General features: G+C 34.7%; 1 protein-coding gene, 1 long non-coding RNA gene and 1 pseudogene across 14 annotated transcripts; 1 reads left to right on the forward strand and 2 right to left on the reverse strand.

Annotated features, from left to right (window-relative positions):
• Window positions 1-5,658: 5,658 nt before the first annotated feature.
• Window positions 5,659-28,645, reverse strand: LOC120083192 (phosphatidate cytidylyltransferase 1-like). Of its 9 annotated transcripts, none has more exons than XR_016531316.1 (14): window positions 28,474-28,615; window positions 28,045-28,157; window positions 27,422-27,675; window positions 27,125-27,276; window positions 26,667-26,808; window positions 16,785-16,941; window positions 10,735-10,782; window positions 10,571-10,657; window positions 9,255-9,383; window positions 9,122-9,178; window positions 7,665-7,748; window positions 7,488-7,573; window positions 6,483-6,597; window positions 5,659-6,006 (listed from the first exon to the last, which is right to left on the reverse strand). XR_016531316.1 is itself a non-coding variant. In XM_090316469.1 (14 exons), exons 3-14 carry the CDS (start codon window positions 28,117-28,119, stop codon window positions 7,376-7,378), a joined length of 1,284 nt encoding a protein of 427 aa, XP_090172595.1. In that variant the 5' UTR covers window positions 28,120-28,157; window positions 28,302-28,313; window positions 28,474-28,614; the 3' UTR covers window positions 7,145-7,375. The 9 variants fall into 9 exon arrangements, 7 of the variants coding, with proteins under 7 accessions (XP_090172600.1, XP_090172601.1, XP_090172599.1 ...); XR_016531315.1 differs by having other exon boundaries at window positions 28,302-28,584; XM_090316469.1 differs by lacking the exons at window positions 5,659-6,006; window positions 6,483-6,597 and adding exons at window positions 7,145-7,388; window positions 28,302-28,313 and having other exon boundaries at window positions 28,474-28,614.
• A 22-nt stretch (window positions 28,646-28,667) lies between these two features.
• LOC120082531 (uncharacterized) lies at window positions 28,668-36,693 on the reverse strand. Of its 5 annotated transcripts, none has more exons than XR_016531320.1 (5): window positions 36,418-36,681; window positions 36,256-36,326; window positions 35,807-36,003; window positions 34,738-34,822; window positions 28,668-28,686 (listed from the first exon to the last, which is right to left on the reverse strand). It is a non-coding gene; the product is annotated as an uncharacterized LOC120082531 (long non-coding RNA). The 5 variants fall into 5 exon arrangements; XR_016531319.1 differs by lacking the exon at window positions 28,668-28,686 and adding an exon at window positions 30,671-30,784; XR_016531321.1 differs by lacking the exon at window positions 28,668-28,686 and adding an exon at window positions 31,880-31,898.
• An 8,595-nt stretch (window positions 36,694-45,288) lies between these two features.
• LOC150034476 (uncharacterized) lies at window positions 45,289-49,354 on the forward strand (annotated as a pseudogene).
• Window positions 49,355-72,089: the final 22,735 nt, after the last annotated feature.

Here is a 72,089-nt window from a genome sequence, read left to right on the forward strand (position 1 = left end):
GAACTTAAGGATCAGCCTGATGGGGTAAAACTATAGGGTGTAAGTGGATCTACAAGAGAAAACGAGGTGTAGATGGAAAGGTGCAGACCTTTAAGGTTAGACTCGTGGCAAAAGGTTATACCCAGGTTGAGGGAGTGGACTTTGAGAAAACTTTCTCACATGTTGTCATGTTGAAGTCTATCAAGATTCTCCTGTCCATAGCCACATTTTATGACTATGACATATGACAAATGGACGTCAAGACTGCCTTTCTGAATGGTAATCTTGAGAAGACTATTTACATGGCTCAACCAGAGGGGTTCATTGTTTCAGATTAAGAGCAAAGAGTTTGCAAGCTTAATAAGTCCATTTATGGGCTAAAACAGACATCTAGATCATGAAACATTAGATTTGATAGTGCGATCAAATTGCCTGGCTTTGATCAAAATGTTGATGAGCCTTCTGTTAACAAGAAAATCATCAACAGCTCAGTAGCTTTCCTGGTACTGTATATGGATGATATCCTACTCATTGGGAATGATGTAGGTTTTTTGACTGACATTAAGAATTGGCTAGCCGCTCAATTCCAAATGAAAGATTTGGGAGAGGCACAGTATGTTCTAGGGATCCAGATCATTTAGGATTGTAAGAACAAGAGGTTGGCCTTGTCTCAGGCATCATACATTAACAAGATGTTGATCATGTACTTGATGCAGAATTTCAAGAGGGGTTTATTACCCTTTAGGCAGGAAATTGGTTTGTCTAAGGAACGGTGTCCTAAGACACCTCAAAAGGTTGAGGAAATGAGACGGATTCTCTATGCTTTGGCTGTTGGAAGCCACATGTATGCAATGCTATGTACTAGACCTGACATTTGTTATGCAGTAGGGATTGTCAGTCGATATCAGTCCAATCTAGGATTATATCACTAGACGGTGATTAAAACAATCCTCAAGTATCTTCGAAGAACGAGGGACTATATGCTCGTGTATGGAGATAAGGATTTGATTCTTATATGATACACAGACTCTGACTTTCAGACTGATAGAGATTCTCGAAAATTGACATCAGGGTCAGTGTTCACTCTGAATGGAAGGGCTGTAGTTTGGTGAAACATCAAGCAAAGATACATCACAACTGCAATATGGAAGCCGAATACGTAGCCGCTTATGAAGCTGCTAAAGAGGCTGTTTGGCTTAGGAAGTTCCTACAGATTTAGAAGTTGTTCCAAATATATCTTTTTCGATCACTCTCTATTGTGATAACAGTAGGGTTGTGACAAATTCAACCTCGGAGTCATCGTAGAGGCAAACATATTGAACGAAAATATCATTTGATCAGGGAAATTGTGCATCGCGGTGATGTGATAGTCACGAAAATCACGTCAGAGCACAATGATTCGTTTACAAAGGCTCTTATGGCTAAAGTGTTTGAGGGTCATCTGGAGAGTTTGGGTCCACGGGACATGCGACACCTTGTTTAGGGCAAGTGAGAGATGATACTGGGTTATAGAGTATGCCCTAGTTTATTGGATATTGTATTGTTTTTTCATATATTGTACATTAGTCTACCGAGGCATTAGGACAAGTGGGAGATTGTTGGGATTGGTGTCCTAATTCTCCCAAAGTCCTGTAGTGCGTAAACAATTTGTACACATTGTTATTAATAAAATAAGTATTATTTTATTTGCATTTACTCATATCCAATAATCTAAGATCCGTGGTTATTTCATGTAACTTAAGCATGTATATGAGACATACAAGTGGAACATGCCTTAAGTAATAACCTAATTGGTCTGTAGTATAAGGATAAAGGAGAGATACCTTATCCTAGTGACACTACGGATACAACCCGCTTTGTAGATCTTTACAAGTGTTGTAAAGTGATACAAATGGTCTGATCCTGATGATTCATGTTGAGACATGTGAGCGGGGGTGTCCTATACAAAGAGTTTGTATAAGATCATACCACGAGATGATTAGTTTTTTTTACATAATGTCGTTGATGATTGAGACTTATATTTCACTAAAATGACCATAGGTGACATGACCTTAATCCTAAGTGTTTTGGGAACTCCTGACTATGAGGGCGGTCCTTTGATTTATATAGGTGAGAATGGCCAGATTGCCAACTCGACAAGCCTACTTTTTTGGGGATTCGTCTGATTGGGGAGCTGAGAACTCAGTTACACAAGACGGAATTCACTCCTTCTCCGAAGCAAGGGTAAGTAGATAAATTGCTCCCTTAAGGACTGATTTCGGGTCTTGAACATAGTGGTCACACCCTCTCTTTGGAAGAGAGGACTCGCTATGACTGATTGTTCATTAGAGGAATCAATGGTACTTAAAGAGTTAGATGTAACTATAAGGACAAAACGGTAAATTGGTCCAGTTGTATTTACGAGCGACTTGTGAACAGTTATCGCACTATTAATTGGTTATATGGACATAGAAATATACCTGTAGTGCGAATAGTGCAGTTGTCGGTCTTTAGTGGAGTGTTCGGCAGTTAACGGATGGTGGATCTCGTGACTAAAGAATTTAGTTGGTTATTCACGTAGCGTTGGAGCTTCAAACTATAGGTATCATGAACATAACAACCAAACAAATCAATTATAACAAACAAAAAAGCTTAACAAGCTTACATTAAAATCATATTAAAATTGTTGATAAGAAATCTAAAATAAAGAAACTTTTTTTATAAGAAATCTAAAATAGAGAACAGTAATAGATAAATAGACCTGAAGTATCATCACAAAATATAATATATCATGAATCTAACAATTAGAGCATAAAAACACTCAAATCAACTCATAATTGAAAGATAAAAAGAAAAAAAAAAAAAAAAAAAAAGAACATGAAACAATCAATTCCATTTCATTCAACTATTCAACACCTCCATTTTACCTCTTTGCTAGCAAACATTTTCAAAAGTCCATAACTTTGATGACAAAGAAAAAAAGAACATAACAAAGAATATGATTCTATAACTAAGAATATTATTAGAGGCCATATAATCATCCCACTAAGTCATTAGATTATTACCCTCTAATTTTGAAGGCACTAAGCTAAATTAAACCCACTGAACTAAAAAAAACTAATTTAAACTACTCACACCTTAAGTATGCACTAATTTTTTAACTCTCATCTCTCATTCCCTTATACCAAACCACCCCTGAGTAATCAGGGCCAATGGAATATAGCGATGGCCCACAATGCCATGTAAGATTAAGCGTGGTTGTTTCAAATTAAATTGTCATGGTGTGTATGGAAAAATTTCCTATACTAAAGTAGTACTAGATATGATGTATGTAATGTCAATGCGCTTTTAAAGATATGATGCAATCCACTGACATTAATGTGGGGTTCCCAAATACTTATAAAGACAAATTTATAACATGAAGAGAGTATGGTACTCAATACTAGAAAAGTTATCGGGTGAGCATGGCCCACTACATCTGCCACATGGATGAGTTTCCAAAACCAAACCATATGTTGTGAAAAGATGTGGAAAATGGACGATGTTGTTTTTAACTTTATTGCAAGATATAAATTATTAGCCAAGTTTTGGATGTCCAGATTCATTGAATACTACAAACGCAGGTTCAATGAATCTGGTCATTCCTATTTATATTTATATTTATATTTATATTTATATTTTTTTTCTTTGAAAATTGCATGCACGTGCTAATTGGATTTTCTATTCATCGCCCATCAATATTTTTCTTTGAAATATTTGTAGACAACAATTAAAAAATGGTAATAATACTGGTGTTTTCAAGACGTTTATAATCACACACCTCTCTTTAATTTGGTTTAATTAAAGTACAGCAAACCTAATTAATCAAGCAAAATAAGAAAATGTGGGATCCATATAATTGTCGAATGCATACTTAATTTAAGCAGCGAATAGTCGAATAGGTCGGCTTATACTTTATAATTATGGTAAATATATGACTTTTCATGATTATTATATTGTACATATCGACTTAGGAATAGAAAATCTCCAAAATTGAACTTGGACAGTTTAATTTATTATCCTAATCAATCTCTAAAATCTTAATGTGATTAACTAGGTAATATAGAATGTTTTTCATCTCACTATTTAATTTAGAATTGGTTTTCCAGATAGGGAGTTTAGCAAGTTTTTCTAGATTAATCGATTAGACTGTTATTTAAAGAATTATATTTTTGTGATAAATTGATGGACAAAACCACTAAGTAACCCGTCTATCTCTAAATTGCTCAAGTAATCTCTTGTTCTAGCTCCCATAGACTCTCTCACTATTATATTTACTTTTATGCATTTTATTTTAATTTGTATACTTATCCAAACTCTCCTCATTATTACTTTTCATATTCAATTTTAGCTAAGAGAAATTCAATACGGCTCCTGTGATTCGACCGGACCTATTCCTAAATACTACAAATATTTACTTTAAATCGGTTGAATAAATATTATTTGATTGAAGATCTCAACAACTTTTATGTCACGCTCTTCATTATGATTGATGATGTTGTGCCACATATTTTTAGACCCAAAAGAGTCTCGACGATTATTGAGTTAGTTAAAAAAAAAAAATTGTGAATCCCCATGTAATCTCATTAGACACATTTTCCTATCATGTTATTCAGTGCCATGCACTCAGCACCTGTGGAAACCCTTAGAAGAATAATTTTAGATAAAGCACACCATTAAATCATTTTCTCAAATATCTGTTGAATCTCAAAAGTCTTCCTAAACTCTTAGTAAGATTTTTATAGTTGATATACTTCTAGGTCATTAAAATCAAATTTAAAATATTGATGTTGATAAGTCTCAATTTTATGGTCGATATTTCAAACAAATATTTAAAGAAACGAACAAACATATTATACACATCTTTGTTTTATAACAAGTTAAAATGTTTATTATTTATGTTATATCTACATTAGTGACCTTTGATACTCATTCTTTTTGTTTCATGGATTTTTTACAATATAATAGACATGTCAATTCACCACTCGTATCAATGTTGAACCCATAAAATATAGTAATATCGACACATCAATGAAAATTTAATACCATGATTAAAAGTACCTCTCAAAGTATTTGATACTCACTAAATACACAAAAAATATTTTTAAAAATTCTAAAAAAAATTATTTAGCCCTTAAATTTTTTTAAAAAATAACAAATTATTCTTGAAACTTGAAGTTTGAACATATTTATCCTTAAACTTTCAAAGTATCTTTAAATATTTGATTTTTCATATTCAATGAATCCCTAAACTTAAAAACTTATCTATCAAGTCTTCAAACTTTTAATGTTCAATAGATCTATAAAAGATTGATTTTGTGCCTATTAAATCTTCCACCTATTTGTTATCCGCAAACACAAAATTTAAAATTTAGGCCTCATTCATGACCTCTCTTTTCTTGGTTTTCTATTTTTGAAAAATTCATCCATATTTCCTCCCAATTTTTAAATACCCGTAGAAAGCTGATAAGAAAATTTATAGACAAAAGTAGTATTTAAAATTTTAACTTTTTTTTAAGGGAAAAAAACATTAAACATAAAATTCAAAATTTTGAAAATCTATGAGACACAAATTAGAAGTTCAAGGTCGTGTTCAAAGACCTGTTGATACAAAAATTAAAAATTCAGTGAAATAGAATCAAATAAACACAAACCTCAAAATTTAGAAACTAAACTTGTAATTTAACCTAAATATTTTTACAATGACTTAATTCAAGTGCCTAAGAGAAGAAATCACTTAAAATAACTTTTTTCAAAAGTCATCCAAGTTCAATGTTAATATTAGGTGACAATACAATGACTTTGTTCTTCTACTCATCAATGTTAATCTCTTGTCAAAATTGTTGCTCTAAATCGAGGACATGTAGCTGGACCTGGTAGCTCAACCTTTCCTCAATATTAGTCAACCATTCAAAGGAAATCTCCATAATAACTATGTGCCACAGCAAAAAACTATAGCCAATGCTTTGCAAGAATATATTGATGTCTACTATACCACTCCCTCCATTTCTGAATGAAAATTGAACCCAAGAGAATTCAGAATTTAGTATCTTGAATAGGTAAAAAAAGGTTAAACACAGTTTCTTAGTTAACCCTGAGATGCATGCTCTATCTAATTTAACCCTGAGATGCATGCTCTATCTAATTTAACCCTGAGATGCATGCTCTATCTAATTTGTTCAAATATGCATATGTTTATATCAATGGGCGAATATGAACATAAAACATGTATATTTGACAAAGATGATAGATTCTCGAATCTTCTATCGAAACATATTGTTGTACACAGAAGAAAATAATAATAATAACAACAACAAAGAATCTTTGAAACAGAGATATGTAGTGTACAGTTTGACAATTTAGCCATAATAGAACTAATATGTAACTACCTTGAGTATCTTCTGTACTAAATTTCCTTCTTTCTGGCTCTAAATGCAGAGGAGATTTCTCATTCATTTGAGAATAGTCAAAAGCATGATTCTTACCTTCGATAAAGATTGGTCAAACAGAGGTTTGCAAATACCATGGGTTGTCTCTCCCTCAGCTCTCTCCACTACATGCTTTATTGATGAATGATGATATGGGGATTAAGCTAGTTGCCTGAACGACATAGAACAAGCAAGTTATTGTAAGCTCTATTTGCAACCATTTGATTGCTTGGTCCTCATCTAAACAAGAGTGTGTGTCCAGGTTTACGAATAAATCTGAATACCAATACAGATAGAAACAGAACAGCTGAATCATTTCGTAACTTTGTTTTTCTCAATCTTCAGCTCCCATTCTGATGTAAAATCTACAAACCAAACTCACGGTCCTTCATAGGTTAAAGTTGAGTTGATTAGGTTTTCCTCGACATGTACAGAGGTTGTTATCCTTCCTTTTTTAATGAGCCTTAGCGTGCTGAGCTCACACTCTCTCATGTGAATCTTTCTAACCTATTCTACTTCTCTGTGAAAGTTCTAAATCCTCATGTCATGAAAGAATTTGGGAAAATCTCCGGTAAACAGAATGAAAATGTTTCATCACGTCTGACTAAAAAAGATTTTTAAAAAATTCAAACACTTGGCATACCTTATAAAAATACACAATTAGCATTCCCCCCACCCCCCAGACAAACTAATAATCAAAACAGGAAAAGGCCAAAAAAGACTACAACAGGCCTTCTTGAACAAATTATCAAACTAATTAGTACAATATTACAAATGCTACTAAACAGGTCTGCAATGGATCTGAAATTATGCAAGACATAAACTTCAGTTCATCGAGCTTAGTTTTCAATGGTGCTCTAATATCAGAAAGAGAGGCCATGGTTCCACCCTCCCTTGTACAAATCAAGATGCACACAAACTATACAGAGTGCAAATGAAGAAACAATCATCTAAGTTCCGAGACTTGTTGCAGATAAATTATAAGAGGGAAAAAAATTAGTACAGGTCAGTATTAAATCTTTAATCCTAGATCACCATATACAAAAGGACGACAGATCTTACTATTGTGGTAACAGCCTGTCTTGCAGCAGTTGCCCAAGTTTCGTGAAAAGAAGTTGTTGCTCCTCAAACGTAAGGTTCATTAGTACCTAAAATAAATGAATACCGTCAGCAGTGAACACTCAACAGATTCTTTTTCTAATTAGAGAAAGGTGAACGAATGAGACATATTCATCTAACCTGGTCAATAATTGATTCAACGGTGATGCTCTGAGACACGACAAATGATTGATGATAGATGTATGAAAACACGGCCATCACCATCTGCATTTGAAAAACCAAATACTTTAACTGTGGGGAACGAGGGTAGGAAAGTAACAAGTATATGAGCAATCGACTATGCAAAAAAGTATTAGGGGTGCAAATAGGTTGGTTTCGTGCTGGATTGATTGAACCAAAACAGCGGATAGGACTAAAATGAGCTGAACTTGTTTGATTTGATCATGCTATCCATTCTCACTACAGAATCAAATACAAAACTTGAGGAGGAAAGATAGACAAATAGAGAGTTGGAAACTTGGAGTCATGATCAAGAGAAGGCGAGCAACTGGTAGTGAGATTGAGTAATGACGGAGACGTGAATGGGTGAGACATGGCAAGGACACATTTATTAAAATATATACTTTTCATATGTACATCATTTTTAACCAAAAGCAAATTCAAACCAATTGGTTACTGTATTTATATGTCTAAGTACATGAGTTTGATGCATTTCACCCCTAAAATTTTACATGATTAACAGATGTTGGACATAGACCTATATTGATTATGTACAATCAACTAGTGTCTAACACATCCATTGTGCTAACAAGTGTTTAATACATGTGAAACAAATGTTGGAGTATCCAAGTGTTTGTCACGTGTTAGACTAGAACACACTAGTCAAACTAAAGTGTACATGCTTCTTAGGCTCTAGTTGGCCAGGTTTGCTTGTGCATTATGTCGGGGCACTTTCTTCCTCTGTTATCAATAGTATGGAGATACTTTACATATTGGCAGAGCAATCAATCTAGGAAAAATTGGAAAAAATGGCTCAGGAAAGGTTGGAAGAGGGTGTTGCTTCATGAACTAACTAGTGTTGTGCCAGAAAGGTCGGATAGAAGGTTCCCCCTACTTTGATTCAATAAAATGAGTATTAAAGCGTAGGGCTAACATGTTAGGATAGGTGCAGCATAGCACAGCCGAGAGTCATCTTGTTTCACCACGTATAACTTTCGTGCTGCATCACACTTGTTTATTTTTGTACCATTTACATTTACACGCCAAAATCACCAAAACATATTTGTCAGTGCTTTCTCTCATATAACATGTCTTGTTAACTGCATGCTTGTTTTGTTGAATACATTAAAGTCTTTTTTGTAAAGATTCGACCCTGGAATACAAACCTACTACTTGCTGACGTGTATACTTGTGCCAGTGCACCAGGTGACAATATTTTGTATGCTTTTACATTTTCAGCGTGCACACAACTTTGTATATATTTTTTCCATAGCATCATAAATTGACCCGAGTCATCTACAATCCAAGTCATCCAAGCTCACAATATATCTAAATTAAGAGGGAAAACTCCAAATTTATAGCCTGTATATAATGATAGGGATAAAATATTCTTTACTATCTAAACTAATTCAGCATACCTGACAATCCATCCTATCTGTGATTCCACCATGTCCAGGAATGCTATCACCAAAATCCTTCAAAGGGGTAAAAAAGCATCAAATTTATTGAAGTTACAAAATCAATCGGCCTGACATATGAAAAATGAGGAACCTTGATTTTAAAAGCTCTCTTAAAACCACTTGCAAAGAAGCCGCCAAAAGGAGCTATTATTGATGCAAACAAACCAAGACATATAGCGTGCCACTGAACTCGCAGAATGGTGACATCCTTCCATGGGAACTGTAAAACAATGATCCGAGTTAGAAAGTTGAATACAGATTGGCAAATAATAACTAATTGTAATATCAAGAACTCTAAACATCCAAGCTCAAAAATCATAGAATGCAGACTATTCCAAAAATGATCAAACAAATCCATATATTAAAGCAATCAGGCTTCCCCAACAAAAATGTGAGGCAGAGGCTAAACTTTTCTGATTCAATCCAACAAGGTCAAAACGAAAAAGAGCATGGCCTAATGCATATACAAATATGTATGAATGATCAGATCATACAAAGGACCAAGATATGCAGACTAACAGAGATTGCATATTAAAGCCTAATATGGTATGTCCACATAATAAAGCTAATACCTTTTCAGTCAAGGTTGCAGACCCAAAAGCTAAAAGATGTGTTCATATGATGTCAATAAGGAAACAATCGCAGAAATAAGACAATATCAGCCTCAAGAATATTGTTAAAGGCACACTTTTTAAGAATGTTGGGCGGAGGGATCCCTCTTCCCTATGCCCTTCTAAGTTGTATCCCTGCGGTACTATCTCTTCTCTCTTATCCCTGCTTTCTCGGTACTATCTCTTCTCTATTAGCCGGCAACTAAAATAAATAATAAAAAGGTTAAAAGTAATGGTTACTTCTTTTTTTTTCTTTTAAAGAAACCCTGAGAGAATATTGCTATGGTAGTATTATCATGTAAAATCATAGACATTAGATTTTTAAATCATGTAAGAGAAGAGTTGAGTAACAAATTTAAATAATTGGGCCGTTGCTTGCAACGATCAAAATTAGTTAAAATACAATGCCTGTTGAAACAATGGAGTAACTGCTCAAATCTTTTTCTATAAATAGCAATTTAAAAAGATAGATCTTAACAACTCAATGTCAAGATTGTACAAAATTGGAACTAAACCATTGGCCAAAAAAAATTGGCCGGCTGAAGTTAGACACTTGTGACTGACGAATATCTAAACAATGGTTCTTAGATTGCAACTGATAATGAGAGGGAGAATTGGGGATGTTTTTCCCAGATCAACATATGTGGGTTTTAAATTCTAAAAACACACATATCAATCGACTTGAAAAGCAAGTATATTTACCTGAACAATAAAAAAAAGAAGATAATGATAAATAAATAAATAAACAAGGATAAATGAATAAATAATCAGATTCAAGTAATACCACTATACTCACCCATGTAGGAATCCATCCTGGCAAAGTAAAAAATTCTGGTGTGAACATGGGACCCGGATCACAGTGAAGCCAACCAGTTGACAAATCCTGCATTTGTATCCCATGTAAGTAGACATGACTATCTTTAAAACAAAATTAGAACAAGGACATTAAAAGAGAGTCACCTTTCTTGGACAAGTGAGCCAACTGAACTGACCCATGATGTTCGCAAGCTGCACGAGTGCCAGAATTTTAATAGCATCACTATTATAATAACTTTTTTATTGTTATACAGGCACTTAAAGCATATTCACAGACAATGATTTTCGTAGGAAACTGCACAATCTCATTAAATGAAAAATAAATATAATCTTAAATCATCAATCGGTTCAAAAGCTGTAACTCGGTAGATTTAATTATATCAATATTTTCAAGTTTAACACTCCCTCTCTCTTACTTGTAGGATTGAAATTTAGTAGAAGGTCCAATGAGGAAAATCAACATTAAGTGGGGAGAAAATAACATTACACGAATTTGAATACAATTTTTTGCTTCGATACCATATATTAGATCACCAATCAACCTCAAAATTGAAGTTAATGGATTACAATAAACTTAACTACATCAAGACATGCATATACAAATATATACACACATATGCATACACAAATATATAAACATGCATACACATATAAAAGAACAGTTTGGTTAAAAAATTTAACTACCAAGAAACATGTACAAAACAAAACCACAAACCAAGCTAAACTTGCCCACTTTAACAAATCCATACCACAAAATCTGAAATTAAAAAACCGGAGGAACAAAAAAGTAATATTCTAAAGATATCTAGTAATCGAAGGTTGTTATGTAGTAAGTTCTGCCAAATCGAATAAAGGCAAGAAAACAAAATTTTTTAATTAAATAGAGAGAGCGATGGAAAACTTCCATTCTTTACAACCCATATTTAAGAGAGAGTGAGAACCATTCGATACTTGCACAACTTTAAAGAGAAGTGAGAGAACCCTTTGATACTTGCACAACTTTAAAGGGAAACTTTATCAATGATTCAATACTAAATATTGAAAGAAAATATGCCAAATGAACAACATACCAATCAAGCTAAAAATAGTTCTTAGGAATAAATTATAAGGACTACTCTCATTTCTCAGCTATTTTCCCACATAAAATGGGAATAACATAAAACAGGAATAGTTTAAAGGTTTTATATAAAAATACAACTTTGAGAAAAAAATGAAAGAATACACAGGCATACAGAAAAACTAGCCCACAAAAACAGGAGCCCAACTACAAGAAAAGGGCTCCAACTACACAAAATAGAACCTATAGCATAGTTATAAAAAATCTTCGAAATTGAAGCCTAGAGGGAACATTAAATATAACGAGAGGCCTCACCTCACTAGGATCCCTATCCAACCCCCTAAACACACAATTATTGCACTCCTCCCAAAGATCCCACAAAATAGTACAACTTCTAGCGAGCAATAAAAATCGACCCTTCTCACAAAAGGGCAGACGGAGGAGAAACTCCGCAATTACATCTCCAAACTCCTTGTTCCATGCAAGCAGAAACCAAAAGTCTTGAAAGAACTTGCCCCACAAGCCTCTCGCAAACTCGCATCTCCATAGAAAATGAGTTTCCCTCCGCTTTCTGATAGAGAATACAACAAAACGGGTCAACTAACGAGGGCATCTTCTTCACAATTCAATTCAAAGTATTAACTCTTCCATGTAAGACCTGCCAAGAAAAGAACTAGATTTTCCTGGGGATCTTACTCCTACAAAGCATAGAAAAGACCAACTCACCTGAGGGAGAAGAATCGATAAGCCTATGAAAGAAAATACGAGAATCCCTACAAAGGATTGGGATTCCACACCCTGAAATCCTTCCTCACCTGTCTAAAAAAAACTGCTTCAATCAAGTACAAGTGCGAGGCCACATCCATTGCTTCCCTATCAAACAAAGGATGACAGAACCTGAACAAAAAGGAGACCAAACTTCCTGATCAGACTAAAAGTCCGACACAATGCGATATTTAAGGACGAGGGTGAAAAAGATGCAGAAACATCGAGCAGAGGGATCTATCCCCACCCACTAATCTTCCCAAAAGTGAGTATCCTTCCCCTCCCCAACCACACAACGAATCAAAGGAGAAAAAGAAGAGATCTCCTAAGAAATATCCTTCCAAATGATTTCGATAAGTGCATATAACCCCTCACCACAATCACTCAAAAGGATGAGGACCAAATTTACTCGCAATAATCCTATGCCAAAGAAAGTTAAACTCAAGGGGAAACCGCCAAAGTCATTTAGCTAATAGAGCATTCCACCAAGTAGCTAATAAAGCAAGAATTTATCAATCCTACTACTTGCTCTATAGTTAGCACAAGTAAACTTCCCATTCAAAAGAGGAGGATCAAAAAGATTACCTCCTTCAATGAAACTTGATGTAGGAAGTGTGGGATTAACTCGTTAACATTCTAGGTTAATTTCCTTTTTACCTCCGCTTGTAATAAACTCTATAAATAGGAGTTTTCCCCTCTCGTATGAAGCACATTATCATTCTAATAAAAGATTCACAAGCTTAATTCTTGGAGGATTACTCTAGAGGCTACTTATGCTACATCAAAACCGTTGAACATCCTCGTTGATTAGTGACTCTTCCCTTTGAGGCTTTAAGGGAATAGTTTAAAGTTAAACATACATCGTTGTAGTCTACTATTGTCGCAAGGGCAACCCCAGTCTAGAAAATAACCTTTTAAACCCCACATAATAAGATCGGTATTTTTATTATAAGAAACCAAGCTTTCATTGAAAAAAATTAAAGAATGTACAAGGGCATAAATACAAACAAAACAAAACAAAAAGAAAAACAAAACAAAATAAAACAACAAAAAAAACAAAAAGAACAACAAAAAAATCAACGAAAAGGAGCCCCAACACTATCAAGGACGAACCCCAATCCAAAAGAATGAGACCAAGCTGGTAAGTACAAAATGCCAAATTAACAATGCCCATAAAGAAAAATTAAACCTATCTAACTCCCAAAGCTCCTCCCAATATTTTCTGATATCCCTAAATATCCTTTTTTACCTACTAAGTCAAATTCCCCACAATAGTAGTTTTAAATCACTACTCAAATCAAAAACTTAAGTAGATGGTTTACAACACATATAGTTATATAATACTTTAATACTTCCTCTTACTTATAGGCTTGAGAATTTGTGGAAGGTCCAACTACTTCTATGTGCATATGTGGTTTAGACATCCTATCTATGGTCGGTCTTGACACGCTTTTATACACAAACGAAAAGGATTCAAACACGCCATAAAATATTGGAAATTCCACACATTTGACAACAATTCCTCTCAAAAGGCTTACCTTCAAAAAGAGTTCTATAATGACTCCATCGAAGAATCGGGATATCTAAACTAATGTCTTAAAGAGAAAGAGGATTTGCATTGTGGACGTAAAAATGCAAGACAATGTTGTTGGTGAATGAAGACGAAAACATGAGGTTCTTGATGCTGCTGCAAAAGAGAGGAAAAACACTATCATTGAGCTGCTATCTCGGCAAGACAGCAGCTCCTTAGGATTAAGATGATGAGAGAAATTCTTAAACTTCTACCGACACTTGTTAGCCAAAAGAGATGGAGCTAGATATCTTCCTTAACACATTGATTGGGATCCTATTCCTATCAGCCAAGCAGAAAAGTTAGAATCACCCTTCACAAAGAAGAAATTTGACTTGTTAAATTCGGCTTTTTAGAATGCTACCTTACAGAGCTGGGCTCAAACAAGTTTTCAGATGGACTACGGCTGAGCTATATATATATAGTCCATCTGAGCTCTATAAATATATATATATAAATCATGGTGTTAAAAAAAAATCATGGTGTCATCTCTTAAATCCGACATTCTGTGTTTCAAGATCTTTTTTCAAATTTCTATTATCAGTGTTTGTCTTGATGAGATGCCTATGTTTGCCACATTCCAAAGAAATTGGCGGGCGATTATATGCCTATAAGCATCGGTTCTTGTTTATATACAATCATAGCCATGATCCTATTGGAGCTGAAATGTGTGTTTCCTTCACAGAGAATCAAATGGAGAAGCTGGATTAGAGAGTGCATTTCATCTGAAAATTTTCTAATCATTATCAATGGAAAATAAGGCAAGGTGATCCCTTTCATCCCTTCTTCTTATTTTAGCAGTTGATTGCCTTAGTAGATGGTTGTCCCATACCTCCCAGAAAACTGGATTAGGGGCTTCACAATTGGTATTCTTCAAATTCATCATCATCAATTCGCAGACTACACCATTTTTTTCCACTCACAAAGAAAACTAACAAACCTTTTCAGCTATGTCAAGCTTTTGGAGGATGTATCAGGCCTTAATATCAATGGACAAAGTCTGAATTTATTGGGAAATTACTATGATGCTTCTTGGATTTAGCACTTGGCAAACCGCTTTGGATGCAACATAGGAGCATAGCCAAACACTTCGTTGGGTCTTCCCCTTCATGGTAATCCAAACTCAACATCCCTTTGGCAGCCTATCATTGACAAAGTAGAAAGAAGACTCCCAAATTGCAGCCACACTTTCAATTCAAGGATAAATGATGACTTTCTCACATCAATGCAATTTTGGTCAATCTGTATTTTCTCACTTTTATCCTTGCCTAGCAAGGATGCCCTAGCTACACAAAAGATCTTCCAAAATTTTCCATAATCGGTTAACACGAATAAAGAGTATCTCATCTTTAAAAGCAGGAAAAGGTTACATGACTTCTGTTGCATGGATAGCTCGGTATCCTTGATCTAATGAAGAGAAATAAAGCTTTATTAGCCAAGTGGCATTGGAGATTCCACATTGAAAACATGCGGGAAGTTGATTGTGGCAAACTTTGGGTCTTCTTACAGACCTTGGAAGCACATTCATCCACCAGGGGACGTTATTTATTCGAATATTTGATCCAAAGTTGAAAATGGCCAGTCAACTCTTTCTTGGCATGATTTATGGTTGGGACAAAATCCTTTATGTGCACCTTATCCTCTTTTATGGTTCAATCTCTCACATACCGTCGTTTCTGTTTTGTGAAAGCAGCACATAGTTCCAATCTGCCGAACAAACAAATAGCTCCAGAGGATGTGAGTCTTCTCTGCCTGCTGCCTCCCTACCCTCCTTTCACGAAGAAATCAACAAAACAGACCCACTAAAGAAGGCGTCTTCCTCAAAAGCTGATCAAGAAGAGTGTTCACTCTTCCATGAATAACTTGCCAAGCAAAGAATATAACATTCTTAGGAACTTTCACCTTCCATAGAGAAGAAAAGACAGCATCCAGGGAGATAAGGTCATAATAGCCTCAAAGGAACAAGTTGCAAGAAAATCCTCGAATAGGGTTAGGACTCCAAAAAAAAACATCCCTTCACCCCTACCTAAACTAAACTCCCTGATCAAAGATAGTAGGGGCTTGGCATCCCTCTTTTCCGCATTGACAATGAGCAACAAAAACCAAGCGAAAGAGAGGGAAAGCTCCCAAAATGAGACACCAACCACAAAGCAGTTTCATTAAGATCAAATGATATAAACAGATAATTATAAAAGCAAAGGGGTTAAACACGACCTCCACCCCCCAATATCCTCCCAGAAGTATGTATCCTACTCGTCACCCACAAAGCAATGAACAAGATTAGAAAAACAAGAGAGAATCATATATAATAATAATAATAATAATAATAAAAGGAAAAGGTTGTGATGTTGGGAGAAGTAGGAAAAATTAGTCTAATCTTGGGTAAATCCTAGACTGATTCTTTTTACTATCTTTATGTAATATTTCCCTATAAATAAGAGTCCCCTCTCATGTATTTGATACTACTGAATTAATAATAAAGATCCTAAAGCTTGATTCTGTGAGAATTATCTCCTTTAGTCACTTAGGCTACACCACTCGGAGTCAAGTTCACCAATTTTTCACTTGAATAAGAATGTTTGAAAGCATCTTATCATAAAGAAAATGTTTCAAATCAATACAACCATCTCAAGCACATTGAAAACCATTGTGTAATAGATAGGCAAAGACAAAGTACAATTTTTGCCCAAGAAGAAACAGTCATTTGACATGCTCCAAAATCTACAAGATGCATAAAATTAGAAATAGCAGGAAAAGAGATTCTAAATTAGCATCAGTATTCATTCTTCAGGGGAAAATCACCATAAATGCCGAGATAATTGTTGTCACAGAGGCTCCTATGAATCCCTCCCAAGTTTTCTTTGGTGATATCTTGATCAACGGGGTTCTTCCAAAGAAAAACCCAAAGAAGTATGCAGCAATATCATTAATTACAATGAGTGTTGCTGGTAGAAGAAACCTGCGCATACATTTGGTAATCTTTTTAAAAAAGACATCTAAAAAAATCCAATAAAACATCAAAAAGAATTTATCCAAAGATTTGAAAACTGTATTCAAGCCAAGAACAGTAAATATTAAGTAGTAAAATAAATGGACCTAGATGCCATAAAACCCTATTCACAGACTCAGACAGTGTTCTACATGCACATTGAATAGCCTAGTTCAAGGGAAATTTTGTAAGCACCTCTAAGCTTGCGTTTTGCCTATCATGTGGTTTCATTCTCCACGTTAAAAAGAGAATTACAATACAAATGGAACCCAGAGAGAAAAAGCCGACCATAAAAGACATGAAAATTGATGATAAGAAAGAGGTAATGATCCGTGTTTTTTAGAAAAGGATATAAAATTTGTTATTATGAAAATGAAAAGAGACTAATGCTCAGAGATACAAAAGGATACAAGGTTCAAAACATAACAAAGAATAATAAATTCAAGAATCTTAACCTAACAAGAAAGTTAACGAGCATAATTATAAATAAGTAATGAATGCAAACTAATTTGTAATAGATATCTTGAATTGAAAATCCTTCAAACTTCTTGGAGAGAAAACACCATGAAGAAGACCTTAAGCCGAGCCGAGTCAAAAAAGAACAGGAAGGTTGAAAAGATTACTAAAAGATGCAATGGTTCCTTTCCATCAAAATCTCAGAAAGCAAACAATTGACCGCATTAACCCAAAGTAAAAGGAAAAAAAAAAAAAAAAAAACACTTGTAAATTCCAATTAGTGCCACAAAGAAGCTGCTCATTTTCCTTCTATGAATCATAGAACACCCATTGGATATTAAAGGCTATGGAAAGCAAGAACCAACAATGCCGAGAGAAAGCGCATTCAAAAAATAAAAAGACCTAGTCTTAGTCAAAGTGGTCAGGTAAATAACAAATCTGAGCTTTGGTGGAGTTTTCTTCTCTTTTTTTTTTTTTTTTTTGAAACATAAACTTTGGTGGAGTTGAAGGCTAATAGTTCGATTCCTTTTTGTACGTTTTATTTTTGTAAGACCTCATATTTTCTGATATTTTTTTAATGGAAGGTTTATCATTAAATAATAATAATAATTTTTTAAGAAAATTGACTTTTGGTTTCAAACCAGGGGTGATCATCGATCAGTCGACATTGGTTTTGGGCTCAGACCGACACCAGCCACTGACCTAACGGTTGTTGTCAGTCGGTGCTTGGGTTCTTATGAGGTAGTGATGTCGATTGACCGACCGACGGTCAGTCGATCAATTTTGTTGATTTCGTATCTCCAGCAAGCTGGATGAGAAAACAAAAGAAGAAAGTAAAAACAAAGGAGGAAAGGTCGAGAGAAGAATAAAAGAGCATCAAAAAGATAAAAAAGAAGAAAACTAGAATGCGAAGAGAAGAAGAAAAGGTGGAAGAATTGAAGGAAAGAAAAGAAATCCGGCGAAACAAGCTGTTGAGCTAGTTGAAAAATTGAAAGAAAAGCAAAATAGAGAGAGAAAGGAAGAGAGGGGCAGAATGAAAAAAATGAAAACCAGCGGGAGTGAGGGGCTATCAGAAAATAAATTTAAAAAATATATATTATTATAAAATAGGTAATGATTACCTACCTTTTTTTTTATAAGAAATAACCATGTATATTTCAACGGAAAACAAAAGACAAGACCCCTTCCTAAGGAGCTAATGAATAAGAGCCTTCCAATTGTTGAAAATCATCAATAAGCTATAATTAGAAAAAGAACATGGTATAATTAGTACACCACCAAGAGGCTGTATGTTGAACAAAAGCCCAAAAGAAATCAAAAGAAGCATACTTATCTTCAAAATACAACTATTTCTTTCTTTCCATAAACACCACAAAACAAACCGCATAGCACATCTCCAAAGAACTCTTCCTTTGACACTGAAGACTGGGCTATCCAACCCTTCAAAGCAGCCAATCATCAATTTTGTCATGCAGACAGCTCATCAAGCCAAATGTACTAAACAAAAGGGACCATCCCTTAGTGGCAAACTCACAGTGCAGAAAAAGATGGTCCAGATTCTCCTCATTCTTCAAGCAAAGGCAGCATATAGAAGGGGACAAGTAGCTATTCTTAAGCTTCCTTTGAACTTTATCATGAGTGTTTGGACTTCGCAAGGGACTAAAGGAAGAATTTAACTTTTTTGGGAATTTTAAGCTTCCAGATCAACTTCACCAAAGAGCAAGTGAAGGAAGGGGTCCTCTTAACCATGTTAAAGAAAGTGGCTATGGTTGTAAACTTACCAAAGGCGTTAAGTTTCCACCTTATACAATCACGATTATCCTGAAGAACCCAAGAATTAAGGATTTATAGAAGAGCAACCATATCACCAACCTCTCTGTCAAAGGGACGTCTTCTAAGGCCCAAATCCTACGCTTGGCTAGAGTCACACCAACAATCCGCAATCACAGCATCCTTTTTTAAAGAAATAGTAAAGATGTTGGGAAATTTCTGAGCACGGAGTTGAGGATTGCACCACTTATCCACCTAGAATCTGATTCCTTTACAATTGCCCACCACAAACTCAGCAAAGTTAAAAAGTAGCTTTTTATGCTTTAAAATGTCAAAGGCGTTAAAGTTTCCACCTTATACTGTCACGATTATCCTGAAGAACCCAAGAATTAAGGATTTATAGAAGAGCAACCATTTCACCAACTTCTCTGTCAAAGGGACATCTTCTAAGGCCCAAATCCCACGCTTGGCTAGAGTCACACCAACAATCCGCAATCACATCATCCTTTTTTAAAGAAATAGTAAAGATGTTGGGAAATTTCTGAGCAAGGGGTTGAGGATTGCACCACTTATCCACCCAGAATCTGATTCCTTTACCATCGCCCACCACAAACTCAGCAAAGTTAAAAAGTAGCTCTTTATGCTTTAAAATGTCAGCCCAAAGTTTCTACCCTTCTTAGGCAGTTATGAAGTCCAACCAAGATCATCAATACCGTAGATAGCACCAATATACGTCTCCAGAGAGTATTTTCCTCATGCCAAAATCTCCACAACTATTTCATAAAGTGGGCAATATTCTTCTGACGAAGGAACCCAATCCCGAGGCCCCCTTAAATAGTAGGTAGATAAACCGAATTCCAGTTGACAAGATGGGAAATAGGATTGCCAGATCCCCCCTTCAAACGAAATCTCTAATAACCTTCTCCAACCGGTTGATAGCGCTAACCAGGGCTTGCAAAAGAGAGAAGAAATAGCAAGGGAGGCTGTTGAGGACTGATTGAGCTAATGTCAACCTACCTCCTTTCTATTAGTAGGTAATGATTACCTACTAATAGAAGCCAGCTGCTGTTTTTTCTAAACCAGTGGCTGGTTTAGTGCAACAATTGTGCAATAGCTTGTTGTTCTACTAAAGTATAGTCGGTTGGTTTGGTCGGTTTGTGCCATTTTCGGCTCACCAACAAACCGACTCCAACTGCCATGCATTATAAACTGCCGACCGACTTCGGTTCAGCAGCTTTTGGTTGGTTGGTTCAGGTTTTCAGGTATTATTGTTCACCCATATTACAAACAACAACCTAGCCTGTATCCTCTTACACTTTCATTCCTAAGAGGTGATTGAGTACAAAATCCAATTCCTTGCATCGTAGATTTGTATAACAACCATCTTCCTTCTACACAGCACTTCTATATTTCAGATAAAAATGTCGGTGCAAAGCTAGAAAGGGATATTTCATTTTAGTCTCATCTCTCAAAAGGATCTTTTGGTTTTTATCATTTTCGAGTATCCGATTAATGATTCAAACTCAATTTCGTTCAGAACTATGCGGGAAGAAAAGAAGCATGTAATTGTGTGGCAAAATATTGAAAAGTTTGAAGCCTCTGATCGTAGGATCTTCAACGTTACTGATTGTGAACCACTGTGGAATAGCAATAAGCAATTTGGCATCATTGTTGCATTACTGTTGTAGAAAAGAGATATTGGATATTCTGCCAACGTCAGCTCCGTTGATTCAACATCCATTATTAATTCTAGCTTCCGTGAAAATGTGTAACAGAGAATCATTGAGGAAAATCGTGAAAAGAATAACCAGAAGTTTAGTGATTAAATTTTCACGAAAATCTATTCTTAGTGAATGTTCTTCACCATCTTTACCAAGTTTTCATTGTGGTTCACTGGATACCAGAACTAGGTATGATTTTTTGGCTTTGTAAATCCTAAAAGAGGTTTGCATAATAGGAATAAAGCATATTTATCTATTCAGAAAATGAAATCTTTATTATAAGAATTATGGTTTGAATGCAATCAGAGAATTTTTCATAATAAGTTTTTGTTGAGGGATGATCGGTTGGGCTCTTCTCGCCTGAAGGCCTCTTCTTGGTGCTCTCTCTCCAAAAGTTTTGCAGGATATACTATTCAAGATATTTGTCTTAATTGGAATGTCATTATGCTACAATTTTAAATTATTTTTGTATTATGTTTATTTTATTATTCATTTTTCTTTCTTCTATCCCTACGGGGGTTTTGTACTTTTGAGCAATAACCTCTTTTCACTTCATCAATGAAAAGTCTTTGCTTGTTTCCTTTAAAAAACAAAAAATGTAAACTAACTTGGTAGACTTGAATCCTACCACCAACTCCATGTAAAACAATTGTGCCATAATTTAAGTACAGACATCGTATAAAAAATAATAAATAAATAAATAATAAAGGAGCAAGCATCATCTCTCAAAATTACTAATTAGAGAGAATTATTATCAAGTTGAGAATTAACTTAGTTTGGACTTTTATTTGATATTATATTTGAGGTTAATTACAAGATTTTTTTCTAAAAGAAAATAGAGGTAATTGCAAGGTTTTTATTTTAATGAAAAACTTGATTTTCATTTGAAAAAATGAAAAGAGTACACATACATACAAGAAGTCCACAAGGAGGAGCTAAATTACAAGAACGGGCTACAGTCTAGAGAAATATAAGACTGAGTGAATACTTACAAAAGAACTTAGAAATAGAGCCCATGAGAGCAATAGAGAATCTAATGATGGGCCATGTCGCTATAAGAACTCTCACACCCTCTAAAGATTATGTTGTTTCTCTCACCCAAAAGCCCCCACAAGATAAAATATACCCAGCTTGCCATTAAAAAAAAAAAAGAAAAAAAAAAAAGCTCTTTCTCACGAGAGGATGAACGAAGGATAAGCTCCTCCACCGACTCCCTGCAACGCTCAGAGCTAACAAATGAAACAAAATGGTAATACTGAGACCATTTTCTAGCTCCTGTGCAATGACTTATTTGGATCTCAAATTTGAAACTCACAAGCCCCAGACCTAGAATCTCCAGCAATTAGTTGTATAAGTTCTTTTACCAATCATCAGGATTTCCTCCTATAAGTCTCCTTTGCAACATTGGTCTCTTGCATGAATAAACATTAGAAAAATCCGTAGAAAAATGCATCCACAATAATTTAAACCTCAAATCTACATTTAAGAGTGTTAATAATACATGCTGCTGACAATTGGTTGGCTAGCAAGATTTGGTCTGGTGTATCCAATAAATGAGCCTCATCTCTTGCATGAATTGGTTCCATAAGCATGAAGCATACTTGAATTGATTTCAATCTATAGGCTCATACCACCTCTTAAAGTCATTAAATTAACCTTTACCAATTCACATACGTAGATTGTAGGAGACATCATGTATCCAGTCATAATCCAACTCTTAGAAGAAATCTGGAATCATGTGGACTACTTCAATTGTCCTTTTATGAGAGACTTGGTCAGTCAAAACTACTGAATTTTGAGGAGTTAAAAAGGACAGAGAAGAGGCGAGGCAGTTGGTGGTCTTTAACCATCTCCTTAGAGCACCACCGTCAAAGATTTTACTCATTCCCGCAATCATTTTTCACTAGGACTAAGAGTTAATTTATATTACACAATATCATATATATGGAACTTTTAGGGGGTGTTTGGGCACTGACTTAGGTCGAGTTGAGTTGGGTTTTTAACTCGAATTAGTTTAGCCCACCACCTTCACAATTTGGTGTTAAATAACTCAACTCCACCAACTACAATAGTGTTCACTATTGAAGTTTACACATTTATCAAGAAACTCTATCTTCCTCTCTTGCTCCCTCCCTTCAATATTTCCAATGACTCCACCCGCCGACCACCGTTGACGACCAACTCCGGCAACAACCACTGTCAACGACTACTGCCGCCTCACTTCGGCAACATGCTCCAACAACCAGCTCTAGCAGCCAAACTTTGACAACCACCTCCGACGACTACCTCTGGCAAAGACCACCTCCAACAATCATCTCCATTGGCAACCTCCAACTTCCAACTCTGCACAACTACCACCTTTAGCAACCAACTTCAACAATCACCTCTGGTGACCAATTCCGACCACCAACTCTATCAATCATCTCCAACAATTAATTCTAACACAACTCAATGATCATATACTAAAAATAGTAAAAAAAAAAAAAAAAATGTGGTCGGTGAAAGTGTTTTTAAATACAAAATTGAAATTATTAGTTCATAGTGTTTAATGTTCATCTATATAGTAATTTAAGATTAATAGAAACACTTTGAGCATAGAACCAAACCAAACAAACTTTTGTATAGAAACATTTTTGAGAAAATGTAACCAAACACGATTGTATTTTTATTTTAAATAGTTTTTATAAAAAGTGTTTAAATGCAAATGACTTGTTGAAAAACATTTCACCACCTACCCAAAAGCTCAACCATGTGTAGAAACCACCATGACTACATCTTTTGAAACTCAACACTTCTTTGTTCGGCGTCCGAGTATTCTATTGACATGGCTAAGATTGGCATAGCTAAGTCAGGGTCTGGTGATTTGATATCACTTGTTAGGAACAATAGACCTCCCGATATCTCTACGATGGTGTGATATTGCCCACTTCGAGCATAAACCTTCAAGGCTTTACTTTTGGTTTCACCCAAAAGGCCTCGTACCGTTAGAAATAGTTTCCCTCCCTTATACACTTGATCTTAGCCAAAAGGCCGAGAAAGGTATCCCTTGTATACCCATGATCATCCCATTATCCAGCCAATGTGGGACTTTGATCCCATTCCCAACACCAATATACATGCATAATAAACCCTAATATACAATTTGACATATAAAGCCATAAAAAGCTTTAAACCCCTTGACAGCCTTTTTTTTTCTTTTGCATATTATACTCTTATATTCCACTAATGTGAAGGTATATTGTAGTTTTTCTATTTGTATGAAACAAGAGTATTTTGTCTACCTCAAGTACAATGGTTACGTGTAAAAAGTTATAAAATATATGTGAAGGTTTTAAGTTGACATCTCTATTGAGTGTTAAAATTTAGAAAAAAAAGATGTGTGCAATTGAAAGGTTAAACAAAAAGCTAAAAAAAACCAAAATAACTATCAGAAAATCGTGTTGTTTTAGATTACAAAAAAACTGCACCAGATACCTAACTTAATAAGTCAACTTTGTATCCCAAACACAGACTTTTTAACTCCAGACTAAACAACTCTGCACCCCAAGCAAAACATCAAAAGCTCTTCTTCAACCCAATGGTGGTACGCCTTTTTAAGGAACCGCAACAATGCTTTGGCCCAATGGGGTGTTTGCTCTCCTTTGGAGACTTTGGTTTGAAAGAAACTCAAGAATCTTCAATAACCATGAGTCCAACAGTGAGTGTTTCGGGATCTTGTCATACTTTTTGTTTCTTCTTTCTCTACTAATTCTAATTTTTTTGTAAATATAACCTCTCTTAAACTGTCACCAATTGGGTTTTTTTTTTTTTTTTTTTTTTGTAACCATTTGGTGGGTGGAGACACATCTCCTCTCCTTTTGTAACCTTCTTTTGATAATGAAAAGTTTGTTTCTTATAATAATAATAATAATAATATTAAAAAAAAAAAAAAAAAAAAAAAAAAAAAAAAGAAGAAGAAGCAGCTCACCACCCCAACAGCTATTGATCAGTGGAAGAACAACAAAAACCCAAAGAAAGTGGAGAGAAATTTTCAGGAGAAGGAAAATTGGATTTCTTCTTTATTTTCTAAAAACTCCAGATTTTTTTTTTTTATCTTTTTTGTCTTGATTTTAGTGCCACTGTCACGTTGACCTTCTTCTTTTCACAACAATATTTCAATAAATATTGCTCCAAAAGATATCATTCAAGTTTCAATTTCTGTCAAGTACTGTTTACTATTATTCTAACTTCTAAATAACAAAAGTTATGTTTTTTCTCCTGCATATTTTTCTTCTAATTGTTTTTCTTCCAATTTCTTCCTTCATTTTTTCTTAATTCGGTCAAGTATAACTTCTAATTAAAAAAGTTGATGGTTCTTTTCCTGTGTACACTTACTTCTAATCGTTTTGTTTCCCAGTTGCCTCCTTGGTTTTATTGTAATAATTTTTTTGTATTCTCTCTATTTCCCTAATTATTTAGGTATTGTTTCCAGTTCTAGTTTTAAAAGTGGATATGATTTTACAAGATGAATGCTATGATAGTAGGAATACAAAATTTTATATTTTTATAAATTTTATTCTGTTTAAAAAGACACCTCATATTGTATCAAAACTTACACCTCGCCTCTCTAAAAGAAGAGGCCTCAAATCAGTCTTTAGCCTTTTAAAACATTGTCTGACAGACAATAAAGTTGCAGAACAAAGAGGTTTTTCTCCTACCCAGAAGTCCACCCAAAAATAGGTACCTGAATCACCCTCTATCCAACGATTAACAAACAGAGAGAACAAAGGAAACCCCAAAGCTATAGCAGTCAATAGGTGTTAGCCAGACCCCTTAAACCTACATCCAGAAACCCATTCAAAAGGTCCATACTTGCTCACCATAATCCTACACCACGCAATAATCCTTTACCGCATAGTATTTGGCTCCATGAAGAAGCACCATAACCATTTTGCCAAAAGAGCTTCATTACGTAATCTCAGGTCACTTAAAACCTCAAACTCAAGTGCCTTCAAACAACCACTCACTTGACCAAAGGAGGGCCCACCCTCATCCACACCTTCCCACAAGAAGTTCCTGATTCAACCTCCAGTGCTCTTACTGACCAAGATAGGCATTCTAAACAAGGAAAGAAAGTAGATGAAAATCCTTCTTAGAACTGATCGGCTCAAAGTAGCCCTCCCATAAAAAAGCAGTTTTCGAGAAGATAGTTGGTTCTAGATTTTTTTCACCACCAAGTTCCAAAAATGCACACTTCTCAGGTTACCCCAGGGGAAGACCAAGATAAGATGATTAAGTTGATGACTAACATGATCTAATGAGCTGATGGTTTTACACTTTCTCCATTGGAGTCAAGAAATTCAATGATGAAAACCAAAGCCAATGAAAATAATATCTGTAAATTTTCCATGCTGGATGTTTTGCATAAGCAATAGATGAGAAATTTTTTGTTTAAACATTTCTTTAAACTCATCCCCTAGTATCCTGAGATCTTTACTATAACAACCAAAATATAGAGAAGATTACAAATATATAGTTGGACGTGCTATTAAGCATCAATGATTGGAAACCTGTCATGACTTTTTTTTTTTTTTTTTTGGGGGGGGGGTGAACTTTCTTCTTTTTTGCTAATAAAATCTTTTTCACCAAACAACAATTAGTTGAGCAAAACTCCCAAAAGTAATCAAAACAAGGACAATTTTACCACAGGGAGAAAAGGGAGAACTGAAGGAAATAGAACAATGACAATCTAAAAGCAATTTAAATTACCAGAAGATTCCTTCAAAGATGTTAGCAACAGTGAACGATGACTGTGTAAACACAACTATCAAGATCATGTGTGTCCATGCATACTGGCCAAACTGATATTTGTACATTTTCTTTTTTAGCGTAAGAATGAACCACATAAAACCTGATAAAGGCAACAAACGGTGTTACTTCAACAGCCAAATAAACTTTTCTTTTTGTGAGTGTCTGTGTGTGTGTGTGTGTGTGTGTGGGGGGGGGGGGGGGGGGGGGGGGGGGGGGGGGCGTGGTGCACTATAGAAGTACTGTAGGTGGTGATCATGCACTCGTGAAAGGACAACTTAACTTTATTATCGGTCAAAATAGAAGAACTGGTCAGAAATTAAATGCCAATTGAACATGATCCAGGTTATAAAAAGGAGAGAGATATTATTAATTCTCATAGCTGAAGATACGTCACAAAGCATAATGCTAGGACCTACCTGCAATATACAAGAAATAACAAATGGCCATTTGATACTTGACGAGGTTGCTAACAAGCTGATACAGAACTTTATCTGTTGTTACAGTATTGACAAGCCGTTGACTGAGAAGGCGGCCATAAACAAAAAACATTGCCGTGAAGAAGAAGTACCTACATGGAATTTGGAAATCATAAAACAATCACTAATAGCAATGGAACTCGGTGGAAGAACATTAACTGTGGGATTTAATTGAAAATCATAAACTCTCGTGGGTAGAACAGATCCTTCTTAATAAAAAGAAGATACATATAGTACCAGTTTAATGACCGGAATCCTGGGAGTTGCCTATCTTCATGGGTCCTCCTAAGTAGATTGAACAGTTCTCTTGCCATAAAGATTTGGATTACAACCACCGTAGCCATAATATATAGATGTCCAAGGTATATTACTAATGCAAACCCTCCAATCATCCACACAGATGAATAGGCACGAATCAACATTGACTTGTATTTATTTCTGTCATTAACAAGTAACTGGCTTCCATTTGGCTTCAAATCGTCCGCAATCCCCTGAAAGATTGAGTGGGAAAATCTCAATCACTCATTAATTTTACAAAAACCAATAAGCAATTCAGAGAATTTTTATGTGAAAGAAAACCAAAACTGAATTATTTTTCCCCCTGCAATCTCTCTTAAAAGGAACATAAGTGGAAACAGTATCATTAATTATTATTTCAAAATGCAGATAAACACTAATTGAAGAGCACCAACTTAACCCAAAAAAAAAAGTACCATCATTAGTAACTTCATTGACAAGTTCTAGAAAATTATATTCATTTGGGCATAATTCATTTCCCTGAGGCAACAGAAAAACATCGGAAAAGAAAAGCTGACGATGTAAGACGAAAAACAACAAAAAGCATACGAAAATGGAGAAACCTCATTCGATCGCCTACGGTGTCGAAGCCGAGCACTAGGGCTCGACGGATAGTTGAAACTATTTTCTCTCTGCATTTTTTTCCAAACCAGATCTCACATCAATGCTGTATACCCTGGTAGAACAAACAGACAAAAGAGCAGCACAAGCGTCAAGCGACTAAGGGAGGGAAATGAATCAGTTTGAGCTTGGATTGGCATAACCAATGGCGAACCAAGAACCTCAAAACAAAACCCAAGAACAAAAGAGCGAGTGAAACCTGGCAAAAAGGCTGTGCACAGAGGTGGAAAAAGGCGACAGATCAAAAAGATTGAAGTCAGAATGATGATGAAAATGAGGTGAGAGTGAGAGAAAGAGAGAAGCAAAGGCAGAGTGAAGAACGAAAAGTTGAGATCAACGTGTTGAGTTGTGAAGGGATTTACATAACATACATTGCTACGAAGCTGTTGGCGTAATTTTGTCTGTGAATTTTGGTGAGCGCCGAAGAACAGAACGTGAACTCCAATGGAATATAATATTTCAATAAATTGAATCGGTTTTCTATTGACGAACGTTTCACAACTGTCACTTCTTCTTTCTCACACATCACATTTGATGATCATGAATTGAATTGATGATCATGATCTCGCACCCAAACCTACAAACTACAAACCAAAATTATGAAAATGACTTGGTTTTTTATAAACAAATGGCCCATATCTAAAGATTTGCACAAATACATATCCCAATACAATGGGATATTTGCTATTTTCGTAGTTTCATAATGAAAAATACTTAAAAAAGGGTGTTTGTTTATTAAAAATGTAGATAATCGCTTATATGTCCGAAATTATAAATATTAAGAATTATAGATGTCCGACATCTTTAAATTACCATGTTTTGTAGAAATATTTTTATAGATACCTGAAAATATTTTGATAACTGTGTTTATTTTGTAGGATTTCTATTCGGAAATGTCTTAAATTTACATAATGTTCCAATAATGTCCTTACGACTATTTATTAATTTATAATTAATTTGATATAATTTAAACTTATATAACATATTTGTTTTTATTAATTTGAATTTTTTTTAAAATTAATACAATTTATATTATTTTTCTCAATAAAATAATCTATCATAATTTAAGATTTTTTGATAAAATAAATATTCATTTAAATTTAAATTTACATATATTGCTAAAAATAATAAGAATTGTGATATAACTAAACTATATGATATATGTGGTTGACAGTTATTTATTTTAATTATATAATGCAAATGAAGATTATATATATAAAAAAAAATAGAAAATGGGGATACCCTCAACTCGAGAAACTGGAAAACTATCTTTCAAGAGAGCATCCAAAACTCTCCAAATGCCCTCAATCCAAGTATCTTAAGATTCCTAGGAATTTTTAGATGTTGGGGCATCTTATAATACTGCAAAACAAATGTGGTAATTTAAATGCCTACTCCATAGGAATCTAGAATGTCCACCAAATAAACGGCTCTTTGGTGCATTTGGGTAATATTTATCTTTGAAAAAAATTTCTACTATTATATTAGTATGAAAAAATTTTCATACTACCTCCATTCATTGCATGTCACAAAAATAGTATTTTAAGAATTATGTGGGCTCCATAAAATAGATTAATTATAAATTAATAAATCATTTATATAACATATCAAATGATGAATGGGGTAGTATGTGTTAGTTTCAACAAGCATGTAGCAGAAGAAAACAGAATAATTAAGCACTCTAATTCATCAATTTTAACTACAAATTAAGCAAGTTCTTCAAAATAAAAGAGGGTTTCAAAAATACCTTTGAAGACTCACTTCAAATTATGAATTCAATTGTAATCTACTCCTCCACTACTTGTGAACTACCAAAAAGTTTCTTTACTATTTTCTAGAAACCTTAGATTGAGTTGTAGGACTCAAAATAAACTGAATCAGTGGGAATTTTAGAGGAGAAGGTGACTGGTTTTCAAAAATTGAATAACTCTTTCTTCAGCAAAGTTTCTCATCAAAACCCAACTGTTTGCATGCAAATTTTCAGCTAAAAACTTGTGTGTTTTATGTTGTAATCCCATGTAATCTGATTGCATCAACAAATAACACCACCTACTAGGTGATTGAGGTAGAATTGTAAATGGAAGTGTGAATAAGATGCGAAAATCCAAAGTGAAAAAATCCCACTCTTGTGGATTTTCAAATTTCAAAATTTTCTTTTAATTTTTAAAACTATTTTCAAAATAAAAAAATCAACTTTCAGTTTTAATAATTTAATTAAACTAAAAAAATTTAATTTATCAAAAATTCATTCAATTAATTAATTTTTCTTATAAATTAATTATTAATTAAATAATTTAATTAATTCTATTAATTTGATATTAAATATTAAATTAATTTAACATCAATTCCACTACCATGAATCTCTATTCATGAATTTAATATTAAATCAAATTTAAATATAAATCGGTTCTCCAATTTCGTTTAATTTCATAATTAAATGTGTAATTACATCACATATAATTATTAATTCTCTTAATTCGAATTTGAACATTTCAAATTAACTCATCACGTTATTCTAAGGCTTATTCCATTTATGAGCTACTAGGGGACCTAATAGACCTATAGATCATGGGCTCCAACGATCCGAAATTAATTAGCTAAACTCTTTAAGCCGAATTAACCCTCATTCATCAACTATTAGGTCACTCCACTAAGCCAAGCCCAGTAGTTGCACTCCCCTCGCTGTAGACATATTTAAAACATAGTACGTCAAGTTTCATTCAACCTTAGCTTTAACCCTAATGCATGCTTCATATTTTGTGAAATAAGTTGGATTAAAACATATTAAGCTAGCTTGTAAAACCACTAGCATGCGTTAGACATGAAAAACATACTTGGAAAACTCATACATTAGTAAACATCAAGCGTTGATAAACATTCACAAGCATTAGAAATTTCAAACTATCCTTCTAGCCTAGAAGAATATATGACTGCCTTTATCCTTAGTTGAGAGTGGACTAATAGTTCTAACCCTCAACGTCAACCTTAGTCGGGGAGAACTCTTTTGCTCAATCCCTCGATGTCGTATTACCTACGTGCACGTGGTCCATCGTACCTTATGTACCTGACTAGGATACCTTTTCATTGTCCTTCAGTATCCTCAGGTACTTCTACTCAGATACCTTCTCAAACGTCCTTCAGTATCGAGCTGCTAAGATACCTATGCATATGTCCTTCGGTATCAATTTGGTCGGATACCTTCTCAAAAGTCCTTTAGTATCAAATTGGCCAGGTACCTTCTCAAGTGTCCTTCGGTACTAAATTGGTTAGATACCTTCTCATATGTCCTTCGGTATCAATTTGGCCGGATACCTTCTAAAAAATCCTTCGGTATCAAATTGGCCAGGTACCTTCTCAAGTGTCCTTCGGTACCTCGTTTTAAGTAAAACTAGTCATAAACATTTAATTGAAAGGATACCTTCTCATTGTCCTTCAGTATCCGTCACGTAACTAGTCACAACATTCAGTTGAACACTAAAGATTAGTGCTCAGATCATCATACTATTTCATCCATCATACTAGTTTATCATAAAAATAAAGTTACTTAAACATGCTGAAAGCATTTGGAAAAGATAACATATTTAAATCATATCAATTCCATGAAAAACATGCTTTACATAGCATGAGAGACAGTTCCACAGTTACATTGCTTGGCATTTCATCTATACACTTAGCATGAGAATAACTTTAAAGAAATCATAATTTCTAAATCATTAAAAACATTAATTCATCACATAGTCACTCACAACTTATTGGCCTCTTAACAGGTTACATGTTTCTTCTAGTTCTTCTTGGCCTGAAACGACATATTTCTCGGTTAAACCACTGAGAATTCCTAGTAAAATACCTTCATTAATTCATTTATTAAAGGAATTTTATGCAGATGGCTCTACTGGTGAGACCCCCATGAGCCACACCAGCGAGATCCCCTAGAGCAACACCAGCGAGATCACCACAAGCGACACCAGCGAGATCACCATGAGCGACACCAGCAAGATCACCTTGAGTGAGACCAGCGAGATCACCTTGAGTGAGACCAGCGAGATCACCTTGAGCGAGATCTCATTACCAGCGACACCAGTGATACTCAGCCCCCCAGCGATACTAGCGATACTTTAAAATGAAATTATTTTAATTTTCACTAAATTTGTTCATGTAGATTGCCAAAACCAAACTTTCGAAGTTCCTTTTCCCTTTTTAATCTTCCTACCGCCTCCCAAATTCAAGGATAATTCGCCACGTCAACTCATATCTAATGACTCAGCCAAGCCAATAAGTGAGTTTCTTTATTTAATACGTTTTTCTTTTCCTTTCTCCTCAATCTCTATAATTTGCATAGATTTTCACTTATATGATATTTAATATATCATTCTTTTGGCGAAACATACTTGTTTAGGAACTTAGATTTCGAGATTTACACTTAGCTTACACGAGCTTATTTCTTCATGCTTTCACCCTCTATCCTTGCTAAGTCATGGCTTCATTCAACTCATTAAGAGACATCTCATTACTTTCTCTTACTTAAAATAATTAGGGTTTGAGCTTTACACTATGGGTTGGGCGTGGGGCTCAATGAGGTCTCTTGGCTTTTTGGCCCTTAACATCAAATTAATTAACTAATTAATGTTTTGATGATAACAAACCTACTTTTATTTATTGAAAATTTGAGTGTTTTGAAGTGCTCATTGCATAGAGTTTGGAACAACAATTTGAATTGCCCAAATCGGAGCTCAAACGAAAAAGATATAGGCAAAATAAGTTTAACGGAAAAATCCTGAGCTGGTGATGTGACAAAAGTTTACTCATCAAAGTGGACCAATTGAAAGATGTCGCTTGCAGTAATGAAATAGTAACACATGGTTAGGATGGCAAAATTCCCCATGGGGTCGGGTCCTCGCAGGTCCTCGACCTGATCGGGGCAGGGAATCCCCAGTTTGACCGGGTATAGAGGTCAAACTGGGGATTTAAATCGGGTCCCCGGTCGAGAACAGGGCAAGGACAGGGAGGGGATCCTCGCCCCGTCCCTGACTTCGCCCCCGCCCCGATTTTTTTAATTATTAATATATATAATATTAATAATAATAATAATTAAAATTAGAAAAAAAAACTGAAACAAAATTTTTAATTATAATATTTTCTAATTATTATTATTATATATACTAATACTACTAAAACAGTAGCTGTTTTAGGTAATTTTTTAATTTTAATTTTCTAATATAATAAATTTTATAATAAAAAACATTAAAATACTTTTTTAATTGTTAATTTAAACATATATATGTAACAATAATACTAATTTATTACATAAAATTTACAATTTCAATATAAATACTAATGTTAGTTAATTTTAGGTAATAAAAATAATAAAATAAAAAGCGAGGATTTTTCCTCGCAGGAACCCGAATCCCTGACCCTGATCCCCCAAGACGGGGAATGGGGCAGGGACGGGGATTAAAAATCCTTACGGGGAGGGGATAGGGAATGCATAAAAATCCTCACAAGGATTGGTAGTTTTAAATTCTCTATATTTATCACCAATCTTTTATTACTATTAAATAGGGTACTTTAAAGTGTGATTCTTATCTTCTTATTTAATTCAAAATGAAATTATTTCCATGAGTTTATTGTTTAAATTACTTATTACTTAAAATTGTATTCATTTTCAAAGAAGTATAAAGCATTATCTCTTGAAAATAAATCTTTGATAGATAAAAATTATTGTTTAAAGAATAGACACTACTACAGAAATTGGATTACGTAATATTTTTCTAATGTTAAGTAAAGGGTATACTTGACGCTTATGAAAGCGTTGAGTATTCGACTGTCAAGTATGATGTGATAACTTGACTTCAAAAAAACACCAAGACAAATGTTTCGTGATACAATTTCCGTGTCAAGAAAGATAATACACTTGACATAGGTGGTATGTCAAGTTTATTAATTCTTGACATTGATTACGTATCATATATGATAACTCTTGACGTTTTTTATTTGTTAAGTATGTCTTTTTTTTTTTCAAATTAAATGCCCCAATTGATATTCTCATTTTCTGCCTTGTATTCCAACAATATAATTACATCAACTAAATAAACATTTACATTTAACATCTATCAACTCAATATATTCACTAAAAATTCCATATGTTCAACTATGACCTTTCATATTAACACTCCTCACAAATGAGGATAATATTTCTCTTTCACATGTACATGCACAAAATAAAATCTCAATTATTGCTTTTGTATACAAAACTCAACTTTCAACAAACATAAAAGTGACAAATTGTTTAATAAGTAACCTCTCAACAAAATACATTATTTAATCTATATATCGAGTTTTGAAGTCTAAAGATCGAGAACTAAGGGTCAGACAAGCCATGTTTAAGCAAGTCAACTTGCAAAATAGAATAAATGGCGATAACATCAAATTTCAAAATATAGAAATAATTGTTAAGATACAACAATGACAAAAAGTCAACTTGTAAAATAGAATAAATGGCGATAACATCAAATTTCAAAATATAGAAATAATTGTTAAGATACAACAATGACAAAAAGTCACACACAAGGAAAAATTTACATGATTGGTTTACTTTATACAATGAAAAAATATCATACTCGAAACTTAAAAAATACCTGCAACTTAAAATTAGAGACTTGCTGGGATTTCATTCATTCTCTTTTGACCATATCCAACTCCGGGAGGAACAATTACTTTTAGCTGCAAAACAAAGGAAGAAGATGGGAGAGATTTGAGAAAATAAAATAAAGAGGAAGAAGATTATCAACAAATCAAGCATATGCTAAAATTTAAAATAGAAAAACGCAAATACTTTTCCCCCAACTTTCACAACTTTCAAGCGAAAGCGACTTGACACAGTTGTAATCCCTCTATAAAGGCAATCAAAGTGCATCTTTAATAGAAAACTAATACAGGAATCAATGAGTAGAAGAGAATATTGGAAGCCCAATCTTATCTACAAGCAATAAAAAATTTCTATGTATGCAACACTCATTCCCACAACTAAGTAGTAGCACAACAAGTCTAAGTTCAACAGAATATGAAATGTGTTAATCTTGCTAAAACTTAATCAAATATATAAGAAATTTTACCAAATGTGTCTCACCATACACTCTTCAACAAAATCTATCACCAGATTAGAAACACATCATTAGAATCAAATAAGAGACATGCAAGTTTTCATTTAAAAATAATTTGAATCTAAGGCTAGCCACTCTAGTTACAAATTTTAAAAAATATGATAGCAAAATTACAAATGCAAAAATTACAAATTAAAAAAATAAGTTTCTGCCACAAAAGTCCAGAATTATAACCTATAATCATAAATCCAAATTTAAGTAAACTCCTAGGACCTAATTTCATTCATCAAAATAGCCAATTAACTTCAAATAGATTATCGAAAGTGTGGCTTGATTCGAATGCCACTTCAAAACTACAACTAAGTAATCCAACTAACGAAAATTTCAATAATAATAATGGTTATAAAACCAAATTCCAGCAACTATGTAACAATTCCAAAAGAGTTTCAAGACCTTAATATCTATCAAAACGTCCAAACATTATTAACTTTGTTGAATAGTGACTCCAATCCCTAGAAATCTTTGAATTGAACATTAAAAATTGAAAATAACTCAATTATTAGACCAATACTTCAATGGGTAACAAAGAACTATTAATACTAACCTCCAAACTTACCAAAACCTTGCCAAGATCGGTCTCAAACCTATTGAATAGCAACTCAACTCCTTCCAACACTTCAAAATCAATCTCATCATCAAACATTCAAACAAGAAAATCATTACAGAAGATGCTACAATTCTTCATGGCTAATTCCTAAACTAACAAGCCCTCAGATTCGTGAAAAATAGATCATTCAGACTCTGCAGAATAAAATAAAATGGTTAAATGCAGAGATAAGTATGGTGGTAAATGCTTCAACTGAAAAGTAAGAATGAAGATAAGGTTTCATTCATGATAATCAAATAAATCCTAGTACATGAACCAAAATAAATTTTAACCTTTAGGTTCACACTCCTAAGCATTCAATCATGCCAAAATCAACAACAAATCTTAATAACTTAATTCGTATAAATTACTCTCAAACCGAAAAGTTATAAAGCCCCAAATCATACCAAAATTCTTGCCGGAAACAAGCTCGAATCCGCTGAACAGCCCGCTTTTGGTTGCAAATCCCCCTTCTAAACTTGAATCACGACCCAAATACAATGGGTATAAAAACAAAGCCCAAATTTTAATGGGTAACAAAGAAATTTCAAGAATCTCAACAACCTTACCCAAGAATCAATTCTGCCGAAGAACGAACATAGCGACAACTGCACACACTCGACCGACGGTGGAATAGAAGAGGGAGAGCGGCGAGGCTGGCGGACGAAACGATGAGGACTAGCGTTATCTCGCAGTGCGGCTAATTGAGTGACTCGTGAAATCCGACGTCGACCTAATACTTTTGTCGGTGGTGAGGTGGCTGAAACGACGACTGTAGTTCATGGGGCTCAGATGTTCAGGTGGCGTAAGCTAGGGCTGGCATTGGCAATGTTATGTGTGAAGCCTGATAGCTAGTGTTGTTAAAATAATAAGTCAATTATTTTTTATATTTTACTTTACATAAAAAATGTGTTAAGTAAGAGCTTCTTATATTTAAGACCTTATATTACTTGACGCGAAAAACATATCAAGTAATGGTTCACGTGAAAATATTCAAAATATTCTGTTAATCTCCACTTTTTTAACCCTTTTACTTGACATTTTCTTTTCTAAAAGGTTATTACTTGACTTTTTTCCAAAGAAACATCAAGTAATTACAAACTTTTGAATGTGATATTCATGAGAAAAATGTTCTTTTACATATTCTTAAAGAGAAAGAATTGTTTGCTAATAAAGAGCTTGTAACTGCAAAAGAGTCTATAAAGGAATTCACTATTGGTGCACAAAACTTGGATAAAATTATTGATGTGGGTAAACCCTTTAGTGATAAAAAAGGACTAGACTATGTGAATGAAAATTCTTCTTCTACTTCTAAAAGCACTACTTTTGTTAAAGTCATCCCTTATATGTCTCAATATGTTTTGCCTAATGTATCTAATTTTGTGCCAAAGTATGAAAAAATTAAACATATTCATGAAAATTCAAAGTTTGTGCGTGAATGATTTCATGCATGCTAGACCAAATTGTGCTCGTAATGTGGACTTTGTGAATAAACTTGAAAAATCAAAGTTTAGGCCTAAACATTCACTTGCTAAAACTCATTGCGTGAATAGTGCCGAACTTGTATCTAATCACAGAAAGGCTAGAGATATCCATGCAAAATCAAAATTTGTGCCTACTTGTCATTTTTGTGGAGTTAAAGGTCATATTAGACCAAATTGTTTTAAATTGAAAAATGCTCCTAGAAAGAATTTCTTGAATAGAAATAAGGTGCAAAATCAATTAGTTAAAAAGAAATTTTTGCCTAATGTTGAATGTTATTCTTGTGGCAAAATTGGTCATAAAATTGATACTTGTTATTTACAAAGAATGAATCCTAGTAATATGGAATTAAATTTAAATGGGTTCCAAAGTCTTTGCTTACTAACAATAAATGACCAAAGAAATGGGTTTCGAAATCATTTGGTTGAGCTTTCTTTATAGGTGTGATTTCAAGAAGCAATTGGTTGCTTGGACTCCAAATTAAAAATTAATTCAAATTGGAGCAACTAAAAAGCTTGCTTGAATCCAACAAAGGAAAATAACTTATTTAGTAACATTTATTTATTTTTTGAGATAATTATTCTTTTGGTTTATTTATGGAAATTATATCTCTCGAATAGTTTAGTTAAAATTTGAGATTTTGTGAAATACTTTGATTATTGGTTTTAATGCCATGAGAAACGATTGTATATCTATCTATTTGGCATTTGTCCTTATTGCTTATGATTTGGCTTTTTAGCAAATTAGATGCTTGTTCTATCCTTGTGTCTTCTTGAAAGGTTTTAAGTAAAAGGATATTGAGTCTTGCAATAGATTTTTCATTGTTTTGATGATTGATGTATCTTGTTTATGCTCTTGGGTATGGAATAGATTAAACTTTTATTAATTGTTTTTGAGTATGAATTATCCATATTCCCTGGCTTAATTGTTGAATGAAAGTTATTTTGAATTGATATTAGTCTTGTTTAAAAGGATGTGATTTGTATGGTTGTTTGAAAGATTTGTTAAATTCTTTTTCATAGGAAAAGTATTTATGAAATTAATTTATATTCTTGAACCCCTTAAAATTTTTGTTCAAAATTGGTGTAATTCTTGATTATGTTGATATCATGCTTATATTTGATCGATAATGTATTCTTTTTTTCTTTCGGTGATATTGAATTTTCTAAAATTTGCTATTATTTGGTATCATTATTTGTTTTTCAAACAATTGGTGTTTATGTTGTAATATTTGATATTTTGGTACTTCTATTGCTTGATTTTTTTTACTTGAACGATTTTATCTCCTTGGTTTTAATTGATATTTCTTATTAGAAAGAGAGTGCTTGGTTGTAGGGGGAGTTATAAATTTTTATATATGAATGTCATGTTTGAATGAAATTGTTTCTCATATTGTAATACTGGTTTGTACTCCTCTTATGCATATTGCTTATCCTTTTAGGGGGAGTAATTGTCTTTGGAATAAAATTTTTTATTTAAAAATTTGTTTGATATTTCTACCCTCAAGTTGAATTATATATTAAATGTCTTTTTTTCCCCTTATTTAAGGGGGAGTGTTCAACTAATTTCAAAATGGGAGAATTTTGTGAAATTGTGTCTTAAATAGAATTAAGCTTGAGCTTGGTCTTTTGTTAAGCCTTTTGAATTTAAGATATTATTTGTTATATTTTTCATAGAAGACATGTTGATATGAGAAGAAATACAAAGTATGTGCTTGTGATTTTAGAGGAAGCTTTCATATCTTTGTTTATTTTTCTTAATTGTCTTTTTTTTTTTTCCTTTTTATTGATTTCAAAAGGAGGAGAGGTAGTAAGAAAAATAAAAGTTGTTATTGAATATATTCTTTTGTTATTAAATATATTCTTTGTGTTCAAGTGAACTGAAATTATATGTGTGTTAATTATGCATTAAGAACATATTTCATATCACACACCTATTTGGATTTCATATTTCTTGACTTGTTTGTCATCATCAAAAAGGGGAAATGATTGGCCTTTTGGCCCTTAACCTCAAATTAATTAATTTTAATTAACTAACTAATTAATGTTTTGATGATAACAAACCTGCTTTTATTTATTGACAATTTGAATGTTTTGAAGTGTCTATAGCATAGAGCTCGGAACAACGATTCTAACACAATTTGACGCCCAAATCAGAGATCAAACAAAGAAGATATAGGCAAAACAAGCTTAATAGAAAAATTTCGAGCCGATGATGTGGCATAAATTTTCTCATCAAAGTGGACCAATTGAAAGGTGTCACTTGGAGTAATGGAATAGTGACACATGACGGGCTTTTGATCTCTAGATTGGTTTTAAAAAGAAAATGAATTTAATATTATGTCTAACGGCTAATTTTGGACACATGGTGGGTTTTTGCTTTTTGTTTTAAAAAAAGAAAATGAATTTAAAAAGAAAAAAGAATTTAATATTATATTTTGTTTGTGTCCGCTAGTTTAGTTTAAAAATCTCCTGGGTTAATTTCTCTATCCCTATACTACTTTAATTTTGCAATTATTGTGTTATTGTAGTGTAGTACATTAAAATAATTGCAATATTTATTCTTTAAATTAATTGTTCATATTGATTTGTTTTAATTGGTAGTTTTAAATTCTCTATATTCATCGCCAATCTTTTTATTACAATTAAATAGGGTGCTTTAAAGTGTGATTCTTATTTTCTTGTTTAATTCAAAGTGAAATTATTTCCATGAGTTTATTGTTTAAATTACTTATTACTTAAAATTGTATCCATTTGTTTAATTGAGTTCATATTAGTAAAAAAATTTAATTAATTTTAATAAACCCTATTCACCCCTCTAGGGTTGCCATACCAATCCTACAAGATCAACCCTATAGATCGATCATGAGGATCAAGTGGCGATTTAAAGTTTGATCATGAAGAGAAAAAGTATGGACTTAGGACTTTAAGGATCCTAAGAGTTTGACTTTTAGGAACAATTAGGCTATTCCAACAATTCAACATATAATGGTTATGCTAATTTAGTAACCAAGTGACTAGGTGATTGTTACATAATGATATTTCTATACAATCAATAGAACTCATTGAAGGATCTCATACCAAGAGTTCCATGAGCGGGCTTAGATCGCTCCGATTTCACAGTGACTGAAACATAAACGATATACATTCCATACAAACAGATATGCATATTAAACTAATAATCGGCATGCTCAGAATACAATAAAATATAAGGATAGGGTTCATACCAGTAGAAGACACTCTTCGAACAACTGAACCTAAAGCAGCGGAAAATCTCCTACCGATCTACGAACACCCGACGAGTCTGTTGACTGTAATAGCACGATTCGAACGTACACGAACAACGGCGCAAGGACGAAATCACCACAAGAGAAACCCGAGTATCCTCGGCGTTAAAAACCCAAAGAGTGAGCTCTGGTGAGTTTGGTAGAGGACGGAGGAGAAGACGTCGTATAGATGATAAACAAGTGGGAGATGAACTCTGCTATCATATAGCGGAAATGCTTATCGTATAGTAGAGCTACACGATTGCTTAGGAAAAACTGAACGATCGTTTAGGAAAGATGTAAACGATTGTTTAGAGAACGCATGAAGTAGACGATCGTTTAGACGAACGAGCTTCTATCGTATAGGCTCTCGTGATCGCTCTTTCACGGATTCTTTTTGGGCACGGGCGATTCGAATGCACGACTAAATAATTAATAAAATGAAAACGATTTTCAAAGCTTTAACCCGTCGGTTACCATAACCTTTGCAGCCCCAACTGCCCATGTTCGAACGTGGATTAATTGGTTAATTATCAAATAATTAATCAATTAATTTAATTAATAAATATTAGTTTTCAATCTCATTTGAGTAGGTGAGAAGTATCAGGCTTTCCTTGATATCATATATCTACTATAGTATTTTTCCTCTACTTGATATAAATCATATTTATATCTAATTTCCTCCAAAATAATGTGTCTCATACATTTAGCCAATTATATCATATATAATTGAACTTCCTCTTGTCAATTTGAACATTTCAAATTAACCCAAACACTAGTTCTCAACTTTATCCAAGCTACCCAGGTGACCTAATGGACCTGTGGCTCGAAGCTCCAACGGTACGTGAATAGCTGGCTAAACTCTTTAGCCACAAGATTCACCATCCGTTAACTGTCAGTGATTTCACTAAAGACCAACAGCTGAACTCTTCTTACCACAGATATATATTTCTGTGTCCATCGGATATAGTCAATCATAAGTATGATGGCCCTTCACAGATGCTCGTAAGTACAGCTGGGCTAATTTACCATTTTGCCCGTGTAGTTACATCTCACTTCTTAAGTATCATTGATTCCTTTAATGAACAATACAACATAGTCCAACTACGTGTGAACACCTCTCGGGCCAAAAAAAGGTGTGTGGTGCCACATCGTTAAAGCCCCGAAATCAACCCTTAAGGGAGCCATCTATCTACTTACCCCTGCCTTGGGGAAAGAGTGAATTCCATCTTGTGTAGTTGAGTTCCCAGCTCCCAAATCAGACGAATCCCCAAAATGGTAGGTTTGAATCGGCGACTTGGCCACTCGCACCCATACAAATCAAAGGACCACCCTCAATGGCAGGAGTTCCCAGCTCACTCAGGATTGAGGTCATGTTACTTATGGTCATCCTAGTGAAGTGAAGTCTCTGTCATGAACGGTGTTATATAACGAGACATTAACACTTCGTGGTCAGGTCTTATACAAACTCTTTGTATAGAACACCACCGCTCGCATGTCCCAAATACGAATGATCAGGATCAGACTATCTATGGCAAGTCACAACACTTGTGACCATTCCACAAAGCGGGTCGAGTCCGTAGCATTACCAGGATAAGGTTTCCCTCCTATATCCATATACTATAGACCATTTTGGTTATCACTTAAGACATGATCCACTTGTATGTCACCACATACATGCTTGAGTCACATACAGATAACCAGGGATTTTATGTTTATTGGTTTGTGGTAAAGCAAATAAAATAAATAACCGAAAAAAACAACAAGATGTGAAGTAAATATCATATATTAACAATCACTGGTGTTCGTATATACTGTTTACAAACTACAGGACACGAGACTTTAGGGCATCAACCCCAACACTCATTACATTTGAAGTATGCCCAAAATACTCGGAGTTCTCAACTTTCTAACCTCTCAACCAAAATTATTACTAATTTGACCGTTGAAGTTAGGGGTATGAAAAAACTGCTTAAAGCAATCGAAACTACTTTCGGTTTGAGTTTAAACCAATCGGTTTGGTGATTTTGAGTTGAATATGGGAAAAAATTGAAAATTTTTGGTCGAGTTCAGTTTGATAGGAAATGGCCTTAGTTAAGTTGGCGTGAATTTTAATATGGTATCCATGAGGTCCCTAGTTCGAGTTTAGCTAGTGCCAATACTAATTTTGCACTTGATCCTAACCCACTTTACATGTATCTTATGCCAAATCAATTTGAACTACTTTAATATCTTTTTTTTAAAAAAAGATATGATGAGAATCTATTAGACTCTAGACATGCACCTAGAAAGTATCATCTCATCAGAGAGATAATACACCAATTTATATGATGAGAATATATTAGACTCTAGACATGCACCTAGAAATACCATCGTAAATTTTATGTTAAACATTCTATTTATCAATAAAATATTATTGAGTATCTTAAAATAAAGTTGTTGATTTTGTATTCTATTATGAAAATCCAATAAACATATCCATGACTATAGTATGAATACTTTAACTTTATATGGTGACATAAATAGGATCAAGTTAATAGTAAATAGCCTAAATGGTCTATAAGTATATGGATGGAATTGGATATCTTATCCTAGTAACACTATTGAATGCGACCCATTTTGTATAGGTAATGCAAATGACGTGATCCATAGATCATTCATGTAGAGACATGTGAGTGGTGGCATTATATGCAATGAATTTGCATATAGAATGGACTATAAAATAGTCACATTTCTTTATAACGACTGTTTACTGTTAAAACTGACTATTTCATACGAAAGTAACCTAGGATAACTCGAACTTAATCTTGAGCTAGCTATGAACTCCCATTTATTCAGGATTATTCTTTGATATGCATGGGTGAGTGTAGTCTAACAACATTGCTCAATAAGCCTTCCATTTTGGGGATAAGACCGAATAGATAGCTGGGGACATAGCCCTGTAAGATGAAATTCACTCCTACCCATTTTAGAGTTAGCAGATAGGTTGTTCCCTTAAGTGCTGATTCTAGGTCTTGAACAATCGGAGCCCCGCCTTCTCATAATAGAGAGGGACATGATTCATAAGTAGTATTATGAATCAAATTGTTCATTAGAGGGTCAGTGGAAACTTAAGGTGCAAGATTTATTTATAGGGGTAAAACGGTAATTTTGACCCAACTGTAATTACGAACGACCTGTGAAGGATTGAATTATTGATTATGGCTTACATGGACAAAAATATATCTATAGCGAGGAGTGTGCAACTATCAAGCTATAGTTGTGTGTCTTGATAGTTAACGAATAGTAATTAATTTGATTAAAGAGTTTATTGAATTAATTACAGATCGTTGGAGCTCATTATCTGTAAGTCCATTAGGTCCCTCTACTAGCTCTTAAATTGGAATAACAAATTGAGTATCGATGTATGAAATTAGGGTTATGAATTTGAAATGTTCAAATTCAATTTTAGGGTTTTCGATTGATTGTATATGATATAATTAAAAACATTTAATTTAATTGAAATTAAAAAAAAAAATAGAAAATCAATTAATACTTAAATTATGATTTAAAGATAAAATTGATTTATTGGTGAAATTGATATTTTATTGATTTAATATTAAGATATTAAATTAATATTATTTTGATTAAAAAGTTTAATTAAAAAAATTAATTATTTAAAATTAGTTTTTATTTAAATTAATTATATTTGAATTAATTTTATAAAACTAATTTATATTACAAAAATAAAATGATTTTTGAAATCATTTTAAGTTAATGGGTTTCTCCATTTTTGGGAAAAACCCATAAACATAGTTGATGGATTAACACCAAATTTCAATTTCATTTTATGATGATCTTCAAGTTGGAGCTGCCCACCATGCAACCTTGTATATTTGTATGAATTCTACCAATATATAGTAGCTCCATGCATGAAGATCATTAAGCATTTTGAGTTTTACTTGCTGAAGTGAAAACCTGAAAACCCTACACATCCCTCACTTGTTCTTCATCAATTCAACTTGATTTGAGTGTTTTTACCAAACGTTCTAGTTTGAGCATAGTAAAGAAGATCTCGGTGGTAGTCCTCTTGAAGATTCAAGCTCTATCTTGGTGGATTTCAACTGAATTCGTGGAGGAAATCTTCAAAGGTAATATGTGTTTTAAACCCTCTTATGAGTATCATATGAACAACATGCTTAAAACTCAAATTAAATGTAGTTTAAGTACTTATTGATTCTAAAGTCTTCCGTTGCATGATATATCATTCCTTCAGGTAGACTAGTGGGTTCCAAAGATAAAAATCCTCGAAAAAGAAAAATAATTAATAGTCAAGACGACTTGGTTGGGGATGTAAATATCCATGAAGAAATCCTTGGCATGACTAGTGAGGAAGGTGAAATACCTAAAGATAATAATGAGATTTCAATAAACTATGTCATGATAGGAAAAAGATGGAATTGAACTAATGTAGCTATTGACAATATTTTGTGTATAATGTTGCTCTTGATATTATATCTGAAAATGAGGATCCTAACCAAAATCTGTTGAAGAATGTCGACATAGAAAAGAATGGCTTCAATAGAAAGAAGCAACTGAGATATAATTAAACTCACTTTCAAAATGTCAGATTTTTGAACTAGTAGTCGAACACCAGAAGGTGTCAAACCTGTGGGATACAAATGGGTATTTTTGAGGAAAAGAAATGAAAATAATGAGGTCTCAAGTTATAAAGCAAGAATAGTTGCACAAGATTTTTCATAAAGACATGGTATTGATTATGAAGATACGTATTCTTCGGTGGTGGATGCAATTACACTAAGATATTTAATTGACTTGACTATGTATGAAAGTCTAGACATACATCTTATGGATGTAGTCACGACATACTTATATGGATCTCTTGATGATGATATTTATATGGGAATCTCAAAAGGATTTAAGGTACTTGAAACATATAAATCAAGTTCTCAGGAATTGTATTCAATAAAGTTATAGAGATCATTATATGGATTGAAACAATCAAGACAAATATGGTACCATCACCTGAGTGGATATTTGTTGAAAGAAGGATATCAAAATAATCTAATATGTCTGTGTGTTTTTATAAAGAAATTACAGTTAAGATTTGCTATTATAACTGTATATGTTAATGAATTAAATATAATTGGAACTCTTGAAGAGCTTTCAAAGGCAATAGAATATCTTAAGAAAGAATTTGAGATGAAAGATCTCAAAAAAATAAAATTTTGTGTTGGTTTGTAAATTGAGCGTTTAGCAGATGGAATATTTATTCATCAGTCAACTTGCACAGGAAAATTTGAAAAGATTTTATATGGACAAAGCATATCCATTGAACACTCCAATGGAAGTTTGTTCATTAGATGTGAAGAAAGATATATTTCGACCTTGAGATAATAATGAAGAACTTCTTGGTCCTGAAGTACCATATCTTAGTGCAATTGGTGCACTTATGTATCTTGCTAATATTACAAGACGTGATATTGCATTTTCAGTAAATTTATTAGCAAGATATAGTTCTTCTTTGACAAATAGACATTGCAATAGAATTAAGCATACACTCCGTTATCTTCGAGGAATGATCGATATGAGTTGTTTTATTCAAATAAATCAAAATTTGATCTAGTTGGTTATACAAATTATGGATATTTATCTGATCCACACAAAGTTAGATCTCAAATAGGTTATCTATCCACATGTGGAGGAACTGCTATATCATGGTGATTAGTGAAGCAGACCATAACGACTACTTCCTCAAATCATGCTGAAATTCTTGCAATTCACGATGTAGGTTGGGAATGTGTATGACTAAGATCAATAGCTCAGTACATTTTCTCGCTTGTTCCCGACGGCTGTTTAGGAGTGCATATGAGTTCATGAGTGCATGAGTTGTGGAACATGTGGTTTGTCTTCTAGTAAAAATCTTCCAACAATGTTATATGAAGACAACACAATATATATAGACCAAATCTATTGAGGATACATTAAAGGAAATAGAACAAAACATATTTCATCATAACTTTTCTACACTTATGATCTTGAAGAAAATGGTGACATCACTATACAACAAATTTGTTTGAAGGATAACGTGACAGACTTATTTACAAAGTCCTTACCTACCACAAACTTTGAGAAATTGGTGCACAACATTGGAATGCGAAGACTCAGAGATCTTAAGTGATATTCCCATTAGGGGAGCAAATATATTGTATTTTTTAGGAGTATAAATTATATGAAATATGTACTCTTTTTCTTTCACTAGGGTTTTTCCCATTGGATTTATCCTAGTAAAATTTTGATGAGGCATATTTCATATATATAATGGACATCTAAGGGGGAGTATTATATAAATATTATAATAAAAAAAGATACCTATCCTTCATGTCTCCATGTATTACCTATCCTTCATGTCTCCATGTATCTTTGTACATGTTGGCTATTTATCTTACAACTACACATTATTGTTGTCCAAATAAGCATATCCCCTACTTGCCAAATTATCTATAAATAGAGTCATTTGGTGGTTTATATGTGTGTGAATATGGGTGAGAAATCCCAATTTTTTGGAGAGAAATTAGAGAAAGTTTCATAATTTTCTTATTTTCTTTATTTTATGTAAGTTATTTATTTATATTATTTTAATAATACAATTTCTCAGCATTTGTGCTCCTCAATTTTACAGTAAAATGTAGTTCTAATGGTATAGTACAATAAAAAGAAAAGTAGGAACAAAAGTCAAAATAAAGACAAACTTCAAAACCCAACTCTACACCTCAAAAAGAGACTAATAACTTACAAATAAATTAACTCTAAAGAACCAAAAAAACTTCATCCACATAAAACAACTTTTGACAAACTAACTCAACTCTATATTTCAAACAATTGAACTATACTCAAATTGATTAACTATACTAAAATAATCATCTATAACCACATTCAAATTAAACTATAGTCATCATACATTAAACCATGTTTGATATCGATGAAAAACCAAATAACTTCATAGTTTTTGTTGAAGTGAATCCCTAAGAAATATCTCAACTTAGTATGCAATAAAAGCCAAAAAGAAACAAGAAAGAAGAACAAAAAAGTGATCGTAAAAAACAAATCCACCACTAAATTACAACCAAAACAAATCAAGATAAAAACTAAGAAGTGATTCCTTGCAACTGACATGAATCTCTTCTCTTTCTTAGACCTCTCCGTCCAAAATTCCCTTACTTATTGCCATTCTCCCTCTCTCTTTTCCTCTTCAAACCAATTTCATTTCTCTTTTCCCATCTCCCATGGGAGCCAATCTCTGCTCCATTAGGTGCCCGGTAGCGGCGCACGCCTCCGATGACGGTAAAGCCAAAACGTGTTAGAGATAATTGATTGAAAAACTCATTTCTAAGGTCGAAAATGATTTTTGTCTCACTTTTAAAACTTAATAATTTTGACATCTCGCCTGCATCATCATATAGCAATTTTACAAAATTACCTTTATTTGTTTTTCTCTTTTCCTACTTCCTTTGATTTCTTCATTCTTTTTTTTTCTTTATTTCTTCCTCCTTCTCCTTCTAATTTCCTCCATTTTTTCTTCTCCCTTCCTCCTCCTTCTTCTACGGTACTTTTCTTTTCCAGTGCAACGAATTTCGACGAAACCATACGCTAGCTCCGATGAATCTATACGGACAACTTTGGTCATTCTCTTCTTCTCTCCCTCTATTTAGTCTGTGTTGTAGAGTAAGATTGCTCGTCAAAGAGTGAGAACAAGCATTGGAGAGTGAAACTAGAGAGCGACATCGTAAAAGGAAAGGAGAGAGGAGAATGATTTGTGGGAGAGAAAAGGGAGCGAGAGGCCAATCTACATAATAGGGTTTCATTTTGTAATTTTATTCGAATTTGACGTCAATAATGATAAAAAACCTCATTTTCAAAATTTAATTTAAACAGAAGGTCAAAAAATCTCATTTTAAAAAAGCGGGTCAAATTTATTTTTTCCTCACACTTGAGCCATCCATCAGGCAAACCCAAAAGTCCTGTGAGATTTTGTAAATTGTGTCCATTGCGACCCTCTCTGTTATTTCTTCTTTTTTTTGAAAAATTAGGACTCGAATTTGCAGACTATGCGATCTGCGGGTGGAGAAGGCGAAAATGGTGGAGGAAAGAGAGAAGAGAAGTGAAGAGAGAGTTAGAGGCATCGATTGAGAAGAAGGAAGTGAGAAACGGGCACATGTCTTTGGAGGAGTTGCTGTTGGCTTCTCCAGGAGTGTCATCAGAGCGAGATTTTAGCAATGGCAGAGAGTTTAATGTTTCGAGACATGGTGGACTCAAGAGAAAAGTTCATCCAACGAAGCTTTCGCAGTTCTCTTCGGCTTGTGAGAGATCGGGTTTGGTTGGTGAATCAGTTGCAGAGGATGAGTATTCTCATGGCGGTTTTTCAATTTGCAGAAGCGAAAGTGGGAAGTTGAAGAAGAAAGTAAGTTTTAGGCTGCCGGAGGTGTCAGACGTTATTGTAATTCCCTCGTCGGAGGATGATGTCACGGCCGATGACGGGAATGTTGCTTCGTAGTTTATGGCTTCTTAAATTATCATCACACTCCAAACTTTATAGTGTATCGATTGAGATTTTTGTACGGATGATCTTCTTCATGGATGTCTTCAAATTATTGATCCGCCTTTAAAAACCAAATTAAATATAACCTTATGCTTACATTCTAGTATACTAGCAACCTTTTAAGTGACATTACATTTGGGACATCCGTTCCAGGTCGATGTTGTCATGTCCCTCACTCGATGAGTAGGGCCAACTCATTAGGTTAGAGAAACACAACATCAGATTGGAAAGGATATCTCTAACCAAATGTCACTTGAAATGTTATTGGTGTACAAGGTTAGATTTCATTTATTTGTGGGGGTGGGTTATTAGTCATTAAGACGCTCATGAGATTTGTACAAAAATTTATACAATTAATTAAAACTATGAATTTTCTTTAAGGCACCAATTTATGACATTCTTTAATTGCGTGAGATTTGTAATTTTATCAATGGAAAACTCATAAACTTTCATAAGCAAATCAATTACGGCAATTAATTGAGATTTCTTTTAAAAATTGCTCATGCATCAATGCATGCAATTGAAGCCTACAGATGTATACATATTTACAAGATAATCTTAATAAAAAGTCTAAATTGATTTAATTTTAACAATTTACATGTTTAATTGAAACAATTATATTTTTTCCACCATACTTTTCAAACTACATTTTAGGAGGATGTTAATTGATACAATTAATTTAAGGGACAATTGTAAATGTAGATATTAGATATAAAGTATTAGTAAATATAACGTAATATAAAAAAATTGCAAATATGACAAATTTTAAATAGTCTATCAATGATGGGCCATATTATTGGTAGGAGTCTATTAGTGATAGACCATATCACTAGCGATAGAAGTCTATCGCGGATAGACTTGTCTATATTTGCAATATTTTTTTAAATGATATTATACATTCGATTATTATTTCTATAAATGTTACCAATTATAATTACCTTTAATTTAATTGATACAATTATTATTTCAAGACTTAAATTAATAAAACCTTAAAATTTAACGATGTAAATTAATATTTTTCCTTCCGTTTTTCTAATCTAAAAATTTGCCTCACTTTGTTCGGAGTTGTTTTTTTTCTTTTCATTCTCCTCTTCTTCTTTTCGGTTAATATTCTTGTTGATTAATCTATTATATATAAAAGATACTACAACGGTAGAATCTTTATCTTCCCATTTTATCTTCTTCTTATTATTTTTTTTAATGTCAAAATTATACATTGTCTTTTAAAATGTTTGTACTTTTCACCTTGTTTCTCTTGATTTTAATTATTAACATATCATCCCTTTACAAAGGGCATGGTAGGAGAGGGGTGAGGAGAGAATTAAATCATGTACACTAAAAACAGATACATATTTGTACCTTTTGATTTTTTTTTTTTTTTGTTGATTTTGTTTATTTTTTGAAAAAAAACTTTTAGACTTCTCCAACAAACACAATAATGAAAACAATTTTTTGTATATATTGGTTTTCTTCAGAAATAGTAATTTAATTCTACCCTTTTTTTCCTAATCATTGTATTATCGTTTGGTTTCTTAACCTATTTTTCCCCCATTCCAGGCTTTTCTTACAAAAATGTTAACGAAAACAAATTATGTTCTCTCTCTCTCTTTTTTTTTCTTTCTTTTATAGTATTAATTAATTTAATTTTGAACTCATGCTCAACCATTAATAGAAATTGTTGTCCAGATGACAAGATCTTTATGTTAACAATCACAAAACACTCAGTTATAAACAGTCGATAACAATTCAAGAATCAGGGGAAGTAGTATGTTGAGGCTTAAAAATCCTTCTGTCGTTTACCAAAAGGCAACACGATCGTGTAGACAATGCTCTAAGAACTAAACAATAGTTCAATTATGTAAACACTACAAGAATTTTGGGCTTTAATGTTGGTTGAAAAAAGTGAAATCAGATGTATAATGTCGATTTTGTTTTTTTTTAAAAAGCGAATCTTTAATGTCGGTTTTAAACCGACATTGTAGGGGTACCTTTAATGTCGGTTTTAAATCGACATTAAAGAGCCACTTAATTTTTCCCTCTTCACTCTCCCCCCTATTTTCTATTCCCCCCCCCCCCCCCCCCATTTTTTTTTTCATTTTCCCTCTTCACTCTCCCCCTATTTTCTTTTTCCTCTCATTCTCACACTTCCCTCTTCAGACCCTCTTCTTTCTCACTTCTCTCTTCAAACCTTCGTCTGTGGTGTAGATCCTCGTCTGCTGTGCAACCCGTGTAGGTTTGTCATGGTGGGTGAAGAGTCTGGCTTCCGTGCAGTTCTGTTCGTCGTCACAACCCGCGTCGCCAGATCTGAAGTCGCCCGGATCTGAAGTGTGCCTGGATTGTGTCGTCGTTCAATCTGAAGTCCAGTTCTGAAGATCTGAATTCACCGTTCGTCGTTCGTCCAGATTAGTATGCTCTTCTTCTCTTTCCTCTCTTAAACTCACAACAATTTTTGTTCTTATGTTACGCCTCTCAACTGTTTGTGTAAATGTCTCAATGAAAGCCAACTGCGGTTTCACTTCAATATGTCTCTCTACTCCTAGATTTGGGCCTTTTTATGTGTCTATGGCCTTTGAAATTCGATTTGATTAATGGTTTTGTTGTATATGATACATTTGTTAAAGTATTGGCAAGAGGCATTGCCAAGAGTTGCTCCTGCGTTGGGTATGCGTGAGCAAGAGCAGTGAAAGCGAAATGTTGAGCGCAAGGCACTGGGTAGACGATCGTGTAGCAAATGGGTAGCGCTACACGATGAGGTAGGCGATCGTGTAGGCGGCGCTGGACGATCGTATAGCAATGCGGGGAGCTAAACGATGAGGTAGACGATCGTATAGCAGATGCGCGGAGCTAAGCGATGCGCTAGACGATCGTGTAGATATGCGCGGGCGCTGGACGATCATGCAAGTGGGCGGACGATCGTCGATCGTGTAGGCGGGCGCTGGACAATCGTATAGCAGATGGACACTATAGCAGATGCACGGGCGCTAAGCGATAGACTACATGATGGCGCTACGCGATGGGCATGAGCACTAGACGATGAGCAGACGCGCTACACGATAGGTGGAATGCTAAGCGATAGGCGATGACGTTAAGCGATAGGCGAATGCGTTAGACGATAAGGCGTCAATGCTAAACGATGGGCACGGTAGCTAAACGATAGCCTATGCGCGAGATCGTTTACTAAACGATTGAGCTACACGATGGGCCACTGGAGCTAAGCGATAGATGCAGGAACTAAACGATTGATTGGCTTGAGAACATGTGCATTATGCTAATTAAATACACTAAAAGAATGTTTGACTCACAGTTTTAATAAGTTTTAGTTGATGACTCACAGTTTTAAAAAGAAGATTCTCTCATTTATTCAACTATTGAGTTTTCTTGTTTTGCAGGTGCAACAAAGGAGTAAAGATTTGGTATCACAACCTTTTTATGCTTTTTCTTGGGGAACTCTAGTAAAGAATTTTGCCTTGAATGTACCATTTATACACATTCCCAATAAACACGGTTAGTTGAATATGAATTCTGATCACATTTTCACTTTCAATCCTTTGTCTTAAACCTTTTTTGTTTGTGATCCTTTGAACAACAGTGGTCAGACAAAGATGCCTATAACCAGACACTGCTGAAGCTAGGGGGGTCTGTTCAAGAAGAATTATGAAGGGATCCATACTTACCAAGTGGAGAGGGACAGTAAACTCATAATGTTTGTATTACTTGTAATTTGTGTTTTCAAGGGCTGAATTATTGTACGCCTTTTAAATTATAATTTTATAGCAGAATTTGTGGATTAAATGTAATAGATTTGCAATCCATACATAAATAATATGTCATAGCCACAGTGTTCGATGATGATGTGTCATGTTATACTTTTTGACCAAAAAAATGGATTCGGCAATGGAATTTAAAAAAATGGACAATAATTGATAAAACGGATAGATTCTGGGCTTTAATGTCGGTGGGCTTTAATGTCGGTTGCAAATTTTATTAAAAATTTTTTGCGGTTGCAACCGACATTAAAGACAATGTTATTAAAGCCCTGTAATGTCGGTTTAAAACCAACATTAAATACAACCGACATTAAAGGACTTTAATAACACTATCTTAACACTATATTTAATATCGGTTGTCAACCGACATTAAAGCCCAAAATTCTTCTAGTGAAACGATTGGATGAAATGTTAGATGATTGTGTAGACGACAGTTAACTGAAGCTAAATGATCGTATAGACGATTGAGCGCGGAGCTAAGTAATCGAGTATATGATGCAATAGGAACTACACGATCGTGTAAACGATACTTTAGCAAAATCTAAATGATCGTAGAGGTAAGAAGAAAAGATATAGGAGTTTAAGTGGTTCGGCCAAAGGCCTACGTCCACTGTGCAAATTGGGAGGTCCTCTTTTATTACTCTTCAAAGTATTACAGAACGAATGTCTTGCTCTCTCATTTCTTATTCACTCTTACATTCACATTTTCCTTTATATATGTGCAGGCGATTGTCAACGATGAAGCTCTGGTGGTTACAACACTTAACAGAAAGAGGTCGACAACTGGTTCAACTGCTAGCTGCGATGTTTTTCTTTGATTTCAGTCTTTTTGTAACATAAATTGTACACACCATTTTACTAAGTAAATAGAATACAAGTAATTTTTTTGCACAAATTTCATTTTCAAATGTTTGCGAGATGATTTTAGAAATTAAATCTTCTAAAAAAGTAGAAATGAAAAGTTTTTATTATTTCTAAAAAACCTCGAATCATATCAAAATGGAGCTTTGAGAATCCAAAATTTTTGTTTATGACGACTCGACCTACTTTATCATTAAAAACAATTGTATTTGTACCTTTTAGCTATTTTTTTGGTTGATTTTTTTTTTTTTTTTTTTTTTTTACTTTTTCCATCCTGTGTAAAGAAAATATTAAATCATGTCGAAATGGAGTTTTGAGAAACCAAAAACTTATTTATGTTGATAAAGAGGTAGCAATGTTATCTCCAAATTTAAAATTTTACTCAATTCTTGTTCAGATTTTTAATTTTTGTGATTCAAATTTATATCAACATCAGTAACTTTCATGGAGGCACCAGGCCAAATAAGACTTAAAAAAACTAGTAAATTGTGAATGATTGAACTGGTAAACCATTTAGATGAATTAATCATATGATCCCCACATTGCACACAATTTCCATCACCTTTTTTTTTTGCAGTTTCACTAATCATGAATATATTTTACTTGAAATCAAACATTTAAATTTTGAATACAGTTTGACGGAGAGAAAATGAGAGTTTCTGTTAGATCTCTAATTGGAAATAAAATTCAAACTTAACTTTAACATAAAAATTAAGTCCTAAAGATTTTAAGTCACGTGCATCACAAGTGTCTTCCAACTAGTATAATAGAAAAGAGAGAAATATTTGGTACATCATATCTTTGAGCATCCCATCAACTTTGTGGTTCTCACGGTAATCATATAAAATAAAAAAATATATTTAAAAAAGAAGTAGAAAATGTTTCACGAGATGAACTATGATTTAACAAGTCATGTGGAAAACTGTGATTTGACAATTGAATGAGAGGTCAAAGATGGGTGGCATTACTATTTTTCTATAAAATAAAATCTCAATAAATAAGGAGTAAGGACGACAAAAAATGCACTTTTGGTCCCAACTTTTCAAAGAGACACTTTAACTGTTGAAAAAGTGTTATGTTGGCTTGTCACTCGAATTAGAGATGTTAAATGAAAAGCACAGACAACAACTGTAATAACAAGATACCAACAACAAGTAAGCAGATAAAGACAAACAAAAGTTGGTAACCCAGTTCGATGAAATCCACCTATATCTAGGGAGTAGTGTGCCCAAGAAAGATAATCAACTAATATTAATAAGTAAGTAGTTTACAATGTAGTACTTATATATAATACACGAAAATTACAGTCTCATGTAGAGTTCAACTCATTGATCACTTAGGCTCCTCCTAGATGTGAGATTCCTTCCCAAATGCACTTAGGTTGCCCTTAAGTTTGATAATATTAGTATTGAATACTTCGGCTTCCAATAGTGCATGAGACTCCTCTCAACATTGTTATCTTTCCTTCAAGTCAACGAACTCTCTTCATTGATGAATCTCAGGATTCTCCTAAGATGGATAACTCATTCCCTGTAACAATGACTTAGGCTCCACCTAAGATCGTGAGAATCCCTTCTCGAAAATGATAGCTTAGGCTCCCCTTAAGATTGTGATTATCTTCAACGTGTTGCACTCAATGAATGAAGTTGCACACAATGAATGAAGAACTTGCACAACGAAATATAGTGAGCAAAGTGCAAAGCCAAAATGTTGCACAATTTAGCCACAAATAGAAAACATCTTGCACAAATAATAAAAGCAGCAACCCTAAAAGAGGGCCAGAATTCTTCTTTCAAAAGTGAGGCCAAATAAGGAAAAAAATTCAAGAAAAATATTTCCCTTTTTGTCAAAATATCAATCAATATATTTCTATTGATATTTTCCAGATTAGAAAACAAAAATATTTCATATATAAGTTCTAGATTAGGAAAGAAAAATATTATGCATAAAATACGATTTATTTGAGGCAAATGTTAAGATTTCATTTAAGACAATTGTGAAAACCTCCAGAAATTGCCTTAGGACAAATATAAAGAAAATAAAAAAATCTTCAACAAGCTCCCCCCTTCGCTGATATTTTTATCTTCAACAAGCTCCCCCTTTCGCTGATATTTTTTTAAAGTAGAATATTTAATAACCAAACAACAAAAAAATGAATGTCAGAAATAGAGCTGAACCATCATTAGGAACAATTGGAAGAGCATAAGACTTTACAATAGAAAATAAACAAATAAAGTCAGTTTGTCAGCCAACCACAAAACCAAACAACAATAAACAATCAATCAACCAAAACAATCACCAAACTGACAAAACCAAGAGCAAGCTGTAAATTTGTGATGACTCACCTTTTCTGCTTTAACTTTACCCTTTTACTTTGCTGTAAATAAAAATTAGACAAGGCTTCTAGAAGCTGTTTGTTATAATTTTGTTAAAAGGGATTTTGGGCATCTGGCGAGAATTACTTTTGTTAAGCTGAGGATAAATATACTTCTTCTTCCTTAGCTCTTGGCATCACTTTGAGGCATCTTGCAAAATCGATGAATGAGAACACTCTTGCTCTCTGATTTGAAAGTGGATGTAGACATCCTATATTGTGATCATCGCATCAGTTGCACGATGTTAGCGAGATTTGTAAACGAAAAATTCGATGGTAAAGGAGATTTCAGTCTTTGGAAGAAGAAGATGAAAGCCTTCTTGGTTCAGCAAAAGGTTGCTAAAGCCTTAGTCGATCCAAGTGTTGAATGAGAAATTTTGGACCAATCACAAGTTGCCACGTCATTTACTAAATTAATGACGAAATTCTAAATCATTAAATTTGGGTTAAATTAAAAGTTGACATATGTCCCGAAATGAAGTTGAAGACAAATTTCGATGATGCCACATAGTTTCATCATAACTTTGAATCATATAAGATTAATTTGACCCAATTTGATATTATTGTATGGGTTAAAGTCTAACTAAGCCAAAAAATGGGTTAAATTTGATCCAAATGTCAAATCAAGCCCAAATCCAACTAATTGGGCCCAAAGGCCAAGTATATGGACCAACCAAGCCCAAGCCCACGAAGCTCACCTATGAACTTTATAAATAGAGAAGTTATCCTCATTTGGAGAGGTCAACAATTCTGCATTCCATAGAGCTTAGAGGGAATTCTCTATAATCAGAAGACTCTTTGACTCCTGAAGCTGACCACACTTGAAGACTGAAGTCCTTTGAAGATACAAACATTCTGAAGATTGAAGTCCTTTGAAGATACAAGCATTCTGAAGACTAAAGTCATTTGAAGATACAAGCATTCTGAAGATTGAAGTCCTTTGAAGATACAAATATTTTGAAAACTGAAGTCCTTTGAAGATACAAATATTCTGAAGACTGAAGTCCTTTAAAGATACAAGCATTCTGAAGGCTGAAGTCTTTTGAAGATACAAGTATTTTGAACACGCTTGAAGACTGAAGTGCTTTGAAGATACATTCTTCCAAGACTCGAAGCTCAAGAACATCCACACGTCCCACTTCTATACAAGCGTACACATTCAACCGAGAGAGAATCAGAGGATCAAGCACTAGAGATCAAACCACATTGCATCAAATCAATCTCAACATCAACACCAACTCAAGTTCAACTCCACGAAACAAGTTTCTCCGGAAGGCTCGTGCGAACATTAATCCTCCAAGAAGATCATCAAGCCTAAAGGTCGATCATCCAAGAAGATCAATAAGCCTAAAGGTCGATCATCCAAGAAGATCATCAAGCCCAAAGGCTGATCATCCAAGAAGATCATCAAGCCCAAAGACCGATCATCCAAGAAGATCAACAAGCCCAAAGGTCGATCATCCAAGAATATCATCAAGCCCAAAGGCCGATCATCCAAGAAGATCATCAAGCCCAAAAATCGATCATCCAAGAAGATCAACAAGCCCAAAGGCCGATCGTTCAAGAAGATCAACCAGCTTAAAGATTATAATTTATTTTGAAAGCATCAAAATACTATGTATTAGAGATTGTACTCGCTTTCTACAAAATTAATACAAATACAAAGTTTAAGTTCCACGAAATAAATTTCTCTTGAAAACTTGTGCGAACAAATTGGCATGCCTGGTGGGACATCTCTACCTTTCATCTTTCTTTCTTCATCCAAGTCAACAAATCTACAAATGGCACCAAAGAAAGCTGCATCCAAAGCTACCATCGTAAGCAACATTTACATAAGCTCTGTCATCACGGAGGAAATTTGGGACCAGCTGATCGAATCTTCTAAAGGCGGGATCGTCATCAGAGAAAATACCTTGTTCGACAACTATGCTTCTGCTACTGATCCATCAGAGAAAGAATCACAGTTTAATGTAGTGTCTGTCATGATGATTGACATAACGACTGAGTCGACCATGGCAGAGACGGAGATAAAGATAAATCTCCTAATGAAAGCTGTAGAAGAGCGAGATCATGAAATCACTACTTTAAGAGAAGAAATAAAGACTCGAGAAACTGCTGAGTCGAGTCAATCTCCAACTACAAAAGCCAATGACAAAGGAAAGACTATCTTGCAGGAAGACCGGCCGCAACAATCTACCTCTGTTGCACCCTGTCAATTCAACAGCTGTAGGATATGATTACAAACTTCATACGGATTCAGTACGAAAGACCATCACAGTCCTCTTTTATGTACTCCAAGCCATACACCAAGAGAATCGACAACCTAAGAATGCCAACTAGGTATCAACTTCCAAAGTTCCAGCAGTTCGATGGAAAGGGCAATCCAAAACAACATGTTGCACACTTCATTGAAACCTGCGAAAATGCAGGAACCAAAGGAGACCAGATAGTCAAGCAGTTCATTCATACCTTGAAAGGAAATGCTTTCGATTGGTATACTGATTTGGAGCCAGAAGTGACTGACAATTGGGAACAGCTAGAAAGGGAGTTCCTGAACCGCTTCTACAATACAAGGCGCACTGTTAGCATGATGAAGCTGACAAACACCAAACAGTGGAAGGGAGAGACAGTCATCGATTGCATCAACCGATGGAGAGCTTTAAGTCTGGATTGCAAAGATAGACTCACTGAATTATCTATAGTGGATATGTGCACTCAAGGCATGCACTGGGAGCTTCTCTACATCCTACAAGGGATAAAACCTCGTACGTTTGAGGAGTTGGCAACACGCACTCATGATATGGAGCTGAGCATCGCCAATAGGGGAACTAAAGATTTCCTAGTCCTGGAAGGAGAAAATACAAGAATGAAGTCAAGGGTACTGAAAAGATAGTGGATAGTGCCACAAAAGAATCTATGGTCGTTCATGTGTCCCCGCTGAAATTTTCCTCCAAAGGAAAACAAACAAAATTTCAAAGAAGGCACAATGAGGGCAAGAAGCGTCGTCCAACTCTTAAAGAAAGACAAGAGAAGGTTTATCCATTCCCTGACTCTGATGTGTCAGATATGTTAGAGGAACTACTAGAAAAGAAATTTATTCAGCTATCGAAATGTAGGCGGCTGGAACAAGAAGGAAAAATAGATGATCCTAACTACTGCAAGTATCATCGGGTCATTAGTCACCCAGTTGAAAGGTGCTTCTTGCTGAAGGAACGAATTCTGAATTTGGCTCGTGAAAATAAGATTAAGCTAGATTTGGATGAAGTAGCTCAGATAAATCACGCTACAGTAGCAGCGACTTCAAGTGTTCCAACACTGTCTGTGTTCTATGCTCAAAGACAAAGCCTGATCCAGTTCAGAGCCTTCGAGCCTATAGTTGTTTGGTTCCAGCAAGAGATTCAAATAGCAAATTTCAAAAAGAAAGATGAGCTCGTTAAAGATGACAACGAAGGGTAGATAGTTGTGACTCACCGAAAAAGAAGACAACCAAATCCACCCATAAAGAGTCGCGTTCCTATCGAAGCTATAGAAGAAGGAACAAGACTCATAAGAAGAAAGGAAAAAAGATGACATGGAAGCCTAAGCATGCTAAGAAAGAAGACAAGGACTTCCCTCAATTCCGACGGCCGATACTTTGGCAAAATTTCTCCCAATAAGCTTTCTCAATAATCATCCAGAGAAAGTATCAAAAGTTATTGCATGTCACACTGTCGGCATAGTGGAAGTCGACAACAATCATATAACTGTTGAAGAAGTCAACGACTTAGAAGAAATGAAGCAAAAAACTTCTGTCTTTGATCGTATTAAGCCTTCAAGTGCTCGATCTTCAGTCTTTCAAAGATTGAGTATGGCCACGGTAGGAGAAGAAGACCAATGTCCAACAACTACTTCTACTCGCACTTCAGCCTTCAAAAGACTAAGTATATCCACATCAAAGAAAGATCGACCTTCAGCATCTGCTTTTGATCGTCTCAAGACAACAAGCGATCAACATAAAGGAAGGATGAAAATCTTGAAGGCGACGTCATTCCATGAAGAAAACAACGGCGAAAAGATTCACAGTTGTGTCGCTTCACGCATGAAGAGGAAATTTTCTGTTGACATAAGTATAGAAGGTTTCGTGATAGTGAAGCCAAAACTCATCATATTGACGAATCCTACAAATGAAGAGGATGATCAAAACCATGATGAAATAAGAGCTTTTGAAGTTTAAATGAAGAAGCTCCTCATAGCAAGAGCCTAAACTACATGATGCTTTTGACCCGCATTAGTTTAAAATGTGAACGACCCCCCCAAAAAAAAATCTTTGTATGAACTACGTTACAACTTCATCCCTGTCATTATAAAGGGTACATAGGCAACTTAAAGAAATTTAAGTTCAGTTGTGCGCATTAAAAAAAAACATTCTTTTTTAACTACATTATGACTTGATCCCTATCATTATGAAGGGTATGTAGGTAGCTTGAAAAAAACTTGAAGTTCAGTCTAATTAAAAAAAAAAAAAACCTGAACTACGTCATGATTTGATCCCTTTCTTTAAGGGTATGAAGGAAACTTAAAGAAATTTAAGTTTAGTTCATCAGAAAAGGTACCACAACCACCTAAGTATGATACTACAAGATTGATGTTGATCATCCCTATTAAAGAATGACACTCTAGATTGAAGATGTTCATCCCTATTAGGAGCAACACAATGGATTGAAGATGTTCATCTCTCGTAAGGAGCTGGCATAGTAAATAAAAGGCACACACTTGGAATGCACTTTGCTTCCTCTTTAAAATCAAACCTGGATGCTTCTCCATCTTCAAGTTCAGAGGCTTCATCGATGCTCCTCTATCTTCAAGTTTAGAGGCTTCATCAATGTTTCATCTTCATGCTCAAGTCTGGAGGCTTTGCAATGCCATCTTCATGCTCAAAGTCATGAAGTCAAGCTCAATGTGAAGATTCATCGATGCTTCATCAAACTCAAGTATGGAGGATTTGCCGATGCTTTAAGCTCAAATGCGGAAGATTCACCGATTCTTCAAGCTCAAGTGCAGAGGATTCGCCGATGCTTCTCAAACTAAAATGCGGAGGATTTACCGATGCTTTGTCAAATTCAAACGTGAAGGTCTCGTCGATGCTTCTCCATCTTCAAGTTCAGAGGCTCCATCGATGCTACTCCATCTTCAAGTTCAAGATCGGTGTGCATGACCCCACTTCCATCTTCAAGTTCAAGATTGGCGTGTGTGGCCCCATTTCCATCTTCAAGTTTAAGGTCAATGTGTCTGGCTCTGCTTCATCTTCAAGTTCAAGTCGGCGTGCGTGGCTCGACTCCATCTTCAAGTTTAAGGTCGGTTGCATGGCTCGACTCCATCTTCAAATTCATGGTCGGTGTGCATGGATCAACTCCATCTTCAATTCATGATCGGTGTGCATGGCTCGACTCCATCTTCAAGTTCATGGTTGGTGTGCATGGCTCGACTCCATCTTCAAATGTCTTCATGTCCAAAGTCTGGCGTGGCCTGCTTCATGTCCAAAGTCTGGCGTGGCCTACTTCATGTCCAAAGTCTGGCGTGGCCCGCTTCATGTCCAAAGTCTGGCGTGGCCCGCTTCATGTCCAAAGTCTGGCGTGGCCCGCTTCATGTCTAAAGTCTTGCGTGGCCCGCTTCATGTCTAAAGTCTTGCGTGGCCCGCTTCATGTCCAAAGTCTTGAGTGGCCCGCTTCATGTCCAAAGTCTTGAGTGGCCCGCTTCATGTCCAAAGTCTTGCGTGGCCCACTTCACCTCCAAAGTTTGGCGTGGCCCGTTTCATCTCCAAAGTCTTGCGTGACCCGTTTCACCTCTAAAGTCTGGCGTGGCTCGCTTCACCTCCAAAGTCTGGCATGGCTCGCTTCACCTTCGCTTCATCTCCATAGTATGACGTGGCTCACTTCATCTCCATAGTATGGCGTGGCTCACTTCATCTCCATAGTATGGCGTGACTCGCTTCATCTCCATAGTATGGCGTGGCTCGCTTCATCTCCATAGTATGGCGTGGCTCGTTTCATCTCCATAGTATGGTGTGGCTCGCTTAATCTCTATAGTATGGCGCGGCTTCTCTTCATCTCCATAGTATGGCGTGGCTTAGCTTCATCTTCACAAGTTAAGGCACGGCTTCGCTTCACCTTCACAAGTCAAGGCGCGGCTTCGCTTCACCTTCACAAGTCAAGGTGCAACTTCGCTTCAACATCACAAGTCAAGGCGCAACTTCGCTTATCTCTACAAGTCTGGTGTGGCTTCGCTTCATCTCCACAAGTCAAGTGCGGCTTCGCTTCATCGTCAAAATTCAAGTGCGGCTTCGCTTCATCTCCAAAATTCTAGTGCGGCTTTACTTCATCTCCAAAATTCAAATGCAACTTCGCTTGGAAGAAAAAAAAGAAGTTAAAAAAAAGAAAAAGACGAAACATAAAAGATCAAAAGGAAGAAAAAAAGGAAAAGAAAAAGAAAAAAAAAAGAAAGAAAGAAAAGGAAAGAAAATTGAAAGGAAAAAAAAGAAAAGGAAAAGAAGGGTGAAAAAGAAGAAGAAATAGGAAAAAAGAGATAAAAAAAAGAAGAAGAAAGAAAACATTGGAAGAAGAAGAGGAAAAATGAGAGAAAAGAAAGTGTAGAAGAAGAGGGGATGAGGATAATGGAGAGGTTTAGGGTCCTATTTATAGAGGTTCCTAGGTTCCATAACAAATTAGGAAATCCAAATGAAATAAAGATTTGATTCAAAATATTAGATTTTTTATTAGATTTTCTAAATTGATTCTATCCTAATTTCAAATTAAAATAAAAATAAATTAAGTTAAACAAATTCCCTATTTAATTTGATTTTGTTAGATTTTGTCCTCCGATTATCTTCAATCAAATTGTTATTAAATTGTAAATAAAATCTCAAATTAAAATTTGAGCATATTCCAAATTTTATTCCAAATCTAAATCATCAGACTTTTATCCTCAAACCAAATTATTAAGGGTAAAATCACAAATTAAAATTAATTTGGGTATCTTCCAAATTTTATATCGAATTCATCTAAATTTAGGTTGTTATCTCCATTTCCAAATCAAGGTGTGGGAAAGATCTAAAATTCATTCCAAATTAAAATTTGGCCATATTCCAAATTCAAGTATCTGTTGAGTTTTTATCTTCAATCAAAATAAATTGAGGATAAGGAAAAAATTTCAATTGATCTTTTATTGGGCATATCCTTTATCTTAAATCCAAATCAAATTGTGGTAAAATCTAAAATTAAAATTTGGTCATATTCCAAATTTTATTCCAAATTCAAGTTGTCTAACCTTGAGTTTTTTTTTCTTCAATCGAAATAAATTGTGGATAAGAAAAAAATTATCAATTGATCTTTTATTAAAATTTGGGCATATCCAAATTTTATCTTAAATCCAAATCAAATTAAATTAGGACAAAGCTCAAATTTTTTCGTAAATTCAGCTATATCTCAAATTTGATCCCAAATTCAAGTTAAACTTATGTACTAAATTCATATTTTGACTGACACATCAATTGAGATCAAATTCAAAAACAGATATATTTGGATTTTGATTCCAACTTTATATTTTTCGAGATTCATCCACCCATATATGTGCACAAATCTCGAAAGGGGCATTCATTGAATGAGAAATTTTGGACCAATCATAAGTTGCCACGTCATTTACTAAATTAATGACGAAATTCTAAATCATTATATTTGGGTCAAATTAGAAGTGACATATGTCCCGAATTGAAGTTGAAGACAAATTTCGATGACGCCACATAGTTTCATCATAACCTTGAATCATATAAGATTAATTTGACTCAATTTGATATTATTGTATGGGTTAAAGTCTAACTAAGCCAAAAAATGGGCTGAATTTGACCCAAATGTCAAATCAAGCCCAAATCCAACTAATTGGGCCCAAAGGCCAGGTATATGGACCAACCAAGCCTAAGCCCACGAAGCCCACCTATGAACTCTATAAATAGAGAAGCTATCCTCATTTGAAGAGGTCAACAATTCTAGATTCCACAGAGCTTAGAGGGAATTTTCTACAATCAAAAGACTCTTTGATTCCTGAAGCTGACCACGCTTGAAGACTGAAGTCCTTTGAAGATACAAACATTCTGAAGATCAAAGTCTTTTGAAGATACAAGCATTCTGAAGACTGAAGTTCTTTGAAGATACAAGCATTCTGAAGACTGGAGTCCTTTGAAGATACAAGCATTCTGAAGACTGAAGTCCTTTAAAGATACAAACATTCTGAAGACTGAGGTCCCTTGAAGATACAAGCATTCTAATCATGCTTGAAGACTGAAGTCCTTTGAAGATACAAGCATTCTGAAGGCTGAAGTCTTTTGAAGATACAAGCATTGTCAAATTGATATTATTGTATGGGTTAAAGTCTAACTAAGCCAAAAAATGGGCTGAATTTGACCCAAATGTCAAATCAAGCCCAAATCCAACTGATTGGGCCCAAAGGCCAGGTATATGGACCAACCAAGCCCAAGCCCACTAAGCCCACCTATGAACTCTATAAATAGAGAAGCTATCCTCATTTGGAGAGGTCAACAATTCTGCATTCCAAAGAGCTTAGAAGGAATTCTCTACAATCATAAGACTCTGACTCCTGAAGCTGACCACGCTTGAAGACTGAAGTCCTTTGAAGATACAAACATTCTGAAGATTGAAGTCCTTTGAAGATACAAGCATTCTGAAGACTGAAGTCCTTTGAACATACAAGCATTCTGAAGAATGAAGTTCTTTGAAGATACAAACATTCTAAAGACTGAAGTCCTTTGAAGATACAAGAATTCTGACCATGCTTGAAGACTGAAGTCCTTTGAAAATACAAGTATTCTGAAGGCTGAAGTCTTTTGAAGATACAAGCATTCTGAACACGCTTGAAGACTGAAGTGCTTTGAAGATACAAGCATTCTTCTAAGACTCGAAGCTCAAGAACATTCACACGCCTCACTTTTATACATCAAGCATACACATTCAACCGAGAGAGAATCAGAGAATCAAGCACTAAAGATCAAACCACATTGCATCAAATCAACCTCAATATCAGCACCAACTCAAGTTCAACTCCATGAAACAAGTTTCTTCGGAAGCCTCGTGCGAACATTAATCCTCCAAGAAGATCATCAAGCCTAAAGGTCGATCATCCAAGAAGATCAACAAGCCCAAAGGTTGATCATTCAAGAAGATCATCAAGTCCAAAGGTCGATCATCCAAGAAGATCATCAAGCCCAAAGGTCGATCATCCAAGAAGATCAACAAGCCCAAAGGTCGATCATCTAAGAATATCATCAAGCCCAAAGGCCGATCATCCAAGAAGATCATCAAGCCCAAAAATTGATCATCCAAGAAGATCAACAAGCCTAAAGCCTGATCGTTCAAGAAGATCAATCAGCTTAAAGATTATAATTTATTTTGAAAGTATCAAAATACTATGTATTAGAGATTGTACTCACTTTCTACAAAATTAATACAAATACAAAGTTCAAGTTCCACGAAATAAATTTCTTTTGAAATCTCGTGCGAACACCAAGTAAGTTAGCTGCTACAATGATTGATGATGAGGAGCTAGAAATGTACGAGATAGCTTATAGTACTGTCATTTTGTATTTAGCTGATTTATTTTTTAGGCTAGTGAATGAAATCGATAATGTATCAGAAATTTAGACCAAATTAGATAGCATGTACATGTTTAAATCACTCACTAATAAAATCTACATGAAGGAGAGACTATTCAGTTTTAAGATAGACTCTTCTAAAGGAATTGAAGAAAACACTGATGATTTTAATCATATTTGTCAAGATTTGGTGAATTCTGGAGAAAATTGGATGGAGAGAATCGGTCTGTGATTCTTCTAAATTCTTTATCTGATAAGTATAAGGAGATGAAATCAGCAATCAAGTATGGTGAGGACCCATTGACACTCGATGTAGTTCTAAATTTTTTGCGATTGAAAGAATTAAAGCTCAAAATAGAGAAGAAGGAATCAACAACATTGTTTGCCAAAGGGAAACAATTTAAAGGCCAAAATAGAAAATCAAACAAACAAAGTTCTAATTAAAGAGTAAGGATGAAGTATTTGCTAGGTTTGAAGAATAGAAGAATTTAGTTGAGAATTCATCTGGTAGCAAGATTAAGACCCTTAGAACAGATAGTAGTCTAGAGTTTTATAATGAAAAATTTACCAAGTTATGTAAAGAATATGGAATTTAAAGACACCTAATAGTGTCTGGAACCCCACAATCGAATGGGTTAGCAGAAAGGTTTAACAGAACCATATTGAATAAGGTTAGATGTATGCTTCTGAGTTCGAATCTTCCTAAACCCTTTTCGGGAGAGGTTATCAATACAGCCACCAATATTATATCAATATAAGCCCCTCTACTTCATTAGATTTCAAAACTCCCTTTGAGTATATTTGGGTGTGCTACATTTGCACAATTAAACAAGAAAGTTAGAAGTAAGAGCTAAGAGATGTGTGTTCCTAGGCTATCCTCATGGTGCGAAAGGTTATAGACTATGGTCTTTAGAAGCAGGTGGTATGAAAGTTGATGACAAGCAGAAATGCACATTATTATAGGTCTTTTATTTAGAATTATGAGGGCTGTTAAGTAGAATATGCGGTGATTATACTAAGAATTCATGAGAAAGTGAGCTTGCATTGATCTGCAATGAAAATCTCGGCTAACCCACTATTATGCGTTATTCTGCGTCCAAATGTCTATTTTTGTAGCTATCGCAGGAATCGATCGCATGCAAGGAATCTCACCATCGCAGAGGCGATCGCATATGTTCGACACATGGATGTTGCGGCCATTAACCGCATGCATCCATCGCATAGAGGTTGTGGCTACAGAGTAATAACCATAATAGAGGGATGAACGCAAGGGTGGTGGAATGTGATGATACTTCGGAAACCAAGCATGAACGCATACCTTGGGAGTATCAAAAGGTGATGTTGACATTTCACCTACCACACCGTTAATAGCAGAGATTCAGAGCAGGTTCAGCACGCCGTTAGCAGCAGAAATTCAGAGAAGGACCATTATTGTCGGCAATCGAGCTCTATAAATAGAAGCCTTAGAGCCCAACTTCAAATCATCAGAGCTTCTGCCTTAGGGAAGATCCTTATGATCCAGACGAAAGCGTGAAAAAATATTCTTGAGAGTTCTTCATTCCTCTTACCATTCCGAGTGATGATCGGAGCTTCGCTGGAGATAGATCTCGAGAGAGACTACTCCACCGCCCATCCATGGCACCACCGGTAGCCCTGACACACATTTGATGGAAGCAAGACATTGCCCATCTGGCCCTCCATATCTCTTCTATCTCTGTGTTGTATTACATTGTGGCTTACGAGATTAATACATATTGTGATCAATGCATTTCTCTATTTCCTTCGATTCCATCTTCATTTAATTCTTCTTATCATCCTTTACATTCATTGCAACGACTAAGTAAGATTGCTAGAGTATCACATACTTTATCATGCGACATAGACATATGAAGCATGTAGTAAACCACCGAAAGTGTGCATTACGTGGGTATTGTGAGAAAGTCCTATTTGCTTAGTGTGAGGCTGTATCAACGCTTGTCTATGAGCTGATCAACGACGACTAACTGCCTGAGAGGGTAAGTAGTGGAACACATTAAGCAAAGTAAGCAGTGTTCCTAGAGATAGGAATAATCTTATGACAACCATGCTTTATGTGATTACCTTGTCTTATGAGCGCATCATGCATCATTTAGACATACTTGGAAGAGTATTCTAAAAACCAAATTTAGGCTTGGGAGAGTCAGATTGGATCGCATAAGCAAGAATAGAGGCTTAGGAATAAGCTCTGTTTTTTATATTACAGAGTATGCACTTTATAGATAGGATATGAAAGTATGCGGTCACATCGCATGCATCTAGAAGTAGGATAAGGTAGTATGCGGTCACCTTGTTCATGTGTGGGAGCACGTGAGCAAGAATAGAGACTTAGACATAAGTTCTATCGACACTATCGCATATGCATCGGATGCATCTTCGTCAAGTGTGTATAGCATAATCGCATAGCTTGCGCTGGTTGGGGTTACCCTTGCGATCAAGCTTATTGATGTGGTGAAGTTATCTCCGCCATTTTATCTGTTTTTCCCATGCATCTTATTACGCATTAACAGTTGCGTATCTCTAACTCTCATAGTCATACTTCCATTGCTTAATCTGTTTGGTTAGGAGTAGGAGTAGCACATAGCCCTTAACTTCAATATTCTCTTATTCTTCGCCGTAACACATTACTTCATAACATTTAGCTACAAGTCCCTGAGTTCGACCTTGGATCACCCCGAGAAACTTGCGATCTCGTTATACTTGGTGAGAGAGCAAGAAAACTTGTGATAAGAATGCATGGTCATCGCATAGATCCCTAGACGCATATTGTAGATCCCTTAGTTCAATGCATGACCAGCGACACATGGAGAACGAACAATGAATGCATATTTATTTACTCCATTTTCCACGCATCAAAAGTCTTCATCACTAGAGATGTAACTTTTAATGAGGAGTTAATGTCATGGATATAACCTCATTCTCATGATGGTTCCTCCTCTTCTGGAAATGAATTTGAGATTGACCTTAAAACTCTCATTGTCATAGTTGATAATGCCACTTCTAGAGAAACTTCTAAAGAAGCCTTTGTTACTCCCAAGACATTTTGAACCAAGACCAAGAGATTGCACATTCAGAGGGTGAGAATTTAATAGTACAAGACTATGTGATTGACACCTCTCATCCTAACCAAAATATTCTCAACCTTCAATCATATTAGATCACAAGAGATAGAGAAAGAAGAGTTACTAGACCACCAACACGATATGAAGAAGTTGACATCGTGAGTGTTGGGTTTTATGTCCTAAAACTTGTGGTTTGTAAACATTAGAACTTATTCTGAGAATTCGATAAAGTTGTTGTTGAATATATTGTTGTTTAGAAATCCAATAAATCTAAGTCCCTTGACTATTATATGAGTACTTGAACTTTATGTGGAGACATACAAGTGGATCATGTTCGAATAAATAGTCAAAATGATCTATAGTATATGAATAAGGTTGAGTACCTTATTCTGGTAACACTATTGGATGCGGCCTACTCTGTAGTTGTTACAAAGAGTTGTAAAGTGCTACATACGAAGTAATCCTAATTCGTGCAAGTTGAGACATGAGGAGTGGGGGTGTCCTGTGTAAATGAGTTTTGTGTAAGATCGAACCACGAAACTTGTCACTTTTACTTTATAACGTTGTTTACTGTTTAAGACTAACGATTTCAAAGCGATGACTACTTGACCTTAATTCTGAGCTAACTATGAACTCCTGTTTGTTCGGAATTATCCTTTGATCTGCAAACGGTGAGAGTAGACCAATTTCCTCTACTCAATAAGCTTACCATTTTGGGGATAAAACTGGATGAATAGTTGGGAACATAGGGTGCAAGAGGGAATTCACACCTAACTGATTAGGGTTAGTAGAGAGGTTGTTCCCTTCAAGTGCTGATTCTGGATCTTGAATAAGAGGCCTCACCCTCTCATTGGCTTGAGAGAGATTCGATTTGTTGATTGTATCACAAATCAATTGTTCATTAGGGGATCAGTGGAACTTAAGGAACAAGAGGTAATCTCGAGGGTAAAACAGAGATTCGACCCAACCGTTATTACGAGTAACTAGTGAAGGGCTAACTTACTAATCATGGTTATATCGAGTGGACATAATATATCTACAGTGAGGGGAGTTCAGCTATGGGCTTTAGTGGAATCACTCATTAGTTAACGAATGGGGGTTAGATTAGTCTAATAAGTTTAGCCGATTAATCTCGGATTGTTGGAGCCCATGATCTGTAGGTCCGCGAGGTCCCCCTACTAGCTCGTAAATGGGTATGCTTTAGGGTAGCTTGAGAAATTAATTTGAAACGTTCAAATTAAACAGAATAAGAGAATAAATATTTAAATATGATTTAAATATATAAAGATGATTATTGTGCAAAAATTAATTTAATATTTGATATTAAATTAATTTATGAAATAAATTTAAGAAAATAAGATTTTAAATTAAAATGATTTAAAAGTCATTTTATATTTTAAAAATAAAATGGAAATTCATTTGCATGGGTTGCACATAATGGAAAAAGGTTTTTCTCCATTATCATCATCTTCATGCTCACACACAAATCATGATCTTCTCTACTTTGATTCTCCAAGCATGAGCTACAAGCCATGCACTCCATCTCTTTACATGTTCATCTTGATATATAAAGAAGATTGGAGTTGTTGGAGAAGGAGAGGAATACAGAATTCGGAGAGAAAAATCACGGATAATAAGAAACTGTCTTCTTAAATTTGCTGTTGTGAGCTCTCCCTGTTTCTTCACATCTTTAAGCTGTTCTTGAGTCCCATAACTCTGCTTAAAGCTCCAAGAGCATAGTAAGGAAGGTTTTGAGGTGGTTCACGTTGATATCAAGTGAAAACAACAACTGAACAGACGATTTTCTTGAAGAGTTCTTCAAAGGTATGTTCTGAAAACCCATTTTTATGAACAACATGCTTTAGTTTTTGCCAAAATTAGTGAATTAGAATGCTTATGGATCCTTGATACTTCCGCTACATGTTGTTTAACTCTAACAATGAGCCATGCCTTTAAACTATTATGAAGAGAATTCTGCCCTCGAACCAAACACTTACAAACAAGCAGTAAGCTCTAAAAATAGTAAAATTTGGATTGATGCTATGGAACATGCGATGGACTCTTTGACAAGAAAAAAAACTTGGAATGGTGGATTTACCACAAAACAAGAAATTAATTGATTGCAAGTGGATCTTTAAGATAAAACCAGGTATCAAAGGTTTTCAAAAACCTCGTTATAAAACAAGGTTAGTTACGAAAAGTTTTACACAAGAAGAGGGGATAGATTACAGTGAAGCTTTTTCTCCAGTTGTAAGACACACTTCAATCCGAGTTCTGTTGTCTCTTGTTGTTCAATTCAACTTAGAACTTGAACAAATGGATGTCACAACAATTTTCTTGTATGGAACCTTAGAAGAAGATATATACATGAAGCAACCTCTTGGTTTTGAAGTGGCTGGAAAAGAACAGATGGTTTGTCACTTGCAAAAATAAATTTATGGACTTAAACAATCTTCAAGGTAGTGGAATAGGTGCTTTGATTCCTTCATTACCTCAAAGGGGTTTCATGAAAAACTCATACGATTCCTATGTTTATAAGAAGTCTATTAAAAATGATGTTTACATCTTGCTACTCTTGTATGTTGATGACATACTAATGGCATCTAATGATGTTCAAGAAATTAAGAAATTAAAGTCTTAGCTAAGTAGCAAGTTTAAAATGAAGGACTTGGGATTTGCCAAGAAGATTTTGGGAATGGAATTGAGTAGAGATGAACAATGAAACACTATGTTTATATATCTTTCTGACTATCTAAACAAAATTATGAAACGATTCAATATGGAGAATAGTAAGTCAGTTAAGACACCGCTTGCTTAACATTTTAAACTATATGTTGCTCAATCTCCAACCACTTTTGAAGAAATTGTTGAAATGGAGTCAAACTCCTTGCTAACTTAGTGGGCAGTATCATGTATGCAATGGTATTTTGTAGACCAAATTTGGCTTATTCTATGAGTATTATAAGTTGATATATGAGTAATCAGGAAAAATCTCCCTAGGAGGCATCAAAATGGGTCATTCGTTACATAAAGGGAATAGTTGATAAGGGATTCATCTACTTTAAAAATGTTGATTCCGATGAAACCTTGACAGATGTTGATTCAAATTATGCTTTTGACCCTGATAGAAGAACATCTCTCATTGGTTACGTCTTTTT

This window comes from Benincasa hispida, chromosome 8 (genome assembly GCF_027475165.1).
Source record: "Benincasa hispida cultivar pf3 chromosome 8, pf3_genome.v1.1, whole genome shotgun sequence".
NCBI lineage: Eukaryota > Viridiplantae > Streptophyta > Magnoliopsida > Cucurbitales > Cucurbitaceae > Benincasa > Benincasa hispida.

Coding starts and splice junctions, on each gene's coding strand:
- LOC120083192 (XM_090316471.1), bottom strand. CDS start 28,119: ATGCAGAGAGAAAATAGTTTCAACTATCCGTCGAGCCCTAGTGCTCGG. Junction 27,676..28,044: donor ACCGTAGGCGATCGAATGAG/GTTTCTCCATTT, acceptor TCAATCTTTCAG/GGGATTGCGGACGATTTGAA. Junction 16,942..26,666: donor ATCTTTGAAGGAATCTTCTG/GTAATTTAAATT, acceptor ATGTATGCGCAG/GTTTCTTCTACCAGCAACAC.